The following is a 72089-nucleotide window of genomic DNA, read 5'->3' on the forward strand; positions in this document are numbered from 1 at the left end:
TGACATCAAACTCACAATTATTAACAACCACACCTAAAACAAAAACAAGCTAAGCAAACAACTAGAACAGGAACAGAACCACAGAAATGGAGATCACATGGAGGGTTATCAACAGGGGAGTGGGAGGAGGAGAGAGGGGGAAAAAGGTACAGAGAATAAGTAGCATAGATGGTAGGCAGAAAATAGACAGGGGGAGGGTAAGAATAGTATGAGAAATGTAGAAGCTAAAGAACTTATCAGTATGACACATGGACATGAACTAAAGAGGGAGAATGTGGGTGGAAGAGGGTGTGGAGAGTGGAGGGGAGTGAAGGGGGAAAATGGGGCAACTGTAATAGCATAATCGATAAAACACATATTTTAAAAAGTCTGTAAAAAATGTAAATACCAAAAATCATATTTTAAGTACATATTACATGCAGTCATATTCCATTATAAATATATCATATAAATTAGTATATTTATATATGCTGATATTAATATCCTATAATTAATTATACATAATATACTGATATTACATAGTTATTTATATTGTATATATCATAATTTATATGCATTGATATATCAAGTTTTCCCTCTTTGTGCTGTGAGACATGCCGGTGCAGTGGGCCTCCAGATACATCCATTCATGTTCTGACTGTGCCCTTACTTAGGTGGGAGTCCAAGAAGTGGACTTGCTGAAATATTATATATCAGCTGTAATTGAAAAATTAAAAAGTTATTTAAAAAGACAAAAGTAAAAAAAAAAGAAGTGCACTTGCTCAACCTGAAATTTTATGTTTTGATCTACAATATCAAAATTCCTTCTTCAGAAATTACACAGTGTACATTCCTAGAAACAATGCTGGAAGTTGCCTATTTTCTACACCCTCCCCACTGTATCATTAAGCATTTTTTTTCTGCTGTGTTGTATGTAAACACCATCTGTATTCCCTGGGCTCTCCTGCTGGATGCTGGGAAGCTCATCTAGCTGATGGCAAAGATCATCCAAGCCAGCCCAAACTGGAACTTCTCAGCTGACCCATAGAATTATGACCAATTATAAATGTTTGATATTTTAAGCCACTAAGTTTTGAGGTGGCTTGCTGTATAGCAAATGCAAACTGATATACTAACGATACATGCAACTCCTTTACCAATTGTACTAATGAGGGAAGCCCCCTATTTGTTTCTTGGCTATACCTTCCCAAAGTAGAAAACCTGCAGGAGAGAGTAACTCAGGACTGAGAAGAACCCACATGAAATTCAATGTTCTCTACAATAATTTCCTATGACATTCATTTCCTTAAAGCTTTTTATGAAGGAGTGCCACTGAGATAGGTTCTCTCCCATTGATTTGAAAGGTGTTTACTTTAGGTGATCCAAAGAACCAGATATCCTATCCTTCTTCTACTTTGGCAAAAGGCAGAATAAAAAAATATTCACTTTCATAGGTTAAAAAGCTGATGGTGTGCTCAGCTCCCTCTGACTGGACAGGGCCTCCCCTGGCTCTCCTAATCTTTTCCCAGTTATTTCCTCGCCCAAAAGGCACACTTGAATTTTACCCTCATTGGTTGAATAAATATCCCTCACTGGTTCTTCTTATCATTTAAAGTTTTCTTTACTGTGGTCTGAGGGTGCTATGCACAGGGATATAAGGCCCATCATTTCCTTAGCCCAGCATTTTGTCTATAGAAACAGGGGGAAAAGATGTGGGTATCATCCTAGCTGACGCCTGTAAAGTCAGTCCTGAATTCACTCAACATTTTTCTGATTGCAGGGCTGGGGCAAGGCCTTTTGGTGGAATGATGGAGTGGTGAACATGAAGGGATCTTTGGGTCTATGGAATCCGGTTTGTTTGCCCAAGGACACAGACTTCTTAGTGACAGGCCTGGGGCTGAACTACTTAAAGTTATTTCTCTACAGGCTTCGTATCAGCTATTGAATATGGATACATTGGCAGTTCCTGATGCTCAGTCCTGGCCCCTCTTCTTACTCTGATCTCTCACACTAGCTAAACTCATTCATTCCCAGGTATGTAAATATTGTTTTATGCCCATCACTTCCTAATTTATATTTATAAACTCCAGACTTGTCTATCTTATTGCCTACTCACTATACCTCCTTGGATGTCTTGCAGATATACCTAAATTATCATATCCAAAGAGAAACAGTTAGTCATTCAATTAGTCTACCCTCTCTATTTCCCATGTCACTACCCTCACCCAGTCCACTATTATCACTTGTGTAGACTATTCCAACAGTTCGTATAGACTATTCCAAAACGTCCTGAATTATTTTCTTTCTTCTTCTTTACACTAACTCCAACCCATTCTCCACACAGCAGCCAGAATAATCTTCTAATCATGTAAATCAGATCACATCAAAATTATCCTCATTTTACATGGACTAAAATCCAAAATCCTCACTGTGGCCAGAAAGCCCTCCTGAGCTAGCTCCCGCTTACCTCTAACTGCACTGCATCTCGCTCTCACCTTTGGTCTCTCTGGTTCAGCCACACTGGCCTTCTCTTTGCTTCTCAAATGTGCTGAATTTCCCCTGCCTCTGGGTCTCCGGTTCTGCCATTCTATTGATTGGGAACATTTTTCCCTTGCGTCCTCACACTCTCTAGGCCTCCATGTGAACACAACATCCTCCGATTGGCCTTTTCTGATGACTCACTGTTCTCTAAGTCAGCCCTTTATTTGTTCTTTTCATAGTACTTGTTGCCATTTGTAATTCTTTTATTAATATGTTCTTTTGTGCAAACTCATTTATTGTCACTACTCTGTAAGTTCTGCAAGAGCAATGCCATATCTGCCTTGCTTACTGCAGTGTATTTGTTAAAAGAAAACCTCAACTCATTATGCATCCCCACTAGGGGCTTATTGGAAAGCAGATTCTTGTACCTTCTTAGCCAGAGGTTTTTCTTCTGTGATTAGTTCTGTTTTGACAAAATTCTTCTTTTTCTTTTTGCTTAGAACTCTGCTTCTTTTTATATAGATAGAGGAATCTGAGGACTTGTTTGGCAGTAGCTATGCTGTTGACTTATTTACTTTACTTCAGAAAACGTGCAATTGCTTAAAAAACCACAAAGGCTTGTAGAGGAATATCCACATGTCTTTTTAATAATCATCTATTATTTCTATGTTCAGTGCTTCAGAGAATCCCAATCCCAAGTTAAAACCATTATTGCGAACCCTCTGAGCCACATGATCTCTAAGGAATGATCCCAACCCTTTATTTTCATAGATGCAATCTATATAGATAAATCAGAATGGAACAACATTGCAAGAAAAAGGAGGGCTTGAAGAATCCAGTGGGAAGAGTCTATCTGCTGGCCAGCAAAAGTAACCTCGGTCACAGGTTTGTCCACAGCCCAGAGGGTGATACCATAGAGTCAGGAGAGCTTGTAGAAAAGTCTGACTCTGTGCTGACCTGGTCATCTGCTTGGGTAAATCCCAACCTGGTGCTGCTTCCTTTATTATACAGGGCCTGGAACAAACAACACCTCCTTTTTATTAGAAAATCTTCTATTACAAGATCATAAGCAAGTAATTCTGTACCATAACAATATCACTCTCAAGCACACCATATGATGTTTTAGGTGAAATGTTCAAATTAAAACTATAAATCATTACACCCATATTATTCCTCTACCAAACACACTCAAGCAGGCCTTACTGACACTGGGCCCTGTATATTTCAGATTGATCCTTCTAGAGGTGATGTGAGCCAGAGAGGCCAAAATACATGAGTGGTTCAAATGAAAATCATTTTAAAAAAAACAAACAAATCCCCGAGTTTCTAAAAAGGTACAGTTCTCTAGTGCACTCCTGCATAAGAGCACAGCCAGAACATTCCTTGAAGAACTTTCTAGGCATGTGACTATCTGTAAAGCTGAAAGTGAAGAAAGAATCGGCGAGCACAGGGTCTGTGAAGGAGATCACCAGGTGCATCACCGTGAACAAACTCTTCCAAGGAGAGAGGGATTGTCTATCCAAAATTCACCCTCTTTGACTTTCCTGAACTTTCAGATTTGCTGGATACATAACACACTGGTTCCAGCTGTGCCAGATAATAAAACCCCACAAGCCTGTGTCTGTGAAGCTGCTCTGCTATGAAGACACGCACCTGCAGCCATGCACCATCACACACTTATTGAACACTTTTGATTACACATCTTAAAAAGTAAGAAAAATTGTTTTGAAAGCCCACATAAGTGTTTCCTTAGCCCAGAAAACAGCGAACCTAAATCTGGTCCTGTCAGCTGCCTTATGCAAGAACTCCAACCCCATTTTCCATAGCTTAATGCAAAATGCAGTTTCAAACACAAGTTGCCACTGGCAGAAGAAAGCAAGCAATTTCCCGCACAACCCAACTTCACCTTCTCCTTTGCTGATGTTGGCCCAGGTTCAGTATCAACAGCGATGCCATATACCTGGGCTCTTGCACCTCCCAGAGTTCCCAGACAGCCTTGGGCTGGAGGCACTGAGAACAAACACCCTGTTTCTCAGCCAGCCTCTCCACCCTGCCCCCAGGCCAGGTCTTTCTCTCCCTCTGTTTTGTCACCCAGCTGGGCACCTCTCCCTATCCACATCTGCCCACCACAGGGAGCAGTGGTCTGGGACCCGGAGGACTTGGCCCATGGTTTGCATCTGTCTCCCAGAGGAGGAGGATTTACAGAATCCTCCTCCTTGAGATTATTTGAAATTATTTGAAGCTAATGATCAGCGAGGTGTCTTTAAGCTTGCAGAGCCAACTGTGCCAACCTAGCCAGTTAGTCTGGATAAATGCCATCCTGGGTTTCCTTTTGTTCAATTTAAGAAAAATAATGCCTGTGTGCAGGATGGGCCCCCGTGGGAGAGCTGACACCGTGGAGACAATTTACTAGCAGATGCTTTGTTGAACCTCAGCTGTTCTCTTCAGTGACAGAAGTGTGATAGGAAGATATTTGTTCAGGTGACGGGCTTGCATGAGCCTCAAGCCAGACCCCACATCCCTAAGGAGCACCCTTCCAGCACTTAGTCCTGGATCCCCTCAACCCGAAGAATCTAACCAACTTCTCTCAATTACAAATTGAGGTTTTGACAGCTGGAGTGACTGGAGGCCAGGTACAAACCACATGGGCTGGGCTGAGGACCTGTATTTGAAGGTCCCTACCACAGGTGGGTCTTCTTGCCTTCCTCCAGGTGGTTGGTCATCTTACCGGCGGGGTTTGCTCATGACTCTGGGGTGGTTTCAGGTTAGGGCAGCTAGCCTCTGAAGGGCTAACACCCACATGCATTTGCAACTGATTTTATCAACTAACTCACTGGATTATCTATCCTTGGTAAGGCCTCTTAGGGGTTCGGAGATGTTTGAGGTTTTGAATTTTGAATTTTTAAAGTTCTCATATTTTAAGAAAGGAAGAAACACAAAATAGATCTTAAAAAACGTATTTTAAATGTTCAATCTGCTGAATATATTTCCAGAACTGAATGCTATCTCTATTTGGAAATGACAATCAAGATGAAATTGGAGATGTCATGAATGTGAAGATTGGGCCAAACAGTTATTCTACCCTTCGTATCTCTCTGTAGACTTCAATCAGCTTCTTCCCTGTTGGCTGTGGCTCTGGGTCTAGACTCTTCACAGCCCTTTGGTGTCAATCAACTAAGAGGTTCCTTGGTGGCCTAGAAGATCAAAGACGCCTCCGTGGGATACTTTGGGCTTTACTGTTAGAGGCCGATGACATCCTTGGTGAGTTTTTACCAGTGGTGGGTGTCATTTCCTCTTCCTTTTGTTTTTGAAACTGATGTTTGCTTAGGGACCCATGATGCCAGTGGCAGCCTTATCTCAGATATTCTGTCTCCCATATCCTGCTGCCCACTACTTCAGGTTCTCTCAAGAGTACAGGGAAACAAAATTGCCTTCTCTTGGGGGTCTATCTGACATTATAACAATGAGCTCCCCACTGTGGTGGTCCTGAAATTTTCTTACAGAGAGTGAGCCTAGAAAGGATGATGGCATTCAACACACATTCCACCTGCTCTCCCATATGTTTGAGTCCCCTTGTGGTTACACAGATCATGTGACTAGTTCTGACCGATGGGCTGTAGGCAAAGGTGGTTTGTGTCTTTTCTGGACTAAAGTGTGCTGGAGCTGAAACATGATCCTTTTTAGCTGTGTCTTCCCTTCCTATAGATCTGGAGATGTTGTCAATGGTAGAGCCTGGTTCCTGAAGAGTAAAAACCCCCACCTGCTGTATACCTGAACATGAAGCATCCTGGGAAATAAAGTTTTAGTGTGCAAAGCCAATGAGATTTCAGAGCTCATTTGTTACCACTGCATAGCTTAACCTATCCTTACATGTATTCTAAGTAAATATTACTTAAACAATTGAGCCTCAAAATATTTGAAATACTCTTATATATGTATGGTATGGTATATGTGAAAAATAAACAATTTAAAAAACTGGGCTTATAAAATACTTAATGTGCAACAAAGAAAATGAACCACAAAGTAACATCTCTTTTTGTTTTTGTTGTCTTTTTTGTTTTTGTATATATTAAGTGTAGGATGCTAAGCCTGTTATCCAATGTGGACAGCGGAATTAGGAGACTCTAAAGTAAATTTTTGCTGCAGTGAATGAAACCAGGTACAGTCTATGGTCTCAGGAAGTTTAGTAGAGTGGGAAAGGACCAGGCATAGGGATAAGGAGATTTAGAAGTCACAGGATATTGTGGATCATTCTTTGCACCAAACTTAATTTATTTTCCAGGATCCTTCCTCACTTATTTAATCCCACATGGGGCTGTGCCCTTCTGAACTGGCAGTGGGGGTTACCTGTGCTTCACCTCAGTTTAGTCTGTGTCTTGTTGCTCATCTATTCATTCTACAAAGATTTTCTGAGCCTTGGATGGGCTCCCATATTAGGTGATGGGAGCCCAGAGACCTAAGCAAGCCTTTAAAGACCTCACAGTCTAGTGAGAAGTTCTGTTATAATCTACTCCGAATTTCATAGTTGCTGGGTTTGCGCTCTCCTTGTGGGGAAGAATTATGCCTTCCATTCCCCATTTATCTTCCATGTGCCCTGGCATCATGCTGGTAGTGCGAAGGCTGTTTCATAGGTGACACATGAATCTGCTGGGCACACTCATCAGTCACTGTCTCTCTTGATCTTCATTAAAATCCATTCTCAAAGTAAAGTGATCCTCCTTGTTTCAGTTCTGATCCAGTCACCCATCCTCAGTTACTATGTTCTGCTTTGGGTTGCTTCCTGTTATGTAATTCAGGCAAAGCCGTCTTCAATTTCTACCCCTAAAGCCTACTCGAAGTTAGCCAGGTTTTGCATTTGATAGCAAACAACTGTACAGACTTGTGCATTTGGTGGGATTGAAGTCTGTGAGATGGAAAAAACACCCAGCAGAAACTGGATCTGCTCACGAATATGCTCTCTTAAAATGTCACTAACATGAAATACAGCATTTCATGGGAAGACCATCTCAAGCACCCCCCTTTTCTCCATCACTGACATTCACCTTGACATGTTCTCTTTCTATATACAAGTCAAAGCAAGACTTTCCCAAGTGTGAGCATCACAAGCTCAAGCTAGTTCTTGGCAGTGAGCTGGGTTTCCTTTAGCCCCTGGCAGAGTATTAACAACCAACGCACAGCTAGCTGAGCAGAGCCGCACCACATGGACTGGGGCCTCCCCAGGTGCGGAAGAGCACTTTGCTCCCAGCCTGCCCGGTCTTCTAAAGACACCTGCCCCTGGTCGAGGGGCTCAGGGTGTGCAGGTAAAGATGGCATAACTATATCCTTTTATTTTTAGGTTTTGTGAGGCAGGGAGCCAGCTTGTTCTCTCTGTGGCAGAGAACGGCAGCAGGGAAACAACTGGTGTTTGTCAGCAAGCTGTACCAAGATGCAAAAGAGAGAGCCCAAGCAGAAGAGGGTGGCTCACCAGCCGATCATGCCAAACCCTGTCAAATAATACTTTGCAAACTCGATGGTAATCAATGCCACCCAAGCACACCAGATGTGCCAATAAAAACCTTTTGCACCTTTGGCTGAATGTGGCTTTAGATTAACATTTGGTGAGAATATCTTGTTTCCAGGTGCTCCAGACAGCCGAATACAAAAGTGACTCTTTTGATATTGATAAATAATGTGACACATGATTCTCCCCATAGAAATTGTGCAAATCCCTAATTATGAGGGAACTTTCTCAGGGGCACATTAGAATATTGTACTAAATTGAGTTATCTTCACCTTTGCCAAGGCTTTTATAAAACTGCACGGTAAGCTGCCCTTAGAAGTTTTTGCTTTTGTTTGTAAATCATCGGTTCAACTTGCACTAAGGTTTGAAAGAATTAAAAAGAAAAAAAGATCCAGGAAAAATTACATAGAGTGAGACTCCTAAGTAAGGGTTTCCCTGCCTTTTGGTGAACAGGTCACAAGATTGCAATTCTAAACAATCTCACAATTAATTCTTGAGCTATGCAGTCCAATTAGAACAAATGCTTCCTTTCTGGTTTAATTAGAGATGAGTAGGCGCCTATGATCTTATTTGTATAAAATAAGTGCTCATTGAACAAGATTTGGATCAGGTTCAGCTTGTTATAAATGCCATGAAAAGGGGGCTTTCTCTCACTGTCTCTGGCCCCTTTAACCCCTTACATGCCCAGAACGAACTTCTTAGACGTGAAGAATATAGAGTATCTTTGTGGAAACCTGGTGAATTTAAAAGAGGGCATGTGTTGGTTGAAACTGTTGGTAAATAAAGTCATGCTCTCACCTGCACACACTTAGCATCTTCCCACCCTGTCCCCAGGCCACTGTAGGTGGAAACTCACATTGCTAGTCTGATGAAGGCCACGCTAGTGTAGAAAGAACAGGCTCCTGTCTGGTGCGTGCTTCTTAAAGCCTCACTGCTCACAGAGAGCTGGGCGCCAGCAGCCTGCCACCTGGCCTGGGAGCCTGTTAGAACACAGATTCTTGGGTCCCTACGCCAGGCTTAGGAGAATCTGCGTTTTATTAAGATCCCCAGGTGATTCCTGGGCACACTGCAATTTGAAGAGCGCTGGTCTGAAAGCAGCGAATGATGGAGGTTTCACTTTGATCTTAAAACGAAGGGCCCTTGGGAGTCCCTGAGAATGCCACTCCGCTTGAAGAGAAGCTGGCCTCTGGTCCCTTCTGTACAGGGGGGATTGCCACGTTGACTTTCCCCAAACTCTTTGTTGAAGACTCCTGCCTCATCCTCTAATAAACCCCCAGGATGAAAAGGACCCAGGTCACGGGGCAGCCTCTCCCAGGGTCTGTGCCGTGGGCCTGTTACCCGCCCCTTCAGCGCATGAGCGAGCCCCTGCTGCACGGCAGAGCCCCTGCTCCACGGCAGAGCCCCTGCTGGCTCTCTGGCCGCAGGAAGAAAAGACTCTGCCTTTGAGGGCCTCCCACTCTCCTGGACTGAATGATGCTGGAGGGAGAGGGATGAGTGGGAAAGGTCACAGGACACCCAGGCCTCAGATGTCACCGGCGACAGACTGATCATGGATTCAACATTGGAAAGGCCACATGTCTGGGGCGAGGGAGCCTCTGTCTTCGTGGGGAGGCCTTCAGTATGTGGTGTCCTGATGTGTGCTAAGAGACACCTTCCAAGACTGCCATTGTACTAAGGAGGACTTAGTAAGTGTGTTAAGTGCCACCTCGATTCATTATTTTGCTCAGCAAGAATTTGTCCACTTTTTCTCATTTATTTTGTTAGAAAGTAAAACTTGGGTATAACAAAATGTCAGCATCAAGAAAGTTCTTAACGGACTGGAGGATCTCTGCATTCTCTCATGTGGTTCGATCCTGAAACTTTTCTTGAAGAATCTGGTGGGGAGATGTTGATATACTCCTGCTTCACCACGTGGTGCCTGGAAGAGGGTTAAACAGGGAGTAGCAGATTCAAAATATCTGTCCTTCTATCCCAGACACTGAGACTAATGTCATCACTGATTAAGGGATATTGTAGGAGCCCAGACCAGCAGCTGAATCATCATGAATGAGCCTCAGAGCCAGCCCTGGTCTGACCTGGTGCCCTGCTGCTGCCATTGCCCTGGTGCTAGACCCAGCCCTGCAGCCCACACCATGCTGTCTAGACACTTAAGTAAGGCCATGGGCATCTCTGCACAGCCTCAGCTGTTCTTCCCTAACTCTCAGCTCCAGCATGTGGCCGATCTCCACAGAAGACTTGGTGCATGCTGCTGCTGAGAGCCACAGCTATGGGAGGCAAGCAAAGGCACACAGTGTTTAGGAATCAGTGCTGGGACAGAGAAACACCAACCTGATTGGTCCACCAGAGCAGGTGACTCCAGACTGGTAGAAACAGAAGAGTGCTTTAAGGGGGAAAAAAAAGGAAAGGAAACCTTCAAGAAGATACATCTACAGAGTCTCCCCAGAGAATTTTTTTTTTACCTAAAATATGTTTTTCAGATTAAAATATCTAACAAAAGAATTGATAAAGAAGATACGCACTGCTGGTAACTAAACTAAATATCTCATAAAGGAAAATGTGAAAGGAAGGAAAAAGGCAAGAAAGAAAGAAAGAAAGAAAGAAAGAAAGAAAGAAAGCAAACAATGAGCAAAATTACAAGACTTGAATTAAGAACTTATGTGCAATATTAAGAAATTTCAATAGGAAAGGAGGAATAGATGGAGAAGTTATAAACAAATTATAGAAAATATTTTGAAAGAAAGAAAACTTCAATTTTAAAATTGAAAGGGTTCAGCAAATGTTATGTAAGATTAATACCAGTATCAATGATGACAATAACACAAACCAGGCCAATGATGGGAACTCCCAGAAGATGTAAAAGCTCACCTTCAAAGTACGGAGAATCGGATTGCATTGGGCTTCTCATCTGCAATCCTAGCATTAAAAGATAATAGAAGCACACTGAACAAACTATTAAAAGAAAAATATGCAATAAAAATTCTTTATTCTGCCAGAATAACATTCTTATAAAAGAACAAAAAAAAATCTCAAATTTGAACTTTTTACATATGTAACTATTCAGAAAATGCATCTCTTTTATGTGAGGAGAGACTCATAAAGTACTCTATAAAATATAAATGAAAGTGGAACAACGATTTACATGCATGAAAATAATACATTCAACAAACTTTGATGCATAATGAATCTCATAAAAAGAATAATGCTGTGACTAGAAACTGACTCAAATATTAAAGTTTCTTCAAACAACACTAAATAGGAATATCTAGGGACTAGAAGAAATCAATAATAACCTTGAATAACAACAACAGCAGCACAGCTATGTTACCTCTGAATGTAGAGAATAGACTGTCTTCTGTTGTAATTTATGAAATAAAGACCAAGATTGATTTTGTCTCAGGTTAGAATAAAACCCTAGTAAATTTCGAACGAGGGAGCTTTTATAGATCAAACTCTTTGACCATCATCCTTTATTCCCAAGCTCTCAGACCTAGAAAAGTTCTAACGAAAAGATGCCAAAAGCTTAATTAGTTAAGTTTTAGAAACTTTTATATAAACAACTTCCCATATGAAAGAGTAAATGACAATTGGGATTACAAATTGTATAGAAAAATTAAAACAAAAACTCAGGGGATACAAGCAAAGTTATGCTGGGAGGAAAATCTGTGAGACCTAGCCTTTATTATATATATTTTAGAACACTAGACAAAGAAGAATGCAATAAACAAAAAAGTTAGGAGAAAGAATTAACAAAAATAAAACTTGAAATTGATAATATAAAAACATACAAATAAAAAACTGGGTTTTAAAAAGACAAAATAGATAAAAAATCATAAAATGGTGTGGAAAACAAAACAAAAAGTACAGTGTCAAGAATGAATAATGAAGTCCTCTCTCGGTGCTGCCTGTGGAGGTGGCAGCCAGATCCTTCTCAGGACCATGGCCTCCCTCAGAACCCTTGTCAAGGCCGAAGTGGTCAGAAAGAGGACCAGAAAGTTTATTCAGCACCAGTGAGACCAATGTGTCGAAACTAAATGTCAGTGGAGGAAACCCAGACGCATTGATAACAGGGTATGCAGAAGGATCAACACGCAGGACTTGATGCCCAACGTTGCTTATGGGGCAACAGGAAAACAAAGCACATGCTACCCAGTGGCTTCCAGAAGTTCCCACAGCGTCAAGGAGCTCGAAGTGCTGCTGACGTGCAGCAAACCTTACTGTGCTGAGACTGCTCACAGTGCCTCCTCCGGGACTGCACAGCTGCCGTGGAGAGAGCAGCCCAGCCGGGCATTAGGGTCCCCACTCCCAGTGCCAGGCTGCGCAGCGAGGACAGTGAATAGACAGATCATGTGCATGTTTATTTGCGTTAATTAGAACTGTAAAAACGGTGTCATCTGGCATTTTTAAAAAAGAATGAATAATGAGGGAATAATGAGGTATAATGATAGATCCTAAAAAAGGAAAAACACTCCATGCAGATATTTTGTGCAACTCTAGGACAATACATTTGAAAAATACTAGAAAATAATGATTTTCCTAACAACATATAAAGCAATAAAATTGTCCCAATGATGGTAGAAAAATAAACATACCAAATCTATGTATCTCTGTTGATTTTCATAGCTAACATCCATTTTATATATAAAGAATAGACAACCTGTTTTACAAACCAAAATTTTACAAACCAAATTTTGGTTTACAAACCAAAATTTTAATATGTTGTAAAACTAAAATTTTAACATGTTGTTAAAATTTTGTGGGATATAAAAAATTACAGAAAATTTCCCAGTTAGAGTTCATAGGAGATGATATTCAAACATTTAGAGTTCATAGGAGATTTTGATAGAGCATGCATACTTGTATGTACATGAATATATCAAATCAATAGTTCTTTTGCCTGACAATGCAATAATCAGAAAAGGGAATGGGAAAAAATCTCATTTAAAATAGATATAAAAACTATGAAATAACCAGGGGTTAATTTAATAAGAGTGAAGAATACTATAGAACTTTATTGAATGACTTAAAGCAAAGTAGAATCAAGTAGAGAAATATGTCATGTTCTTAGAGGAAAGACTTAATATCTCAAGCTGCAACCCTCCTTAAATCAATGACTACATGAAGGGCATTGCCCATCAGAATCCTTCTTCTTTTATTATGGAATTAGGGATCATATTATGGAATTATGTATATATTACTATAGCATTAGGAATCAGACTTCTTGATTTGAAATATACATGAAAGTACAAATGTGTAAGAATTCCCACAAAACAAAACTGGTAAAAGGACAATATTGAGGGGTAGCAGAGAGATTTGCCCAGGCAGATGTGAAAACACAGTATAAAGCTTCTGAAATCAAAAGAGCATGGCACTGAAATTAGGGCAGGGAACTGCTAAGTGAGCCCTCAGGCACCCGGGCCGAGGTAGCTCTGGAGGAAAACTTAAATGACAGGAGAGAGATATACCAACTTTTTTACATTGGTTTTTGTGGATGTTTGTTGAGATTTGACAAACCTAAAATGTGTTTTGTTTTAAACCATAATGGCAGAAAGTAAACATAATCTTATTCTGCGTCATCTGATGGCCACTGGTACCTAAGGGCTGCCACAAAAATCTCCTACCATATTTGCTTCTATAATTATGAAGCATTTATGACTGTACTGCTCTGATTTAATAGGTCTGCGCTAATAGGATTGAGGTAAATTTAAAATGATGATACGTTGAGTGCCAAATTCCAATGTGGCTTAGTGACTACGAAAGTTGACATCGGTTTGTACAACATGCAAGCACGAGGCCCTCCCATGAAAAATAATGCCCTCAGCATTCCCAGCTTAAAAGGACCTGCCTTGTAGCCCTGGGTACCGGTTCACTTCTGACCAAAATGTTATGGCAACACATGGGGAAAGTTTGAAGTTAATCACTTTTGTACTTTAATTTGTATTTAATTTATAGTTTTATTTGTATTTAATTTATAAAGCAAACTTAGTTAAATAGCTGTGGAACCATAAGAATAAAGAGTTTATACCTAGCAATGACTGGATAGTGTAATAAAAAAAACCAAGTTGAAAAATAGTATAGTATAGGCACAAGAACAGAAAAACAGTAGAAAGATGAGAGGCACTAAAGAGAGAGTTCAGAGATGAAGATATATGTGAACTACATATGGGATAATTTATTTTTTTTCTGGGATGGCTGAGGGGAAACTTCATCAGAGGTGTGACTTTTGTCTTGTACCGTAAAGGAAAGGGGGAAAGGGAGGGAAGTTTAGCCCAGGCTGGGGGCAGCATGAGCAAGACCCTCTGGGCCCTAATGGGGCAGGGCTAGGTCCTGGGTCAGTGTAGCCCTATTAAATGGTGAGGGTGAGGTGGGGAAAAAGAGGAAAGTGAAGCATCATGTTTCTCCTGATCTTTTTAGCTGCAGAAACAAATTTGCAATACTTTAGAGATATTTTCTAAGAGGGTTGAGCCAATTCATGTCAGAGACAGAACTCTGGCAAATCCTCCGTTCAATATCAGATTCACAAGGTGGGGGACTGCAGCCCATTAAAGCCCCAAGAACAAGAGAATGTGAGAAGTGACTCCTTGTATTCAAAACGCAGCAGCTTGTTGGATCTTGAGGGCTCTGCTCTCAGCCAGTTCGCTCACATTCCTAGGAGACGGCTCGCTTTGGCATCCATGTAATCCTTGCCAGAACGGGAAGCCCCCGAGCTAGGTAGAAGACAAAATATTTTCGTCATTTGACATGATAAAGCGTGTGGCTCTTGAGTAAGAAGAACTGGCACAACCGTGGGCGTGTTCTGTCTCATCCCATCCACTCCATCCCCAGTGGGAAACAAGTCTCCACCAGCCAGCACATCAGAGAGGGTCCTCCTGGTGGTCTGGGAGGGGCAGAAACCATGCCCTTGTGCACCATATGTGGCCTTGACTTTCCACAGGCATGAATTCTGCCACCTGTTTAGTGGAGGGTTTTTTTGTTTTTTTTTTTAGGTCAGTGAGCCTTTTCCTTGATCCCCTCAGAAATACACAAATAGGGACTTCTGGTGGTGTGTACTAAGACCAAAAAGGAATGAGCTTACATGGCAGAAACACTTGCAGATGCATGGTTGAGAACATTTGTTTCACAGGACCGACACTATAAATAGGATGTGGATCAGCAAGAAGGCAACAGTTCGCATGGGTGGCCTTGTCTTCATGGCAGAGATATTTCCCAGAAGCACACACCACTGGGGCTGGCTCTGGCTCCAATGAAGCCGCCAAGTCATCCCTGCAGCATGGCTCACAGCTGCCCTGACGCCAAGTCCTTTCCCTCACTATTAAAACCCATCTGTGCTCCTCTCCAAAAGCCTCCATGACAGGCTGAGGGCTCTCACACATTGGGGGTGTGCCACGCATGTAAAATCCTGTCTCCTGTGTGTACATGTGCACACGTGTGGTAAATGAGTGAGTTTGTGTGCAGAAAGTCCCAACCAGTGGGCATTCTGTTCCCCCCAGTAATTAAAGCAGGGGGCCTTGGCTGCGTCACAAGAGAGTGCTGTGGGAGTTCTCACTTGTGCCCCAAAGGAAGGAAGGAAGATTGCTTCCTGCTCATGGAAAAAGCTGAAAACTTGGAGCAGGGGCAGTAAGGATGCAAAGGAGACTGTAGATTGAGGATTTATCTGGTGGGTGACCAGGGGCGCAGTGGACACTGGTGATGGGCAGGGGAGAAAAGCTGCTGAGGAGAAAGAAAGCTGCTTGCAGCCAATGTGGGTCAGCAGCAGGCCACTGGCCGAGGTGAGCAGGGGAGTGGGGCAGAGAAGGTAGGAAGCCAAAGTGATGATTCAGCCCAGCAGTCTATCCGGTGGCCAGAGGAAACAAGTAGGGAGACACTTCTATGTGACAGAACACCCGCTTAGCATGGCAGTCTGGAAGCTGGTTGCAATACAACTTTCACATGGTTGGGGAGAAACCATGGGCCTCCTTTGCTGTGCTCCCCAAATGTTTGTTTCCCATCCCCATTTAGAAATGAATGAAGGCTCCGTGTGGGGTTGTTTGCCATCCATGATCTCCGTCAAGCCACACAGTCTTGGGTCCCTTTACAGTGGGGAAATTGGGGCCCAGAAAGCGAATAGAGTAGGATCACAAACCCAGGTCTTTGGTGACATACCTGGGGCACTGTTCTTGGGAGTCATGGAGATATTCTTAATGACAGAGGTGATTGCCCTCCTCTTGTGGCCCAAAGACCAAGTACTTATTCTGTCTGGGGACTGTAACAGGAACTAAAGCATACCATCTCATTTGCTTTTTATATCCTACAAGTTAGATATCATTATCCCATTGCCTGGAGCTATGTGAGGGAAATCTTCCACGCACCAAGGTCATGTCAATGCCAAGATTCAAACAGAAACCTGATCCCAAAGGCCATGCTCTGGTCCTGGCACTGTATTCCTTCCCTAACAGAAAGAAGGCCCCCCACCCCCAACTCGCAGCCCCTGCATCCATCTGCAAGTGGCTCTGCCCAGGGGAGGAGGTGTGTTGCATCCATGCAACAATGCCCATTACTCATTTCTCCCAGGCCTCCTGGGCCTCGCAGTGATTAAGCCCTTAGAACTTCCCCTCGGCCCTGGGTGACATCATTGCATAATTAAGGTGACTGTGATGCCCAACTGCTTGCACCAAACAAAGGTCCCTTGTTTGGATTTATCATCCAAACTCTCCTTGCGCAAGACTGAGCTCCCACTAGTAATTAAGGAAGATGGTTTAACCTGGCTGAATGAGAGGAGGGCTGGGGCAAAGTGGCAGAAGAGGAGACCCACTGTCAGCTCCTAATTTGACGTGGTAATGAGGGCACCCATAAAAGATAATGAAGGGTAGGCTTAGCCTGGAAAGAGGGGAGTTCAATGCTAATCAAAAGCCTTCCTTTTCTGTAATTTTCTTGCCAAGTCATTAAATAGATTTTTTTTGGTCTCCTTTTATCTGTCAGCTGATCCTTCAATGGGGCTATGACTAAGGGGTCACATGCGCTGAAACTGATCACCGTCTACTCAGAGCATCATGTTAGACACATCGATTCTGCAGCACGAACTACGAAGACTGAAACCCAGCTTGGCCACTTTCTAGCTCTGTGACTTTAGACAAGTTACTGAAACTCCCAGTTCCTCTGTTACTGTATCCGTAAGATGGCAATAATGATACTGAGACCTACTTCATACGGGTGTTGCAAGGATTAAAGCCAGTACATGTGCAGTGCTGCGGATAGTACCTAGTGCATACGCACTGCGTGTTGGTTGTTGTTACCTTGCCCATTTTCCTAACTATCTTTGTAGTACTGTCTAGTGTCTTGCATATAGCAGATGCACAATAAACCCCTTCTCTCTGAAAGATTTTCAATGCTCTCACCACAAAAACGAAATAGTAAATTTGACGTCAGGTAATGGTATGGCAGTAATCATTTTGTAACACAAAAATGTATGAAAGCAACACATGCTATACCTTAAACTTTTGCAATGTTATATGTGAATCATGTCTCAATAAAACTGGGAAAAAGTAAGTGTCCCTTCATTACATTTTCTCTCTTCCTCCCCTCTCTCTCTGTCCCTCTCTCTCCACAAACAGTGACTCTGTTTCTACTGCCATCCACAAGCAAAAGCGAGGTGTGGCAAAGACCCACGTCACGTGGCCACAATGAGTGAGGAAGGAAGGTGGCCGTGGTTGCGTTCCTGTGTCCACACCTTCCTGAGGTTGAGAGGTTCCCTTTCACACTCTCAGCATTTCTGTTTACCTTTTCTAAAAATTTTTGAATTCTTTTGAATTTTGGCTATTCATTTGTGAAATTTTCAGTTTATTGTGAGTTCTGAAATGTTTTTAAAGCCATCTATTAATTCACCAACATTCTAACAATTTGAGAATTCTTTGACTGACTTCCCCAGTAGCACTAACATTTATTTGTTACAATTTTTAATTATTTGTATAATCGTGGGACTTTGTGTTGGATGATAAAGCTTTAATAGCTTTTAGAGTTATCTGCCAAATTACATTTGTCTGATTTTTAGCTCTCTTCAGAGCAGCAACTTAAATAATTATTAAGAAACATTTTGGGATTTGTCTTTCTTATGGACATTCACTGCTCAGAAAAATATATTTTAATTTCCATGCAAGGTCAATACCTCTTCACCCCCACCCCAAAAACAATCTCTGAGGAAGGATCTGATGATACATGGTGATTACAGTGTTAAAATTTGGCTACTGTCTGAAAAACAAATTTAAGTAAAAGCTTTGGAAAAGAATGGGGAAGAAAAACCAAAGTGGGAACAATACAGATGAATATTCATAAAGATTTTTAAAACTACAGAGAGGGAGAAGAGTCTCCTCGCAGGCGAAGGGAAGGGCTGACTCACATGTGACTGCATCCATTAGGAGTGCATAGTCACAGGTGGAAGAATTCCCTGCTTGCCTGTCTGTTTCTCAAGGCGAGTTTAAGCAGAAACAGAGTAAACAACTAACTGTTGGGGAAATGTAGAGGCATCTCCCTAATAGATTAATAGAAGGCAGGTAGAGGGTCATTTCTGGTAAGTATCCATAGTGAAGCATAAGGTATATACAAGGAAGTGCTAGTTATGAATGTACAATGAAACGTAACTAATACCCAGGCCAGGATGTACAACATAACCAGCCTCTCCCCAAAGTTCTTGCCCCCCTCCCAGGCATCACGCTCCCTCCCCAAAGTAGCCGCTCTCCACTGTCACCTCTGTCACTGCATATCAGTTCCACATTTAGCTGTGTATTTTGAACTTTATGTAAGTAGCATCATGCATATAACTCTGTAGTGTGGGCTGCCTTTGTGCACCACATTGTTTGTGAGGTCTGTTGTGCTATGTGTAGTTTTTTTGTTCTTGTTGTATAATAATCCTCAGTAGGAATGTCTTGCAATTTATCCATTCTGGTCTATTGTTGATGGATATTTGGATTATTTTCAATTTGGGGCTATTACAAAGATGGTTTCTATATATATATGCTAATACAAGTGTTTTGGTGAAAATATATACATATTTGTTTAGAATGTTTTAAAGATTTCTGCAAAGTTGTAATTGACTTTTTAATTTGACTTCATACAAATTTGTTGGCTTTGCCTGGGAATATATTTGCTGGGTTATAATGTATGTACATAGTCAGCTTTGGTAGATGTCACCAAACATTTTGCTAGAATGTCCATCTGGGTTGTCTGTCCATATGTCACTGCCTGCGGGCTGCCCCTGGGCCAGTCATCAGTAATTCCTCCACACAGGGCAGAGCATGTTGGTGTGGCCCGAGCAGACCCTCCACGGGGTCCTGGATGGCGATGGTCAAGAAATCAAGCCACTGTCCCATGAGTGCCAATAGGCTATGGGTGGGGCACCAAAGCATCTGCCATTCCTAAATTGTAAAATAAAGGTCTAATAGCCACAGGCCTTAAAATCTAGGTACCTGAAACTATCAGCCAAGAGACAGAGGGAAACAAGTAGACAATTTTAATGGACTTTTCTCATGACATTTTGAGGTGACATTGGTGGTCGGCAGTGGATGTCCTCGTGGGCTACTGCCCTCCCCCACCCCCCACTTTTCCCCACTCTTTGCCCAGCTCCCACAGCTGGGAATAGTTGAGCTGCATCCTGGGCTAAGCTGGCTGGAAAACCATGGCATGGCCAAGGTGTGCCTTGGGTGAAGCAGGCAGGGGTACTGCCAGCTGTCACGATTTCATGAGAGGTCTCCCTACTTCAAGCCACAGGGTTATTCCGAGGGCGCCACTTGCATATTTTCACCCTCCCTCAAAGGGAAGCCACTTCTCCCCTTTGTGGAGCACGTGGGTGACCATTTCCTCCCTTGGAAATATCTGTGAATCCTGGCCCCAGACTAGGTCAGCCTTGTCTTATTTTGCTGTGAGTTCTCCCACTGTACAGAGTAGGGGCTTCTCGGAGGGTCTGCCCACACTGCCTGACCAAGTGGAGCACAGCACGAGTGCAGGTAACTCTAACCAAGGTGAACAGGACCTCCCCACCCGCGCCGCCCAAACCCAGTCTGGGAAACTCAGGTTAGGAGAGTGAAGGAGAATGGGGTGGGAATGGGATGGGAAGTGGAAACTGTGACTAGAAACTCTCTGGAGTTTGGCTTGAATGCAAGTGTCATCATTTCACTCAGCGCACTCGAGCGTCTCGGCGAAGTACTCTGTTTTAGACATTCCTGAATTTGCCAACTTATATTTTATATTTTTGAACACTCTTCTGGAATAATCCGTCAATTAACATATACCAGATTCTCTTTCTTTTTTTTTCTGTTAGTAAAACCCTACAAAAATGTTTCCCAAACCCATCAGTTCCCCCGAGCTTTCTGGTAATCACAAGCAGGCCTCCCCACGTGTTGGCCGGCCGCGGCGCTCCGAGCATTCCACCGGCACCGCGAGTCTGAGGACTCCCCGGGGACACCGCTTTCCGGCTCGTTCTGGCCGCGATCCTAGACTGCGACGTCCAGGTACAGCTGTCAGGTTGACAAGGTGTTTTTATTATTATTACTTTTTTCAAAAAGAGCAAATTGATCCTGGATTGTTTTAAATACAGTAATGTGGTTATAAGCAGGAAACAGGAGAATGAAAAAAGATGCTGCAAGGTGGAAACTGGGATGATGTGGCAAGAACCCTGGCCTGGGGACTCACCCCAAAATGCTGGTAAGTAGCAGTGTGACCTTGGACAAGTCCCTCACCAGTGCGAACTTCAGTTTCCTCCTCACCTAGAAAGGTGGACCACACTCCAGCTTTAAAATTCTTAAAAGCACATACATTTTTCCAAATACACAGATATGGGTGTCCTTGAACACTTTGGATAAGGAAAACAGTGCTTTATATGAAAACAGATACTTGTTAGTGGACTGAAAACTCAGCAGTACATATGAGGTGACGGTACTGATGATGTTATTGGTACAGCCTGATGATGTTATCTCTCAAATTTAATAATTATATGTTTTTATAAAATGTTTTATGAAATGTGTTAGCAGTACCTTGCAGCAGAGTTTGCTGTTCTTTGGACCAACATTTAAAGATTTCTCTCCCCTTTCTTTCAGGAGTCAGAATAACAACTTCAATTTATTGTGAAGCTCAACCTCTCATGTGTCACTGATGCACACACCCACCCAGGGGAGTGTTCCTCGCTGTCCTGTGTCTTCTGCAGACGAAGAACTTGAGCTGTGGAGAGGTTACAGACCTCGCCCAGGGTCACACAGCTGGTAAGTTGCAGTGCTGGGCTCTGAAACCAGAGCTTGTTTCTGTCCATTCACCATCAGTACCACGCCGGCGATGCTGAGTGAGATGCTCCGAAAACAATGCCCTCACTCTCAGAAATACTTGGCTTCTCTCCAGTGAACTTGGCACTGTAAAATGGACTCAGGGAAACACCAAGGCATGATTGGAGAAGCTGTCTTGTCTTCAGGAGAACTCTAGGGGGACAGGCTGTGTGAATAATGGGTAAGTTTATTCCCAACAAGAGGGAAAGCTCTAGCCTGTGGGGCTCTGGGACACCTGTTGGAGAGATAACATGAAGCAGCTTGTCTGAACATCTGACCTTCCACTAAGACATCATTTTCTCAGGGGTCTTTCAGTCTAAGGTTTAAGCTTCCTCAAATCTTGTAAACCAGTATAGTGATTTGGCTTCTGTCTTTTGTATTTGGCTTTCCAAGATTCCAAAGAACAGGTTTTGCAATGTCACCAGATCAGTAAAGAGTTTCTCCCTGAGATCAAGTTCTCATGGTTTCATCTAAAGCTAGAAACAGAATCAAGCAATTCCAAAATGACCATCGGACACCAAATTCTATTCTCAGCCCCTCCTGTGGCAAGGAAAGAATGACGCAGTTTGCCAAGTCTCAAAGCCACCCCACAAGGCCAGGCTGAAACTGGGTCCCGATTCAGTCTTTTTCTTGTTTTAATTTGTTTATTTGTGATGGGGACTTCTGCTTTTAGGAGGGTCCCATTTAAAAAAAAATCTCAGAAGACATCAAAAAGTTCTGACAAAACAACATCTTGATGATTTAAGTGTAAATATGTCAGAGACATATGGTTTCTATTATTCCTGAAATAACACATGGGTTTAAAAATCAAGGGGAAAAGTGTTTGGTAAAACACATTGAGAACTTGGCTAAAGGTTTCCCAAAAAGCAGTTCTGAAGCTCGAGGGGGAAAGCAGCCCGAGGGGACAAATCCAGGCAGCCCCACCCTCCCTCGCTCATTTCTTTCCTTGAGCGGAGGTGGCATTTGTGTTGCCACCCAAGCACGAGTTTGTCTGCTGCCACTGGGGTTCCTGGTCCCATCCCTGTTGTTTACCAGCAATGTTAGTGTTAGGCAAGTTGATGCATTGGAAAAATGAGAAGATAATATATCTCGTAGGATTGTTGTGAGCCTTTGGGCTAGGACATGTCAACTGTCTGGCTCATGGCAAATGCTTAATTAGAGGCAGCTTTAGAAATGGTTACTGTTCACTTGAAAAGTAGTAATGAGAGGATAGATAAGGGATTCTGGGATCAAACTTGTTTCTCTGCGAGGACTCGATGGGATCACATGAGGTCCTCGACTCATCTCTCCAGCCAGAGAAGCAACTGGTGGGGAAGATAGGCCAGCTACCAAATGCTGCTGAACAGAAAGAACAAGCCTCCATCAGTCTCTGTTGGCCGACTCACCACAGCACTTATTCCTCAAGGCACGTTTTTAAATAGCTTTTAAATGTAAGAATATTCATTTTACCTGATAAAAGTTGGATTGTGATTTTTAACCAATAATTTTTTAACTGCTTTATTGAGTTAGGATTGACCTACAGAAAACTGACTATATGTATTTTATTTTTTTTAAGATTTTATTTATTCATTTTTAGAGAGGGGGAAGAGAAGAAGAAAGAGAGGGAGAGAAATACCAGTGTGTGGTTGCTTCTTGAGCGCCCCCTACTGGGGACCTGGCCTGTAACCCAGGCATGTGCCCTGACTGGGAATCAAACTGGCCACCCTTTGGTTTGCAGCGCGCACTCAATCCACTGAGATACACCAACCAGGGCAGAAAACTGCATATATTTAAAGTGTACAAGTCAGTAAGGTTTACACAACTTCAAAACCATCACCAAAATCAGCATAATGAACACATTCATCACCTCTGAACATTTTCTCCTGCCCCATTGCCAGCCCCTTCACCTCCCCAGGAAACCACTGCAGTGCTTTCTGATACTATAGACAACTTTGCCTTTTCTAGACTTTTATATTAATGGCAGCATGAAGTATTTACTCTTTTCTGTCTAGCTTCTTTCACTCAGCATTATATTTTGAAGTTCATTCTGTTATTGCGTGTATCAATAGCTTATTTCTTTTTATTGCTGAATAGTATTCCATTATATAGATATTACACAATTTGTTTATCCATGATGACTATTGGGATTGTTCCCAATTTTTTTTGTAGTATTACAAATGAAGCGGCTATGAACATTTGTATATAAATCTTTGTATTTTCTCATATACAAAAGAATGTAATGGCTGTATATTTTGTTGGGTATATTTTTAACTTTGAACTGCCAAACTATTTTCTAAACTAGTTTTGCATTCTTAGGCACAATGTATTACAGTTACATTTGCTACCCATCCTTGCCCACATTTGGCAGGTCAGTCTTATTAATTTTGTGCATTTTAATAAGTATCTTGTGGTATCTCATTGTGATTTTCATTTGCATTTTTCTAGAGAGTAATGGGGTTGGCCACCATTTTGTGTGTTTACTTACAATTCCTATGTCTTCTTTGGTTAAGTATGTGCTCAAAACTTGCTCATTTTTTTAAAACTTAGGTTGTTTTCTTATTATTGAGTGTTTAGGATTGGTTTTATATCCTGCACATAATTCCTTGATCATATGTATGATTTGCAAATATTTCCATTCAGCCTGTAGCTTGTCTTTTTATTTTCTTGATAACATCTCTCAAGGGGCAAAAGTTCCTAGTTTTGATGAAGCTCAATATATCATTTTTTTCTTTTATGGAGCGGACTTTTGGTGTTGTATCTACATAATCTTTGCCTAAATCCAAAGCCACAAAGATTTTCTTTTATGTTTCCTCATAGAAGTGTCATAGTTTTAAGTTTTACATTTAGGTCCATACTCTTTTCTGAGATAATTTTTGTACGTGGTGTAATATTTGGTTCCAGCTGTTTTGTTTGTTTGTTTTACATGTGGCTAATCATGCCAGCATCATTTGTTTAAAAAGACTGTTCTTTCTCAACTGAATTGCCTTTGCCTTTGCATCTGTGTCAAAATCAGTTGATCATACAGGTTTGAGTCCATTTCTGAACCCTCTACTTTGTTCAATTAATATATTTGTCTATTTTGACACCAATATATTATCTTGATTATTATAGCTTTATAATAAGTCTTCACGTCAGGCAGTATGATTATTCCAACTTTGTTGTTTCTTTTTTCAAAATTGTTCTGGTTCTTTGAAGTCCTTTGCATATCTATATGAGTTTTAGACTCAACCTTCTAATGTCTATATAAAGCTTGCTAGGATATTGATGGGGATTGCACTAAATCTATAAGTCAATTTGAGGAGAATTGACATTTTAAAAGTATTGAATCTCCCTCCGACTGGCTTATTTCATTTAACATAATGCTCTTTAGGTTCATCCATGCTGTCACAAAGGGTAGAATTTTCTTCTTTTCTATGTCCAAGTAGTATCCCATTATGCCATGTGACTTCATTCATATGTGGAATCTAATGAAGCAAAATAGAGACAGACTCATAGATAGAAAGCAGGCTGACAGCTGTGGGGGGAGCTGGGTGGGGAGTGGAGGAATTGAGCAGAAAGAAAAAAGCTCATGGACGTGGGCAACAGTGTGGTGATTGCAGTGGGAAAGGAGGTGCAGGGCTGCAGGTGAGAACATGGGGAGATAAATGATGGTGGATGGGGGGTGGTGAGCACACGATACAATATATAGATGACGTGTTATAGAGTTGTACATTTGAAACCTGTAAACTTTTATTAACCAACGTCACCCTAATAAATTCAATAAAAAGGAAAAAATAAGAAAATAAACGTATTGAATCTTCTGGCCCATGGACAAGATATATCTCCCCAATTGTTTAGGTCTTCTCCCATTTCTCTCAGCAATATTTTGTAATTTTCAGTCTACAGGTCTTTCATGTCTTTGGTCGCATTTATCTCTAAATATTTCATATTTTTACTATTATAGGTGGAGTTTTAAAAAATTCATTTCTATTTGTTTATTGTTAGTGTTTTAAAAACAATTTATTTGTATGCATTGCTCTTATATCCTATAATCTTGGTAAACTCACTTATTCGTTTTAGTGGTTTTTAGCAGATTCCATAAAATTGTCTATACAGACATTTTTGTCATTTGTGCATAAAGACAATTTTACTTCTTTTCTTCCAATCTGGGTGTTTTTTTCCATTTTCTGGCCTTGTGGCACTAGCTAGAACTTACAGGGCAGTGTTAAATGGACGTGGTCAGAGTACGAGGTTTTGCCTTTCTCATGGGGATGAATGCCATCTTTCACCATTGATTATCATGTTAATTATAGGTTTCTGTAGCTGCTTCTTGCCAGATTAAGGACTTTCCTTTATATTTCTAGTGCACTGAGAGTTTTCATCTGAATTTGAAGTTGAATTTTATCAAATACTTTATTGATTGAGATAATTGTGTGGTGGATTATTTTTCTAATGTTAAACTAATCTTGCATTTCTGTCATGATATGTTATCCTTTTTAATACATTGTTGGATCAGTTTGTTACAATTTGTTATGAGTATTTGCATTTGTATTCATGAGGGACATTGATCTATAGTTTTCTCATAATGTCTTTGCTGGGTTTTGATATCATTATAATGCTGACTTCATTGAATTAGTTGTGAAGTTGTTCTTTTTTAAAATTTTCTGGAATAATTTGTCTTTACTGGTATTATTTCTATCTTAAATGTTTGGTAGAATTTTCTAGTGAAACCACCTGAGCATGGAATTTTATCTGTTGGAAGACTGTTAACTACAGATTAGATATATAGCCTTCAGGTTATCTATTTCATCTTCAATGACTTGGGTGATTGTATCCTTCAAGGATGTTGTCCATTTCATAAGTTCTTAAATTTATGCATAAAATTATTTCAGCATCTGTAACATTTACAATGATAATACCTCCCTTATTCTTTTTTTAATATATTTTATTCATTATGCTATTACAGTTATCCCATTTTCCCCCTTCACTTCCTTCCCCCCTACTCACCCCCTCCCACCCACATTCCCCCCTTTAGTTCATGTCCATGTGTCATAAGTGTTTTAGCTTCTACATTTCCCACACCATTCCTGCCCTCCCCCTGTCTATTTTCTACCTATTGTCCATGCTACTGATTCTCTATATCTTTTCCCTCTCTCTCCTCTTCCCACTCCCCTATTGCTATCCCTCCATGTGATCTCCATTTCTGTGGTTCTGTTCCTGTTCTATTTGTTTGCTTAGTTTGCTTTTGTTTTAGGTATGATTGTTACTAACTGTGAGTTTGATGTCTTTTTTACTGTGCATATTTTTTATCTTCTTTTTCTTAGGTAAGTCCTTTTAACATTTCATGTAATAAGGGCTTGGTGATGACGAACTCCTTTAACTTGACCTTATCTGAGAAGTGACCTTACCTGAGGAGTGAACTCCTTTAAGTGACCTTATCACTTTATCTGCCCTTCCATTCTAAATGAAAGGTTTGCTGGATAGAGCAGTCTTGGATGTAGGTCCTTGCCCTTCATGACTTGGAATATTTCTTTCCAGCCCCTTCTTGCCTGCAAGGTCTCTTTTGAGAAATCAGTTGACGTTCTGATGGGAACTCCTTTGTAGGTAACTGCCCCCTTATCTCTTGCTGCTTCTAGAATTCTCTCCTTCATTTTAATCTTGGCTAATGTAATTATGATGTGCCTTGGTGTGTTCCTCCTTGGGTCCAAGTTCTTTGGGACTCTCTGAGCTTCCTGGACTTCCTGGAAGTCTAATTCCCTTGCCAGATTGGGGAAGTTCTCCTTTATTATTTGTTCAAATAAGTTTTCCACTTGTTACTCTTCCTCTTCCCCTTCTGGTACCCCTATAATTTGGGTGTTGGAATATTTGAAGATGTCCTGGGGGTCCCTAAGCCTCTCCTCATTTTTTTTGAATTCTTGTTTCTTCATTCTTTTCTGTTTGGTTGTTCCTTTCCTCCTTCTGATCCCTTCCATTGATTTGAAACCCAATTTTCTTTCCATCACTATTGGTTCCCTGTGCATTTTCCTTCATTTCCCTTATTGTAGTCTGCATTTGTTCATCTAATTTATGACCAAAGTCCACCAATTCTGTGAGCATCCTGATCACCAGTGCTTTGAACTGTGCATCTGATAGGTTGGCTATTTCTCGGTTGCTTAAAAAAAAACTGGCTGTGGGGCTTTTAACTCTGTTCAAGCCATCTTTTTTATTTTATTTTATTTTCTTCCTTTGGTCTGGTCGTGCCTGTTATGTATGAGGGGCGGAGCCTTAGGTGTTCACCAGGTCAGGGCACCTCAGTGGCTGGGTTCTGATGTTGTATGTGGGGGTGGGGTCTGAGAAGGTACCATGGTGCCCGCTCCACCCCCTCTAGGACTTAAAGTTGCTTCCCACAAGCAAATTGGGCCCTCTGGTGCTGGCTCCTGGGCGGGTGGGTTTGTGTACTTTCTTGGACTCCGTGGGTTTCTCCAAGGAGCCTCCTGTGAGGCTGAGAAAATCTCCCGGCCTCAGCTCCCACAGGTATTTTCAGTCCGTTCCTTTAGGCTTTGTTTCCCGGTGCTGGGTCCCTGGGTTGTGCGGTCTGTGTTGCTGCCCATTTTTGCTTAGTTTATCTGCATGCTATTGTGTGGCTGCAGACAGTCAGCTGCCTTGTGCGCCTCACTGGGTCTGCTTCTTGCCTTCACTGCCCGGGGTCTGCCACCGGTCCGCCCCTGCGCTTCTGGGGTCTGCCAACTGCCGTCTGCGCCCTGCGTGCCCATGTCTGCCAGCCACCAATTTTTCCTGCCAGGACCCCTCGACCCCTCTCCGTAGGCCTCCGACTCCACCCCTCCTTACCGGTCTGGATGTATGGTATTCAGACTTCCATTCAGTTCATTTCTCTCTGTTCTGGTTGTTTTTTGTTTGTAAATTCTTGTTGTCCTTAGTTTTGGTTGTGCAAGGAGGTACAGTGTCTCTACCTATGCCTCCATCTTGGCCAAAAGTCCCCCTTATTCTTTAAATTGGTAATTTCTATCTTTTCTCCATTTTTCCTGATTAGGTTGGCTAGAAGTTTATCAGTTTTATTGATCCCAAAGAACCAGGATGTGGTTTCATTGCTTTTCTCAAGTGTTTTTCTGTTTTCTATTTTATTCATTTATATTTTGTCTTTATTAGTCCTTTTCTACTGCTTATTTTTGGTTTCATTTGCTCTTCTTTCTCTAGAGACTTAAGGTGGAAACTCAGATTACTTGAGATTTTTTTCTCTTCCCAAAAACACATTTTAGTGCTGTACATTTTCCTTTATGTATATCCTGACTGAGTTGTATCCTACAAAATTGCCCTGTTGTATTTTCATCTTCATTCAGTTCAACCCATTTTCTTATTTCCTTTTTAGTTTTGGTTTTGACCTCTGAGTTATTAACAGATTTGAATTAAAATGTAAAGGCAAATGGAAAAAGAAGGAATGGAATTGTAGAAAAGGAAATATTATTCTTCACTGGGTCCTTTTTGGACTTAAAACACAGTACCAAGTGCCTTAGAACATTGGCTCAACTACCACATAAACTCCATTGCTATATATGAAAAACAGATGCCAAGAAGATTTATTAAATGAGCTTAGGTTACACCAGTGTCAGATTTGGAGTTGGACCCCATATCTGCCAGTCTCCAAAACACACAGTATCTTATCTCCTTCCCACATCTGGGGTAAGAGATACTAAATCAGAAGATTGAGAGAGCAAGTAAATCAAGCATGCTTACCTTATAGTCTTTCCTAGCGTGTGAGCTTCGACATGAATGCTAAGTCACGCATGGTGACATTTGCACTCTGCCCTTTTATGGATGTGCAGAGCTTGAAGCCAAAGCAGATAGAAGTTGTCATTTTTTTAGAGTTCTTGTAAGTAACCATGCCTGAATACAGCAAACTCCAGCTCTGATCCACTGACTCATAGAGAACGAGTAGAGAACAGTGCCCCACATCTGGGGATGCATTTTGTGCGATGGGCTGATAGTGCGGCTGAGGGACAGAGGTTGGAAGACAGACCATGCTTCTTTTCACTAGGCTCTGATCTTTCTGTTGTCTTTTTATCAAGAAGAATATCAAATCTGTCCAGTCCTCTTTTTCAGCATTCTGATCTAGATATTCCTGGGTGGGTATAAGTGTTATTTCAATCTGGGGTAAAATTAAGATGCTATATTGAATGAACTTAGACAGAATAGAAGTGTGGAGGAATTTACCAGGATAAAAGAACACACTGGACACTCGGGTACCCCTTGTGGATAAAAGAGAACATCTGCATGAAAAGCAAAAGGGGAAAGAGACTGTCATTGAATAGCATGTACCCAAGAGTCGGTCAAAGAACCTCAAATAACTGGGAACGTCCCACAGTGCGGTTGCTTTGCCGGATGTGGAGAAGGTCTGGGTTGACAACGTGTCGGTACTCCTCACAGAATCAGCATTCTGTGACTGCCTCGTTTGCGGTTTCCTTGCTGCGTTCGCCCTTGTTCTTCCAGATCTGATGAGGAAGGGAGAAAGGGGGCCGCATGCTGCCAGCTTAGCCCTATAAATATTTGTTCTGTGTTTATGACAGATGTTTTCCTGTTATGGAGGAATCTGACCTTCATTAAAAATCTGGAACTTTTTTAATGTGATGCCAAAACATCAGAAACAACAGCCGGGATTGCCAGTGACTTGCATATATTTAAAGACACAAATTCTTACTGGAACAAACCAGTAGTTATCACAACTATTATTATTCATTTGGAACACAGTCAGAGGGTAGACAATAACCACAGTTCCTCTTTCTTTACTCTAATCACCACTCTACTCCACCATTCTGCAAAATGGGCCATTTAATCGTCTGACTTCACAAACCAACAATGAGGCTTTTCCTGACATCCAGTGAAGCATTTTTCTTCCTGATGTTTGGAACACCAATTAAACCAAAGACAAATCACCTGAAATATCAAGCTTATGTTATTTCTCACAATCACTGTTTATCTTTAAAACAGCATAAATGTGTGACACATTAAAAACTGCATAAAAGTATCATGAATAAATTTAATATAAATTTTAGAGTTTTCTAATTGGCCACACTCTCTCCCTCAATGAAAAGGTGAAGCCACTTTGAGTTTTCTCAGGTGCATCAACTTCTTTTAGTCTGAGGCACATGGGCTTAGATTTACTCATTTAGCTGACATGGGCTCTTTAGAATTTTTGAGATTGTATTCACCATGACTTCTATGTAAAACAAAACAAAACAGAACAAAACATGATATTTATGTTCTTCAGGGTTCCCAGAATCCAGAATGTGAAAATTGTAGAACTATGTGCATATAGTCACAATAGAAGCCACTTCTCTTGTAGACCCAGGAGAAGAGGGTCAGAGTGTTGTGACCAAGGACCTGCCCAGGTGGCATTCTTTATCTCTGTTTACTATGGGTCAGGTCTGGAGCTCAGGGTCTCAGTTTCGTTCCTGATGTTGTCTGCATTCTGAGAAGGGCATAGTGGTGGACTCATGAGGGCAATGTACACGAGAATGAGTTATAATATCAGAATGCTAGCTTATCGCTTTATGTTTAAAAAAGGATGACATATAACTCAAAGCCCTAACAGCCAGAGTAATCTTTGACAATCAGCGGAAGAAAAAGAAATATCAAGATTGAATAGGAATAACTTAATGTGCCTACTAATCTCTGCAGCACTGGTTTAGAAATATCTGTAGGTCAGACTTCTTTTCCTTGGTGCAAACACCAGGCTGGCTTTGTTGAGTTTTCCCCTGGGGCTCCTTATTGTCTGCTTCCCCAGAAGGCAGTGCCTTTTTCGATTGTCATATTCTTTCTTCAGACCATTAATGTTTCATTCAGGTTACAGTGCAATTTCACCTAGCTTGAGAGTCATTTTCTTAAGGGACTGTGATCACCTCTGCTGTGATCCAGTGTGTGTCCATGTGACAGTTTTAATCTCAAGGGATGATATCATATCCTCACTTCCAATTTCTTGAAAACTGGGAGTTTATTAAAACCCCTAACACTTGCAAAGATGTCAACACAGTTTCAGACAGAGATATTTTATGCTCTTTAACTGCACACATCTATACATTATTCTAAAATGAAATCAGTAATAAACTAATATTAAATGTTGGTACAAGTTCTGATGACTCTTACAAGTGACATGCATGTGTCCAGAGGAAACGTATAGAGAAACTTGCACATCTGCTCGAGGGAACATGTACTATGTTGATTGTAATGGATTTTGTTACAACAAAAATTTGTAAACAATTTACACAAGATCTGTCCAGAAAAAGTCCAGCCATTGTTGATATAACAAGAATGGTTTGAGCGACATGGATGTAACCTGGCAGCCAAGGAGAGTGGAAGGGAATGAGCATGCATGAAACAATGACGGCTTCACTGTACTAGTCAGTGGGGGAAGTAGACACCATTGAATGGGCACATGTACTGGGTGGCCATCACCTTCAAAATGTATGAGTGAGTAGAGCAATGAATCTGCATCAAATTTTGCCTTAAGCTGAACATTCCTCTATAGAAACTATCTGGATGATTCAAAAGGCCTCAGCTATGGGCAACTGGTGATTGGCAGCTTCATCAAGACAATGTGCCTGCTCATGCATCACATCTCATGCAGAGTTTTTTTGGTGAAACATCAAATTACCCAGGTGATTCAGACCCCTAGAGCCCAGATTTGGTGCCCTGTGACTTCTGGCTTATCCCAAAACTAAAATCATTTTTGAAAGGGAAGATATTTCAGACCATTGATAAGATTCAGGAAAATATGTTGGGGCAGCTGATGGCGACTGGAAGAAATGTGTGAAGTCCCAAGGTTTACTTTGAAGAGGACTGAGGAGTCATTGTCCTATGTACAGTTTCTTGTATCTTGTATCTTCTTCAATAAATGTCTTTTTATAATATTACATGGATGGATACCTTCTGGACAGACCTCCTATATCCACCAAAAGAAGTATGCATAAAGTAAAGCAGTTGTCATATATTTAGACAAGGAAAACCAACAATGAAAATAAGTTAACTCTGATGTAGCAATATGGATACATCTAGGAATATTTAGAAAACTAATGCTGGGCAAGAAAAGTAAGTCACAGAAAGTCATATATAGTATGAGACATTTCTGCATTTTAAATCTCTCAAAAGATACCATAATTAGCTTATGGAAATACATACATATGACTAAAACAAAAACCCTGTATAAAAAGTATACCCAAAAGTTTCTCAGGATTGTGGCTTTTTCTGGGAAACTAAGAAAGGGTATATATAAAATTGGGGTGGGCTAAAAATGGGAATTGAACTCTATCTACAAAGTTTTATTTCTTTAAAAAGATCTGGTGAAATGTAGAGAATATTAATAGTATATAAATCCAGGTGGCAAGCATAGTTTTTTAAAAATATATTTGATCCTCTGTTTTAAAATGTTTTCCATAATATAAACTTTTTTAAAAAGAACTTTTTATTTTCTAGTATAGAAAAAATGACCACAGAAAAATACATATTGTCTGATATATTATAAAATATACAAGTATGAGTATAGAAATGTAAACTCATATATATGTATATGCACAGAATAAGGTCCAAATGATGAATCACCAAGTTGTTATTGGTACTTACCTTCTGAAAAGAGAGTGGAATTGGTGAGGGGTGTGAGTTAAAGGCTACTTTTAATTTTTTTAACTCTAATTTTATCAAATGAACCATGTGTTTATGTATTACTTCATAATTTAAAAATGAAAATGCAAATTCCTGTTCCTTCTATAAAAATAAAGAAAAACAAGAGTGATGCATAATGTCCCACAGTCTCCAGGCCTGAATCTCTCTGGAGAATTCCAGGAATTTAAATCATACCCAATCTTCCCCAGGTCATGGAAACTTGTATTTCTCACTCCCAAGACCCTCAAATAAAGGCCAAGGTAACACTGTGTTACTGGCCGCTCCAGGGAACAAGGAAAAGCCGAAAAGACTGTGATCCCAAAGAGGGACAAATCGACCAGAGTACAGGGGAATACTGGAAGAGACACTGGTGTAGGGTCAGTTAGTGCCCCGGAGGCCACCTGGAGGCACTGGGTCCAATGACTGAGCCAATGTTCTAGCAGAACTTCAGAAGTTTGCAAAAACCCAAGAGGTTGTAAGATTATATCCTTGTAACAGGGTTTGCTCTCTGACTTTACTTCCTTCCCTAGTTTTTTAATTCCTAGGGTTGATTACCTCACCCATCCATCTGGTAAGACTCCATCCTCTGTTTTCTGTGCTCCTGGCCCCCACGGGAGTGGGCTGGCACAGGACATCAAGCTGCAAAGTTGTGGGCCATGCTGTCTGCACCACACTTAGTTGGGGGTCAACACTGCTCTGTATGTCCCCGTGTTACTCATGTCAAAGTATCCCCCAACTCTCCGTTGTGGTTATTCAAACTTTTGATACACCTTTCAAATCTTACCCCTTAATGGGTAGCCTCAACTCCTTCACAGAGAACAGACAAGGCACCAGCCAAGCTCCCCTCCAATTTCCAGCAGCACATTATAACCCATCTGCACTGTGTCTGCTGTACACAGTGTCTCCCTCTCCCCTTCTGCATAGTCATCCCTCCACCTGTGCTCCTGGTCCATTCTGCCCACCTCCAGCAGACCCCTACGCTACCAGCGATCTCTCCTCTCACCTGCATCTCCAACATTTCCCTCACCACTCCCAGCAGCATTTAAACCACTGAAATCTCTCATCTTTGACCAAGGGATCTTCCTTTAACCTCATTCATCTCCATCTGGAAGGACCTTCACTTTCAGAGCCAGAACACCCTGGATTCTCTCTCCAGTTTGCCTTGTCTGATTTTGTGGTAATGTGTGCACCTCCATTCTGCTGCTTGTACTGGTCAGAAACCATGGGATTTCAGCCCAGAAACCCTTCTGTCACCAATTCTTCTCACCTGCCCCCTTTCAGTCCCCTTAGCCCCTTCCAAAAGAAACTGTATTCTTGACCATGCTGTGTCATCTTTGAAGATGAAAAGTGGGTCCTGAATTGATTATTGAGGTGGGTGATGATATCCAGAGGCACTTCAGTCACCAACACTGGGAGCTTGGGATGGTTTCCTCATTAGCTACCTCAGAAACAAGCTCACCTGGAAAAAGATAATGATTTTCTACTGAAGGCTAATAACCTTGAATCATTAAAAGAAAACCTAAGCCCTGGCTGGTGTAGCTCAGTGGATTGAGTGCGGGCTGAAAACCAGTGTTGCAGGTTCAATTCCCTGTCAGGGCACATGCCTGGGTTGCAGGCCATGGCCCCCAGCAACCGCACATTGATGTTTCTCTCTCTCTCTTTCTCCCACTCTCTCTCTCTTTCTCCCTCCTTTCCCTCTCTAAAAAAATAAATAAATAAAACCTTAAAAAAACAAAGAAAGCCTGAATTCTGCCTATGAACATGACTTTAACTATCTTCTTTGTGAAATTTTGATATTATTGTCTAAGGAACCCTGAGTCTCTCCTGAGGTTACACCAAGTGACCCTCAAATATAAACCCTGGTAGAAGAACTTCTCTGAGTGACAATTGCAACTTGCATGGCAGCATATATCCTCTTCTGAAGGTGTCCTGTGGTCCAATTAATTGTTTATAAGTCCAGCTCCTCTGTCACATTATGAGTAGGCCCATCTCTTCACACTATTTTCTCTTCACTCATTGGCAATGGTTCAAGACCTGGGGATCATTATCAAGATGAAGGGGGAGGGGGGACTTACTCCAAATTACCCAATTATTTAAGTTGGTGATTGGACAAATCTGGAGTCAAATCCCACCTCCATTACTGGCAAATTGTATAATCTGGGTGAGGAACTGATTTCCCCAAGTCTCAGCTTTCTCATCTGTGAGTTGAAAGAGGGATAATTTCTACTTTAGAGGTTAGTGTAAGAGTATTTGGTCAATAGTAAATGCCTGAAAATAATACCTATTATTAACCATTATGTCTATTATGACTAGTGGGTACATAATCAAGTTGGGGCCCATATATAATCTTGTGGTATTGCTTTTAGTTTCTCTGATGGGGCAAATGGCTGTTTCTTCACAGGTTTTAGTTGAGGAATCCCATAATTGCCCCATAGGCTGATATCTTGTCATACATCAACTTAATCTGTGTTATCTGATTAGGTACCGAAGCTTTGACATAACCAATCTCTATACTTTCCAACTGCAAACTATTCTTTGGAAGATAAAAATGTGTCCTGGTTGACAGTTCCTTGGCCATGTAATAGGAGACCTCAGTCACCTCCACTGGGAGGCTGCAGGAGGGGGCCTGTGCACGTCAGCATTAAAGGGTCCCACCATGAACAGAAATATCATCTGGAGAACAAATTTGTGTCCTCCCACTGATTTTCTTGCCTTTCTTTTTCTTTTTTCTTCTTTTTGGTATGTGGGAGAGAGTAAAGGAGAAGAAAAAGAAAACGACATGTGAATTCCCTTCAAAGGTTCGCCAGAAGCAAATCCCCTAATTTTGGGGTTGGGATGTGATCACATTTCCCTCATCAAGGGGCCAGAGTTGCTCAGGAGACAACACCTGCTCACACAGGTAGAGTGAACATGAGGAACAGGGTCAGGATCATAAAAAGAAGACAATACCCCATAGGTGGGAGAAATGCTAGGAAACTGGCTCCAAGGTTGTTCAATTTTGCAGTTTTTTCAAATTTTTGCATTTTTCAAATTTTAAAAATGAAAAACAAATGTGAACCAAAGAAGTCTGGAAAGTTTAAAGGTTTTTATGAAAATTTAAAACAACTACTATCTATTCTCACAACTATTTAACAAAAGAGAGAACATTTTAACCCCAAAAATGAAGTAAGGATTTATTCTTGGATTGAAGGAAAGTCCTTTTCAGGAAATGAAGTTTCAGCCTTACAGGTCTTTCTTTTTCTTTCTTTCTTTCTTTCTTTCTTTCTTTCTTTCTTTCTTTCTTTCTTTCTTTCTTTCTTTCTTTCTTTCTTTTCTTCCTTCCTTCCTTCCTTCCTTCCTTCCTTCCTTCCTTCCCCTCCCTCCCTCTTTCCCTCCATCCCTCCCTCTCTCCCTTCCTTCCTTCCATTCATCCTTCCTCCTTATCTATTTATTGTATGCCTATTTAAATATTTATCTATACAATACTAATTTTTCTCATGTTGCTGTGGACCTTTCATTGTAAACTAGCACCACCTCAGAGCAGGATTTTAGAACCTTGCCTTGGAGATTACTTAGTACAACACTTTAGTTCAAAGATGAATATTCTGAAACACAGACATTCAGTGATGAGCCTCTTGAGGTTGTACAGCTGATGGGAGGTCAAAGCTCAGGCAAGTGCTAAATTGTCACAAAGTCATCATCAAAGGACACAGTCAGCATTCAGGTATCTGTCCCAATAAGGTTCTAGTCCCTGGGTCACCACCCAGAAACTCAGGGTAGCTGGTTCAGGCACACTCTCTTGTTACCACCCCAATCCTATCGTCACTGATCTTATTCTTCCTCCTGCCCTCACCTCCCAGGATTGACTCTGTTGATTAAGGGTGCCACCACATTTCCAGTGCCTGTTCCAGATATAGGAGGCATGCATTGCCTGATGCCTCCTTTTCCAATTCTTCAGAGACACCAAGTCCTCCCAGTTCTATCTCTGAAATGTCTCTTATATCTTATTATTCCTCCCAGGCTCCACAAAGCCTTCATTATTTCCTTGTCAGCACTGTTGTAGTGGTTCACTCATTGGTCTTCCCATTTCCAGATGCTTTTTTCCCCTACCTAATTTTTTAAAGACAATGCATCAAAAACAATAACAACAAGAAAATAATATCAGCCCTGGCTGGTGTAGCTCAGTGGGTTGAGTGCAGGCCAGCAAACCAAAGGGTCACTAGTTGGATTCCCAGTCAGGGCACATGCCTGGGTTGTGGGTGTGGTCCCCAGTAGGGGGCGTGTGAGAGTCAACCACACATTGATATTTCTCTTCCCCTCTTTCTCCCTCCCTTCCCCTCTCTCCAAAATAAATAAATAAAATCTTCAAAGAAAAAAGAAAGAAAGAAAATAATACCAGCTGTAGCAAACTGCATGACTTCCTACTGCTTCCACTAATAACGTCTCTCCCCGCCCTCCACCCTAAGCCTCACCCAGTCACTGGCCTTTCCAAGCAAGGTGTTTCTGAGCCTTTGCTCATGCCATTCTTTCTGTCTGCAATACCCTTCTCATTCTCTGCTTCACAATCTCCCACTGTTTCTTAATGCTCACTTCAAATGACACTCGTAATGCCACTTCATTTCTTTCCTCTCCAGAAGAATTAGTTTCTCCCTCCCCTGTGTCCTTATCATTCTTAGATTTCTCTCCTTAAGTGAATATTATGTGATATCATGGTGGGTTGTGCATTCTCCCTACAATAAATTGTGAGCTCATTGAAGGTGATTTCAGGACCTTGTTCATCTCTTCAGCCTTCCCAGCATCTACATCTGTGCCAAGCTTGAGGAGGACACTTGACTAAAATTGGTTGAATAAATAAATAACAGTATAACAGCATCTGTTTTATGAAGTACAAGACCTGGGAAGGTCTGGTCAACATACCAGATTCAAAGTCTGGATATTTAAGATTTGAGTAGGAAATAGTTTAAAATGAGAAACTTGGTTGGGCATGTGGGGAAACATTTCCAGGCTGGAGCATTCCTTCCAGAAGATGAAATACAGAAACTCTCCATTCCAGAAATGAGGCAACTATTCTTGATGGGGCCAAAATATTTACCTATATTTATCAGAGGATAAAAGACTCTGAGACAATCCACCTTAATCCTACACCAGTCTGTGTTTGGTAAAATGAAAATTAGTAACTAACAATGAACAAACTAGATTTTGATATCAAACGTCTTTTGTTTTTCTTTTTAATCAAATGTTAAGGGGTAAGACCTTTTGATGCTGTCCAACAGAGGTGACCATGCTGGTGGAGAGATGCAGGGGAGTGCAGTTGCATCAGGCAAGGAGGACTCTGCATCTATAATTACTGGGTAGGTCACAGCAGGTTATATCATGAGCAGATTTTTTATATAATACACTTAAAGGTCATAACCAAACAGAGCAATGGAAAGTGCTAGAAGATCTAGGTCCGCTCTGAGCTCTGGTATCTGGTATCTAAGTTTGATCGGGTCCCTCAAATTCCATTAGCTTTACAGTCCTGTATAACATGGAAATAATGACAGCTCATCCCTCACAAAATGATCTTGAAAACGTAAGATATCATATGTAACCTAATTAGCCAGGAGCTGCAACATAGTGGGAAGTCAGTAAATGTTATCTTAATTCCCATTTAGAACAGGTAGAACAACTTGGGTATAAGTTACAGGGAAATATCTGAAGGTCATAATGACCTTGAGTTGAATTAAACAGCAATGCAGGCAGAAAGGAAGTTCAACTCATCAGGCCAGGCTTGCAAATTTCTCCCTCGTAAGGTGGGATTCTCTGCTATGTTTCTTTTCATCATCTGCCAGCCAGAGGGAAAGGATCTGGGACAGGGGTCAGAGGCTATAGAGAATGGTGAAGCCACAAGATGTAGACAGCCTGAGTCCCTGAGTCACCGCGTGGAAGGCTGCCTGCTCAACCATTATGAGAGTAAGACACAAACTTCTACCAGGTTAAACCAACAAGACTTGGGGTGGTTGGCTATAGTGGTTAACCTGCCCTGACCAGGGTTGTCCTGAAAATATCACTGCTGTGATGTTTTGCACTTATCGGAGCTTTAACAGAGTATTTATTTCCTGTTTTGATATTGTGTTTCAAAAAGAGATGAAGCTGGAGAGAGATGAGAGAAAATTAGTAAACATGTTGGGAAAAAAAAGATAAAAAACTTGTCCCTTCAGAGATTAAACTTAAAAGAAAAGGACTGAGAGCAACATTATTACACAATCCCTTCCCACTCTGGTACATGTGGACCTGCATCTGGGCACCTGTTCCGAGTCTGTGCCAGTGGTTCTGAACCCTGGCCCCAGGCTCCACTTCAATTCAGCTGCAACCGCTGATAGGTCTAAAATTGTATGCACTTCTGAGAACCATTGATTTGTGCAAATCATAGGCACTTCTTTTTATGACTTGGATCACTAAGTCATAATACTGAATAAACATTTGCTTGGAGAATCAGATACATTAGAAAACTCCTTGGCAGAAGTGAATAGTGGAAAGGGTTTCAGTTCGGGAGTCAGATGAATTACTTCATTGTTTTGGAACCAGGTTTGCTGTGTTGCTCACCAGCTGACGGCCCTAGGAAGCTACTGTATTGCATTTGACCCTCTGTTTCTTCAATTATAAAAGGGGGGTCCTACAGCATCACCTACAGGGTTATGAAAAGAAAAATGAACTGAAGTGTGTACAGCTGGAAGCAGAGTAGATACTTAACAAATGGTAGTTATTATCATCCTCAGTATTTATAAACAAAGAATGCCAGATTTACAAGTGCCTCATTAAAGCTGCTGAAGAAGATATCCTAAAGAGATTCTGGACAATAAGCAATGGCAAACTGTAGTTACCTAAACAATGTTCATTATGATGATTTTAAGATACATAAAATACTGTTGATGTTATCTTTACTGACTGTGTTACTTTTATTGCTGTAGATTAATGAATTCAAAACTATTTATAAGGATCACAAAGGACATTGGTCTGCAAACCATGCTCCTGACTTCTTCAACTCTGAATTCTCCCTTCAAGCACATTGCCTTACAGTTAAGAAGCAAACACTGCACTTTCTTTTCATAAAGGAATAGTTTTTAAGATGAGGGTAAACTGAATCAGTCAGCCCTTTGTAAGTAAGTCTTTGAAAAACATGGTGCCGGATTCTGACGAGGACCCTGAAGAGGACTGAGACCCTGAGCCTGCATTCCGGGAGCTTGCACACTCTGGGGTCTGGTCTTGTGGGTGATGCTCTGGTTGTTGTTTAACGTCTTTACAGAACGGCAGCCAATGATGCGAGTCACTATGCGATCAATGTCCAAGGAGAGGGGCAGAACGTAGGTATGGCCGATTTGGGGAATAGGTGTTCATTTGGGTTTTGATGGCTGGGGAGCTTTCCCAGAGGACATAGCGCAGGGTTCACATGGATGCAGCTTGGCTCAGGGGCTTAGGGGATCCCACACTGGGAAAAGAAGTCTGTGAAGGAATGGCCCATGTGTGTCTGCAGAAGAACACTAGGGCCAGTTTGTCAACAGACTAGGAAGGATTAACACAGAAGATTCAATAGGAGGTGAAGCTAGTCAGGCGCTGGGGCCAGCTTGCCAGCTCACCGGGATAGACTTCTCCTTTGCCACATGCCACATTTTCCTAGTCCATGCGAGATCCTATCTTGTTTCATTTCTTCCTTTGTATCCCCATTCCATACTCCCATTCTGCTGCCTCACACTCACCATATGCAATCAATCTACAGTGTTTCAGGTGCTTTTAAAAAATTTACATGTGTTTTTACAAAATAGGACTTGTTATTTTATAGAAGGTGTTTTAATTACTGAACATTTATTGTATTATACATCATACTTTGATTTATATATTTTTTACTCCGTGGTATCCTGAAGATCTGCAATGCTACATGCACATCCATGATATTGCTTTCAAATGCTACATAGCATCCCACACTCCGTACCCACCACATTTTGCATCCACTGTCTCATTGGTAGGTGCCTGACTTGGCTGTGCTTCCTCATCACATCCTTCACACCTGACCTGTGTGTGTGAACTTCTTTGGGATATATACCCAGGAAATTAATGGCTCGGTCATGGATATGTAGCTACTTAATTTAAATTAGAAGTGCCATTCTTTCCAGAATGGCTGCACCAGCCTTCCCATCAACCTTCAGCAGGACCTGATCCCCACTACCACTTGGTGGCATGCAGTCTTCTAAGAGTTTCTTGTCATATAGTTGTCAAGCAATGTAACATTGTTGCTTAATTTGGCTTTTACTGATCAGTAATACATTTGAACATCTTCATGTGCTTCATAGCTTTTTGGGGTTCCTTTTTGGTAATATATAGAATATAGAAGGGCCATCCAGATAGCCCTTCTCTCAAGGCTGTCTGGATGGAAAACAGTTTGTGTATGTTGTCATCATGTGGCATTGTCATTCTGGAAGTCCTTGGTGTGCCCATCAGAACACTCAGCATGGTGATATGACTCTCCCTTTGTCTCAAAGCACAGTGGCTTTGAAACAGATGCGAGTGAATTATCCCACCAGATAATTAGGACCATAGGGAGCATTTTGCATCTTGATTTTTATTCATATTCATTCATATTCATTCATTCATTTATTCATATTCATTCTCTATACTTTTTTAGGTTGCTGCCTTTTTTTTTCTAAAACAAAAAAACAATAGAACCAACTTTGTGCTATCTAAGATAAAGTCTTGTTACTCAAAGAATAACCTCTTGTCCAGCAACGTCATGTGCTAGAAATGCAGAATCTCAGGTCCCACCCCAGAATTACTAAATCAGAACCTGCATTTTGACAAGATCTTCCTGAGTCCTGTATATATTAAAGCTTAAGAAACAATGGTCTATATCTGTGCTGCTCAAAATGGTAGCCACTAGCTTATTTAAATTACTTAAAATTAAATTTACAAAGCAGTTCTTCAGTCACCTGAGTCACATGTGGCTAGTGGTTACTGCATGGGACAGAGCAGAGAAAATTACCATCATTGTAGAAAGTTCTAGTGGTAGATATTTAAAAAATTCCCTGCCACTTTAATACATTGGAGATATTTTCTTTAGTTTTTTTTTTCCCTTCTGAGCTACAGTGAGAAGCCTGAGAAATGGGGGAGAGAATTTAAGAAAGTGGGATTTGGCGTTTGTGTGGTGGGCTCATGGGTTGGCGGGAAATAAGAGTAGGTGTGAAGAAGGGCAAGTGAGGAGTGTTTGCTGGATCCAGATAGGAGGCCACGAGGAACTGAACTAAGATAGGAATGCGAGGGAATAATACGCTGGCCTGGACACTTCCAAAATTCCAGAGTGTTTGCGTATACTTTACAGAATTCAATCTCACCACAAAGCTATGGGGCAGAATAAATACAATTTTCTGTATTTTTCACAGACCAACCAGGGATGCTGAGGTGGTCTTTTTTTTTTTTAGGAACAGATGAAAAGGAAAAGACGAGCTGCTCTGCTTGCCTATGTGAACTTTGATACATAAAGCAGGGAGATTTGGGTTGGACTAAAGGGAAACTTCTCTTAACAGGAGAGTGAAATTGCTGGGTAGACACCTGAATGAAGCTGGGATTCCTATATGGCCAGTAGAAGAGGAACAGTCGCACCATTAGGGAAGAATGTCCTTTGAGACCTTACTATAAGCTTGGTGGGTGCTAGGTACTTTACTTACCTGGTCATTCTTATCACAGCTGTATGGACTTCTAATCCATCTCCACCCCACATATGAGTCCACGGAAGCTCATAGAGCCTAAAGCTGGGACTGGCTATAAGCACTATGCCTTTTCCACTGAGCTATGAATTTTAGATGTTTTGGAGATCATCTGATGACATGGGTCTGGTCCAGATGACCTCAATAACTTCCTTCCATGTCTATACTTGGGAAGAAAGGAGTTTGCTTGGAATGAGGTAAAATACAGGGATCTAAGCCTTTGAAAGGGTCATCAGCTGGCAAGCTCCTTTTATAGCCCTTCTCTCAAGGCTGTCTGGATGGAAAACAGTTTGTGTATGTTGTCATCATGTGGCATTGTCATTCTGGAAGTCCTTGGTGTGCCCATCAGAACACTCAGCATGGTGATATGACTCTCCCTTTGTCTCAAAGCACAGTGGCTTTGAAACAGATGCGAGTGAATTATCCCACCAGATAATTAGGACCATAGGGAGCATTTTGCATCTTGATTTTTAAAGTTACTGTAGGATGTGATATCATGTGAACTTGTCCTAAAGAGTGGATGCAAACCCAGAGGAAGGCTCCCTTTCTATCAGCAGGACTTTAGCCATAAGACAGAAAAGGTGCAGAAATCAAGAACCATGTGAGAGTGAAATGGAGAACTCCTCAAGTTAGAAGGAACCACGTGCTAGCTGAGAGCTTTTTGGGTAAGAATTTACCAAGGAGAAGGAGGATGATTCGGGGGGCTAATAGGGACACCAAAATGTAGTTATTAAAAAATGTATTCCTCATGCAAGCTTTTAGTTTTGAATCCACTTTGGTCACAAAGTCACAGGCAGCAGAACAACCATACACCTCAACAAGTTCATGTCTCCTAAGAAAGTGCACACGAAATTTGATCAATGGAACCCTTCATCATCTCATTTCTGTCTTCCCACCCCTGTCATCATATACTCATGCTTTAATGCATTTCATGAAAGGGTTGGAAACACATTTACAATAAAGTGTAAATGGCTAATAAAATGTCAATACCGTGGCATAGTTCATATTAGGAGCAGAGATCAAAGCCTAAGCTGAATCTTATTCAGGACTGGACTGGAGTTATTATGAGTATTTATTATGTGTAAGCTTTGAGCTAGAATTTATGATGAGAACGCTAAAATGAATAAATTGAGGTCCTGTTTTCTAAGATTTCAGAGAGTGGAAAGGATGGTGATGGTAGATAAGCATAAATTACACCAGGAAGATAGATGTTAGGTTAGAACTAAATGTTGTGTGTAATAAATTAGCAAGATAAATTAATTTTAATTGGGAGGCTGAAGAGGGTAATCTGAGTATACCTTTTAAGATACTTAGGGGTTAATTTAAATGCATAATTTAAATGCACATACTGGGTTAAAGCTATTCCAGGCAAAGGGAAAAAGTTAAATATCATTTAGTAAAAGAAGGGGCCAAATATGTGTGGACTAAGGAAGACAAGTAATTGCCATTACCACCGTGTAGAGGATATGAGACAATACAAAGAAAGACAGTGGCAGAAAGGTTAGGTAGGGATTATATTATTAAGGGTCTGACTATCAAGCTAAAGCTTGTTTTGGGTGTTACAGGGAGTCACAATGAGTATTTGAGCTGGGAGGGAGGGATTCTCTTCCAGGGGAATTTCAGGCCTGTGAGTCAGCAAATCAGGGAGGATTTTTGGGGGGTGGGTGAAGACTGGGTACATATGTCAGAGCCCTAAAACACATTATATTAGGTATCTGTTCTGCTAAATAAGTTCTAGGACCTACAAATAGTTGATCACACATCAAGATATGATGAAGAGAGATATGTCAATTATAGGGCACAGACACAGGCACTCTGTGAATTTAGACAGAAGGATATGTTTAGTTACATGTAGGTTCAACACGTCTGTGTGGGTCACGGGAGACACAGGTTGACTCCCATCTTTCCAACAAGGAGAAGCTAAGAGCCGCCTTGCAGGAGACGATCCTGGTCTTCATTCTTCTTCAGTTGTTCTAGTCTAGGAGCATGCTGTGGACTGAATTGTGTCCCTATCAAAAGAGATGTTAAAATCCTAACCCCTAGCACCTGTGAAAGTCACCTTATTTAGAAAGAGAATCAGGTATCAAGAGAATCAATCAGATGTACTCAAGTTCAGAGGAGGTCATTAGACTGAGCCATAATCCACAATGACTGGTGTCCTTATAAGAAGGGGAAACCTGGACATAGAGACACACACTGCAAAATACGGTGCAGAGATATGCAGCAGGAAGGCAGCTGTGCGATGACTGAGGCAGGGACTGGAGTTACACTACCACGAGCCACGGAAAGCCCAGGGCTGGAAGAGGCGAGGAAGTTTCCTCCCCTAGAAGCTTTGGAGGGAACACGGCCCTGCTCCTACAATGAATTCAGACTTCTGCCAACCAGAACTGTGACATAGTTAAGTTCTGTTGTTTGAAGCCACCCAGTTTTAAGTACTTTGTTATGGCAGTCTTAGGAAACCAATAAAGAGCAACTACTAGCTAAGTCATTTTGGAAAATGACTCATCTTAGAACTGAGTTGGGAATATAACATATGGGTGGAAAACATATTGAATTACATTTTCCTTTTAAAAGCATCCAAATAACTTACTGACCTACTGACCTGCAGAAATGACTCTAGCTTAAATGCCATCCATCGAGTATAGGAAAGTGCTGTCGTGATGTAACTTGAGGGGTGTCAGAGTCTCCTTACCCTTCCAGTTCTTTTCATGTCTTACTGCAAGAGGGTCATTTCTTTGGGTTAAACATAGTCCATGTCTCAGCCCCTCTTAAAGTGAAAAAGATTCTTGAGAGGGGCAACTCATTAAAGAATTCATATCTTGTTCTTTGGTTACTGGGGGTAAGGAGGTGGAGAAATACTCCTGAAAATGAAAAGAGGGCCAGAAACTTAAGAGGAACCTGAAAGTGAAACTTTCTGTACCTTACTCTACCATCTTGTCCTAGGCTAGTCTTGAAATTTTAGTAGGAACTTCAGCTGTGTTTTAATAATCTAATTACTGTAGAAATCTAAGAAAGTTCAAATGCATATTTGCCATACTAAAGAAGAAAAGCAGTCGTTGTAGGTTATCGGGAGACCATTAATTTGGAGTGTGCTTCTTTATGTGTATGTGTGAAAAATAACTGTTTCCTCCCCAGTCCCAACAGAGATCCAAAGCAATACTTTTTCATTGCTAATGAGGTTGTGTTCAGAATTTAGAATGGAACCCTATGAGCTCTTGAAGATGGAGGAGTATAGACATTTGCTATGGAGTTGGCTTAAGATTCTATTTGTTGAGGTTCTTCAAAGGGTCAGGATACATTTGTATGGAGATAAAAGCAACCCAGTTGGCAGAGATGAGAAGATGCTTGTTTCTCAAAGGGATTTCAAGGCTGTTGATGAAAGAGCTGCTCTTTCATCCCTTCCTAAGGGGAGTTTCTGACAGCAGTCTTCAAATCAAATGTTTCCAAATATTTATTGAGTCCAGGTTTTACTCGTAAAATATTTCTAATCAAGAAATACAACTAGATATCATCCAAATTCAATTTCAGAAATAAATTCCATGCAGTTGAGTTTAGATCTTAACTGTTGACTTGCTCCATTAGAAAGAGAAATGGAAAAAAGACTATGAAATTATATATATATTTACATATTTAATTGAGATCCTTTGTGCAAAACATGATCAGGTCACCAGTGTCTACAAAGTGAAGTGATTCATACAAATGAGAGAGCTCTCAGGACCACAGTACAGATAAGGAAGGGATGTTGCAATCCAAAAGGAAAAATTGAGACTTAGTACAGCATCCAGGAGAAGAAAAATAAAATCTAAGAAAAAAATTTAGCATGAAATTAAAGGAGAACCTGACTATGATCCCATTTCCCCATGTGAGCCCAGAAGATAAAAACGGTAATAAATTCATTCATCTACACCCACTTTAAATATCGGAGCCGATCAGCAGTTTCACTGATGTACAGCCAGACTTTGAAGTCTGTCTTTGCTCTGGAATTCGACCAGCCACTTTCCAGACCATGTAATGTATTGCAGATCTTTCCACATTATGCATTCCAGATGGCCACAGTAATTCTTTGTGCATTTTCTCTTTTCTTATTTGGGTTACTGGGGTAATTTGGGAATAAAGTGTGCATGCTGCAAAGTGAAAATTGACATACACTTACTGCCCTGTGCTGCTCAGTCAATGATGGATAGTAAAGAAAGTGAAAGAGTTAAACATGTATACAGTGAATGGGGGAGGGTGGGAAGAACAGATGGGGGAAGTCTCCTAAGCAGTTACAATATTTTTGCTGCTTACTAAGTGAGGGCACTGGCTGTGTTGAAGCACAAGGAACTGCTTCATGACTATTTAGGGGGGTTACTCACCATTCTCCCTCCCACCTCTTTGTGCCACCCTAGCTATTGCGGCCACCTTGGCCTGGATATTAGGTGATCATATGATTTACCCACAAACCAGAAGTCTGAGAGTAAAAGGGGGGCTATTAACCATAACACCTAGGTAGTGAACTTAAGCCCCATTTGCAAATCAGGACATGTGTTCACCCAAGGTGGAAGAAGACCTTCTAGAAGGATGCCCAGCTGTTTAAATGCTGATTTTATTTAATTCAGCACTTGCTCAGTGTGAAGGGGCTGCCAAGTGGTTGTTGACCCTTGGGTTTGTGGTGACTGGACTCTCCAGCTCCCCACACAAAGTCAACACGTGCAGTTAATAGGTAAAAAACGTTTGGTCACCAGGCAGGCTGCCTTGCCTTGGCAGCGCTCACCTTGCTGGGTACCGCCTGCCGGAAGCTGATTTATGCGGCATCCTATGGCTGTGCTGAGTGTGCCAGTTGGGTCGCCCCACTGTTTCCATTCAAGCTGTGAGAGGAGGCTGTGAGTCAAGTGCAATAATAGCGTGGAACACTTTCTAGCGAAGAAGACAGTCCTTTTAAAAAGTATTTCTCAAGGTTTCACATAAAGATCTCTACTGCGGATGCCACGTGTGTTTTAACGGCTGTTTTCCTCTGAGAGTCCCCCTTTGGCATGTCGCCACAGCCATCACTTTCAAACTATTTGTCAGAATCATCTGGAATCCTTATTAAAATAGAGATACCAGGACCCCGTCCCTGGGGATTCTGATTAAACAGGTCTCATGAACATCTGGAAGAAGCTACAGGAGGTAAAAAAAATCCTGTAGAAATCAAATCCCCTGCAATCGTATTTCTTTTTTTCTCATCAAATTCTCCATCGCGTCCATGAAAAATAGTTCTAGAAATATAGCCAGCTTTCCAGTTTCAGCATAAGGAACGATTCCCTCTCCAAGTCATCCGAAAGCACAGGCTCTCATCTGGTGAAGAAAGATGGATTTTATTTTCTGAGACACCAAGCGAACTATTGCAAGCATCCTGCTGTTTTTCCAAGCGGTTCTCATTTTCGGCCCAGTGGTGAGGCCTGTGCACACAAGGGCAGTTTGCTCTGCTACGAGGCAGGAAGCTGCGGAGTGTCTTCTCCCGCGGGAGCGGCAGCTTGCGTTTCACAGACGCAAGAGGCTCCCAGTTTGGGAGGAAGCAACTGGTATTCTGGACCCGGAGCCAAAATCCCCAACGTTCTAGGGCAGCACAACCGGAACAACATGTGCATTTGCGTCTGTGTTTCCTTGCTCAGCAAAGACGTGGATAGAAAAATCTCACAGAAACATTTCATTTTTCTAGAACACTCAGTAAAATCAAACCTTGTTTATTTGCACAAAGACCACCATGTGACTCAATCTGCTCACCCAGTCCCGCATAAGCTTTGCCATGCAAAACACTCTGGCTCTACTGAATATTTTCTGTCTTTTTTTCTTCTGACTGTAACAGTAATATATATTTTGTAAAACACTTGGAAAAACAGAGAAAGAATGACAAGAAAAGCAAACCACCCAAAGCCATAACTTTCAGAGAAAATGCATGTTAATATTTTAAAGTATTGTCTCCCCACTTTTATATCTTCACAACACAGGTGTCATAAAATGAAAATTGTCATTAGTATATTGTTTGATATACTATACAATCAAGTTTTTGCTTGACACAGTACTTTGAGAATTGCTCCATATTGTTAACTATTATTTAAAAACAAAATTTTTAGGTTTTCTTTTTTTTCTGCACTAGAGAGATTTTAAAAAACCCCTGCCTGCTGACATTTAGATTATTCCCTTTAAAAAATGTTTATATATTGCTGTGATTAATATCCTTAAATTAAAATCTATTTAATATAATTGATGAATGTACCAAAGGTCTTGGTGCATATTGCCCGCTTGGAACCTGGGTATTCTGACTCTATCCGACTCTATCCATGGCTGTATTCGGTAAGCTTCTGTGAAGACAAGCACTTGGAGTGAAAAGTTTGTGTTCTCCAGGGGGAAGCTCCCAAACCCCACCAAATTCCTCTGTAAGTGCTCAGAAGTCATTAATATATGCCAACCTTCTGACCACGGTTGCTTTTCCAGGTTTGCTATAATGGCAGGAGCTGCAAATCCTAGTATGTGAAGAATAGGCTTTGTGGTGAATGGGATTTTTCTTGATCTCTCAGTAGCTGTCACCATTATTACCTGTGTTCCGTCTGGGGAGATTAAGAGACAAAGAGGGCTCATCTGAATTAGAACCTGGACAGAAAAGAGCACTTTCTCCACTGACTTCTTCCTGTGCATCAACAACTTTCAGTACAGGAAACAAGTCTAATGAAGGCAAGTGACAATTTTGTGTTTTTCTTAAACTTTGTGGTCTGGACCTACTATTTATATTTTTAATCTAGTCTCTTGTCACTTTCAATCAACAGCCAACCTCCTGCCTTTCTATCCCAGGCTCCATGCCTCAGGTATACTGACCTGCTAGTGAGCTCTCTCTCTCTCTGCACCTGCTCTATCCCACCAGCTGTGTTCTCTGACAGGACCGCTTTCCATCCCCTCCTACCCTCCTCCTATGTGAACTTCTGCTTTCCCTCAGGTCTCAGCTTAAACAAACTTCAAGTCAAATAAGTGCAGACAACTAGGGCCTTGCACTTCAAGGAAGCTCCTCTAGCAGTATTAGGGCATGCAGGTACTTTGGAAGTTTGTGAACCCGGTGGGTATAAATGGAAACATTAACCTTTCCATCAAAAACTGTAAACCTTGTTACTTGGTAAAAGGCAGAGACTTAGCTATTTCTTGAGGGCAGATGTCCTTTTTCCCAACTCCAACTGGAGGGTAGATGCGTGTAGAACCAGAGTCTGCACATGCAACAAAGACATTCTAAGGCCCTAGCACTGCCTTCTGAGTGAGAAAGAAAAAGGTGTTTCTATGAAGGAGGCAGGGAAGCATCTCCGTAGGCTACTTTTATTTTTAGTTTGCTTTTGGAGAAGTATCACAATGAGCACTTTGTCTTTGTTCCACCTTGACCTTGGAGCTGGGTCAGGAGCCTTTGCGGTTAGAGAAACTATTGGGACTGTCTTCAAGGGAGGCTTTGCGAGGCTGTGGGCACAATCGAAACTCTTGGGTGCCCCAAGCAACAACAGTCAGCATCTCTATACCCGACCCCCACCAAAATGGATGACCTTTGCTTCCATGCTATGTTTTTTTACAGGTTGATAGGGAAACAACAGTCCTTTTGGTATTTATTGATTACTCAGTAATGTTACCAAATTTTCTTATTAGAACCAGTGATGTTTTAACTAATTGTCTTGGGTATCTAGGTCAACAATCATACCACTAGGAATAAATGGTAATTTTCCTTTCTTATACTGTAGTTATCCTTTTATTTTTATTTTATGCCTTTTCACAATGAAAGAAACCACATGACAGCCAAACCAGATGGAATGATTAAAATGCTTTTGTGTTTCTGAGTAGCTGTGGAAATGATGGATTTCTGAGCAGAGAGTTGAGAAGTTTGAGCCAGAGAGAGCAGCTAAGGCACTATTGCCTCACTTTAAAAGATAATGAAGACAGATGTGAATATTTTTTAAAATATGCACACATATACATGTATGTACACATGTATTTTTGATGGCATGCCAAATGTTTTTGGTGATGCAGTAAATCTTAGGCTCAAAGCCTGAAGCCTGGTGGTCTAAGTGATTGTTAGTGGGGAAATTATTTTTAATAGACAATGAAATCATTCATTTATCTGTGAAGAGGTGATAGGAAGCATTTTAATTAAAACACCAAGTTTATAAAGATATTTAATACTGTGGATTTGAGAGAAAGTCACTGTTAGTTCAGTTTTTACTATTCCTTTGTGGTCTGAAACATAACCCGGCCATACCCAAACTCTGTTAATTAGCATGTACGCGATGCTTTTCTAGGCTCTGGAGCCACTTGATGGGTGGGTGATCTCATTTGGGTCTCACAACAACCCTGGGATAAATGTCATAACAGAAAATAGCATCTGTGGGTCACTTTACAACAGCAAACACTTACCCCGACACATCCTTTCAAAGTCGGGTACCCAAGTGTTGCTGGTGACTCACAGTTCAGCTCAGTGGCTGTACAACTTGGCATTTTCTGGGCACAAGGCGCTGTTTTGTGGGCCCATGTCTTTGCACCTCTGGTTGCTTCTGGTGAAATGCCTTCCTGCATTGTCTAGCTGCTGGGCAACAGTACCATTCAGGAAAAGCCTCCTTGTCTTTCCCAGGAGGATGATAGAGCCAGGTGGTAGAGGAAGTGGCAAGAAGTACAGGCAGCATGGTCCTTGGGAGGGAAGGGTTCACTTGGGCTGGAGACCACAGCAGGACTGGTGGGGTCGCCTCCCAATCTGCTCAAGGCAGTACAAGCTCCGCTGCCCATGGAGGTGCCCATGACATCCTGTGTATACAAAACGTATATCACTTGGAGCTGAGTCTTTCTCCTCTTAAACTCCTGCTCTCTAGTCAGTTCACTCCCAGCACCAAAGAGAGCAATGTTGGATGCTCATTCCATGATCCTGGCCATCCAGCCCCGGAGGGTTCCATCAACTATTTTTTTCTGAAACCCACTTTTGTTCAGAGAAGAAAGGAAAAGAAAGGGAGTTGCTGTTTTATAAAGGGGAACAAAATAATGGAGCAGAGTAGCTCAGGGCTTCAGCTGTCATTAGTTGTGTTTCCTAGTAGGGTAGCAGTTCCACCAGGAAGCCTATCTCAGGGCTTGGTGCAGCCAGCCACCCACCCATGTGCTCTCACGGCCCCTGTACTCACCCCTATTTTGGTACATGGAGTAAACAGCATTCTCTTGGTGACAAGGGACGGAGTCCCAATGCAAATTAGCTCAAGTAAAATGAAATAACAGGAGGAGGAGTTTATTGAATCAAATATTCAGACCACTAAAAGGAGTGGAGCTGGCCTCAGGTAGGCTGCCCCCCGCCGAGACTCTGTTGAGAGGCTGGTGGCTGCCTCATCTGGCTCTTCTCAAGGAGTGGGCAGTATTCTTTCCTACCATAACAGCTTCAGTGGCCTGAGTGGTGAGCAGAGAGAAAGGACAGTCTTCTTACCAGCTTCAGTTTTCCCCACTGGGATAACAGGTCTCTCCCCTGATCAATCGCTCTGGTCACAGGGATGACACAGGTTGATGCCTGAGGCTGTGGGGCTGCAGCTGTTCCTGGAGGTACAGTAGGGGTCAGAGAATGGCTAATGGAGAAATCTGTGTCCTGAACCATTCCTTCCAGTTACGTGTTCCAGGAGCACTCATTCCCTGTGCTGTAACTGTTATACCTCATCTGTTCTTAACTTACACTTAGTCTGAAGATTAAGGCTGGTATCTGTTTCCCATCATGCATTTTTGTTTTAGCACAGGCCCTGGCATTTGGTCAGTGTTCACTAAATATTTGAAAAATAAAAGAGCAAATGAAAGAACTTGTACGTGACAGTAGGGGCCAGATTATATCAGGTGTCTGAATGGGGAAGCCCCGCTCAGGCACAGATACAATGAACATAGTCTCAAGTATGCTCCTATGTGGAGTGGAATTTAGAATCCATGGGCTCTGAGCTTCTAAGTGATTATTTGTCATTTTCTAAACCATGGGCCACATAAGAGAATGGAACTGAAGCTCAGGAGGCAGATGATGTGGGTACCTTCAAAACATTTCTGTGCCCCGGAGGTTGCAACCCATTCATTTGTTAGATATCCAAGTCTCTTGTATGCCTCATCCCTCCTCACACTGCGTCTGCAAAGGCACATGCACTAAACCCATGGAGAAGTTTCCTCTCCCAGCTGATGCCAAAGAGCTCAGATCATGGTTGGCTTAAGTAACTGAGTGTTTTTCCTCACAACCTTCCTAAAGGCCTACATGGCAACATTGCTGTCAGGACAATAGTTAAGTACTTTGTTTTTAACCACCCTGTTTGCAAAAAAAAAATTAGGTTGACACGACATTTCTCCTGGAACTTTGTTTACATTGCACTTTGCCCATAAAGAATGTTTTGAATTCGAGCAAATGAAACACTCTCTAAACGTGGTGCTTAAAATAATAAAGAACTCTCTGGAACATTTAAGCAGGGCTGAAGGCTTTCCTGACAACACCTGTGACTGACCAGCTGTTGCCATGGAACTTGGCCATGGAGCTGCAGCGTGCTTTTCTCAGTGTTCGTTTAGCAGATATCATTACGTTCAATAATACACTTGAAAGTCCCAAAGAGGACTGTTTCTCTCCCTATGACTTGCTAGACAGGGAATGAAGTTGTCTTAACATCTAATAGAGAGGCATTAGCATTAAACTGTAATAAGATCCTTTAAAATGTAGGGTGACTCTATCCCCAGCCTGCTAATATTTCCCAGTTCATAACGGACACTATGTATTTTGGCAATTTATGGAGGAGTTGCTCTTGAAAAGGAAAAGAAAAAAAACTGTCACCTAAAAGTTTAGTATGGTGTCTTTGTTTTGTTGGAGAGTTATTTACTTCAAAAGTGAATGATGTTCTCAAGATTCATCCATGTCTCAAATGACAGTATTTTATCTTTTCTTATGGACAAGTAGTAAAGAACTCATATGTGGGACACAGAAAGCAATACACAAACAAACAAAGTCAACCAACTGACCAACCAACAAATCACAGACACAGACAAGAGTATGGTAGTTACCAGAGGGGAAGGTGAGGGGCGGGAAAAGTTTAAGAGGTTAAAGGGGGTCAAATGATGGTGACAGAAGGAGACTTGACTTTGGGTGGTGAGCACACAATGTAATATACAGATGGTTTATGGCAGAACTGTATGTTTGAAACATATAATCTTATTAACTAATATCACCCCGGTAAATTTAATAAAAGTTTTTAAAAAATGAATGCAAATATTTCAGATGTCTCGCTGATTCCTGAAAGGCTTTATGAGGAAATGTGCCCTCATGGTGGTTATGGAATTATCACGGCTCTGTGCTCTTTACCCTGCACAGTGCTGGGACTTTTCACACTGAATCTGCATGAGAAAGGGCCACTTTGAACACTGGTGGGTGGAGGAACCAAATACTTAGGTTACTTCTGTCCCCTTTTCTAAACATGCTTTTAGAAATTATCTCCTTTTAAAAAGTGAAGGATAGCATCCACTGTCCCAGATTTAATGGAATGAAAAATTTTTAATAATAAAAGTGCTAAATTCTGCCCAGATTAGCTTATCTATTTTATTAAAAAAATTTCCAGAGATTTCTTGCTTTTAACCTTGGCAAATTGATTGTAAAGTTAATCTGAGAGGATACATTTATGAAAGTAGTTAAGAAAATTTTGGAAAGAAATAATAAAGAGATCATTTCAGTTATTAGGTATCAACAAATATTATAAAGCTGTAATGTGTTGAAAAGCATGGCACAAAATAGGCCTCTTGGAAAGAGGCCTATCTTTCCAAGTGTTCAGGAACCATCTCTGATGGCTATAGGAATTTCTATACGACAAAGATGACATTTTAGACAAGTGAAAGAATAAACTATTTAATTCATGGTATTGTGACAGTTGGTTAAACAATTTGGAAGCAAAGCCAAGCTACTTAACACCGTAAACAAACAAATTGTAGGTAGACTGCAGATGTATATATTAAAAAGAAAGTAAAGAAAGAAAAAATAGGAAGGGATAAAATTTTCATAACATTCCTGATATGAGTTTTATATGTGTGTGTATCTGCATATGCCACCTGTGTGTTTTCCATTTTAGTCTTTTTATTACTCTGTGAATGATCTAGGACCCACATATAAGCTGGTAAGCCCCTATTTGAAGCCCTGCAGGGGACCCATACTACAAGCCTCAGTGTTATCAAATATTGAGCCCCGCCCAATCTTGACAGCCTTGACTCTTGTCATTCTCCACATTCCCTCCATGCTTGGGCTATGTCAAATTTAATTTTTTAAAAATTAATTTATTTTTCAGTTACAGTTGACATACAATATTATATTTCAGGTGTGCAACATAGTGATTAGACATTTATATACCTCATGAAGTGATCTTCCAGTAAGTCTAGTACCCATCTGAAACTACACATAGTTATTACAATATTATTAATCAAGTTCTTAGTTTTTGAACAAGCAATGCATCTGCCTTGCCTCTGCACCTTGTGCATGCAATTCCCTCTGCCTGAAATGCTTTTCGATTCTTCCTTCACTTGAATGCTCCTATTCATTTGTTAAGACTCAATCAAAACATCACCTTCTTTGGTTGTCACCCCAGGTGTATTTGTCAGGGTTCTCCAGAGAAACCAAACTGATTTCTTTCATTCATTCATTCATAATGGGTACCAAGATTATGCAGCTAGAGAACCAGGAAAGTTGGTGATATAATTTAGTCTGAGACTAAAGGTCTGAGGAAAAGATGGATATCTCATCTCAGGCAGAGAGCAATTTCTCCCTTCCTCTGCCTTTGGTTCCATTCAGGCTCTGAAGAGATTGGATGATGTCCACCTGCGCTGGTGAAGGGAATCTTGTTTACTATTACAAATTCAAATGCTGATCTCTTCCAGAAGCTCCCTCCCAGACACACCTAGAAATAATGTTTTATCAGCTACCTTGGCGCTCCTGGGCCCAGTTAAGTGGACGCGTGAAGTGAACCATCACACCAGCCTCGCTTTGTGTTGCAGCACCAGGGATATGTTTATTGAACACATTCAAGTAGATTATAACTGCTGACTTTTGAAAGCTGTATCTTGACACATGGTAAGTTTTTCTCAGGGGAAACAAATTAAATAGGAAGGATGTAAAGTACACAGCAGAAGTTTCCCTCTCCTCTCCCACTCTCCTCCAGTCCCACAGTCCAGAGTCAACTTCAGTTGGATAGTTTTATTGTCCCTACAGAAATTATCTCGAAGTATAGATACAGAGCTACATGTCTTGCCATCCTTTTCTTACACAGATGGAGTCATAGAGTACATACTGTCCAACATCTTGCTCTTCATGTAATAATTATTTTTTGCTTGTCTGTCTCCCTGAGCTGTTACATAGACCCTGCATGAACAGCAGCCTCCAGAGTTGTTCACTGTACAACCTGTGTAACTGTACACAGCTGTCTGGCTGTCCTTGCTAAATTGGGAGCCCCTTAAAGACAAAGACTGGGTCTGTCTTTTATGTCTATGTTTTGCTGCCTGCTGCAATTCCTGTATATAGAAATCACTAAAGAATGACTTAAAAATCTCTAAATGTAAAACATATTCCCTGGGCCTCTAACATTCAGGGTCACATAAAATCCTCAGTCCTGTCACAGTAACAGCTGTGAACGCATTGGGGGGTGGGGGGACGGAACCACTTTTCCAAGCCATCAGTCAAACTGGGGTGACTATTAGAACTAGTCCTCCTCTTTGAAATGTATGAGATCTGTGTTAGGTAGAAAAGGCTTTGGAAATCAATTACTCTAAACATTTACATCTGTGGCCTAATTTTACTGATTAAGATGAAAGCTCAGAGAGGTAACATCCTGCGCTTCTTAGGATAAGTTAGTGATTGAGCTAAGAATTCACTCTGGGAGTTTCAACTCTTGAGACACACATGCTGTATGTACTTCTAGGGATACCTTAGAGAATGTGGTGCTTTGTTTCTGTATAGTTAGGAAATCTGCTTTATCATTTAGGATATTTTGGGCTACAAGTAACAGAAAGCCTAATTCACACTGGTTTAAACAAAAGAACTCATTGACTCTCCTGATGGGAAATCCAGTGGTAGGTCGAGATTCTGGGTTTGCTTCATGCAGGGTCTCTGGCTCATTTCTCTAGGATTCCCCAACTATGCCCCGCTCTGTGTGTTACCTTTACCCTAGGCTGGCCTTCCTTTTGGTAGAAAAAATGACCAGATCTAGTTCAGCCTTCCTATCTCCACCCTGCCAATTCTTGGGTAAAGAGAGTCCTTCCGTCCCAGCCTTCTGCACAAGTGCATCAGCTTAGGTGGTGTGCCCACCCCTGAACCAGTGACTGCGCCAGGAGAAGAGAACATGAGGTTCAGCTTCAGCTGGTCATGCCCTCCTCCCGAAGCTTCCCCCCAAACTGAGATCACATGGGTTGGGGGAGGAGGGGTGGATAAAAGATGAGGCTCTGGGTACTGTGAAAAAAGGGAAGGTAGAGATGGATGCCAAGTAGGCAACTAGGAAGCCCTGCTCACAGTGCTCCCTGCTCACTATTCCTGTTAGTACAGGACTCCACCAGCGAAGCCTTCCTCGTCCCATGGATTTCCGAGCCTCCTTGGAAGAACACTCAGATGGGTTCACCACCAGTCTAATAAGTCCAACAAAGATACCTCAGAGTATCTATGCATTGGTTTTACTGTCTTCAGGGAGGTCTCAAAACATAGTTCCTTGTGTCCCAGGGTCTTAAGAAACTCTTAGGGAAATGGTTCTTTCATTTTTTTCTTTATGAAAAGATTTGAGGAACAAGTCTGAGGTCGTACACCTCACTAGTAAGAAATGACTCTTTTCCAATGCCTGAGTCTGTCTGTCACCCAGCCCCACTTGGCTGCCACATCTTCCTTAAGACAGGGGCTCTTAACAGGGGCATCCATGAACTTGAGTGGGAAAAAAGGATCTATTTTCAACATTTAGCTAAAACTCAGCAGTTTCTTTAAATATGAATGTACACAACCAACCATAATTGTAGGGACTTTGTCACCCATGGAAGTCTCAGATGCCTATGTATTGCCTACAATTGCTGTGGATATGACCACCAAGTACTTCAAAATCACAGCAGTTACTGAACTCACCATTGGATCTTGTTATTTAAAGAGTCAATAAAGGAACACACATACTAACCCATAAATGAACATTTTAGAAATATTTTGTAAATGCATTTGATAAAATTGGTTGCCTTGGTAATCCTCTGTATTTTGCTTAATTCATTTCAAAACATTGTGAGAATGGATCCATATACTTCACCAAACTGCTGAAGGATTTGTGGTTCCGAAAAGATTAAGACCTCCAGCCTTAAGATGACTTGTTTCTCTGAAGATGTCACAGAACTGCTGTTTTAGTTTACACGTTAATTTTCCTTCCCGTCTAGCAGTATCATTATGTCTTCAGTGCTATAAATACAGGATCTGTTGGCCTCCCTCTCTGTCCCTTATACTTTGCCTTCTTGCTACCTCAAAGAGCTGACAGGGCCCCTTCCCTGCCTGTCGCCTGCCACATAACCAGGGCTCCGAGGATCAGGGCCCCTTGTCATAGAAGCAGATTGGTTCAGCGGACATAGGTCTTCGTGCCCCATCACTCTCTCTGGCCCCAGATGAGCTTTTTCTCCTTCCCATCTCAAGATTGGTCAAACATATTCAAAGGCCCCAAATGCCTCGGCTTCCTGCAAATTGTTCCAAGAAATCTGTTTCTTTACTTCTCAGCCATGTGGACATTTCCTCCCTCCCTACAAGTTCCTTCTAATAACTAAGAGTCAAGGAGAAAAAAAGTCATCTGCAGGTCACTCTAACATCGTTGATGATCTAATTACTTCTTGCCCCAGTATATTCAGGGTTCCCATATTTTTACATATTTTCCTTCTTACCGACTATGCTGTTACAGATTTCTGGCCTGTTTCTGAAAACTCCCTTGTCCTACTCCGTCTCTCAGCCCTTCCACCACAGTTAAAGAGAATTTCAGCATTCAAATAGGGGAAAAATCAGCACATCGACACGTCCAAATGCTGATCACTGTCACAGGCAGCACTTTTGTGTAACAATTCAAGCTACGTCCTCCGTTTAGACCTCGCATCATTTGTAAAGGCGGGTCCCTCCTGACAACGCAGGGAGAGAATAGGCTGCCTGTGTGGGTGGTCTGGGGTCTGAGGGAACAGATGACATCATGGATTCACATGGCAGAGTTTATGAAGCCTTAGTGCAGCTTTCCCGAGCACTGGGCCCAAGTTGTCTGCATTATCAGGGATGGAGCATTCAATGTCCAAGAGTCACGGGACAGACACGCTAGGAAATGATATTTTAAAAGTTGACATTCAAAAAGATTTGAAGATTTACAAGCATTAGTGGGATACTTCTGAAACTCTATACATTCTGGAGGTGGGGGCAGGGAAATCACTGCACCAGAATGATTTTGCAACGGCACACCAGTCCCTTGGCCTGCCTGAATTGCTAATTCTGTCCCCCAGCCCCCCTCCCAAAAGGACTGCTATTGGTCTTTTCTCAGACTGCTGTTAGGCACTCCAGGCTGGCATAGAGGGGAATCAGACCTCACTTTCTGTGTGGACCCTGCAGGAATTTCAGTCTGGGATGAGGTTTAATGGGAACACCAGTTAAACCAGGCATACCCAAAGTTTTCACCAGATTTTGAGGTTATAGAACACCTGCCCCTCTTGAGTGTTCCTAGGTGCCAGCCCAGAGACTCACTGAACTTTCTGCTCTCTGGGGGCTCTGCCCAAGCTGACACTCCCTTAGGCATTATCTCTACCTTTCGTCATGATGCTAGTCAGTTATGACACACAGGTGCCATTTCTTCTCTGCTAAGAAGCAGCAAAAGGGACTTTGTTGTCCTAACAAGGATGCACTTAGAAGAAAAATGTGCTCCCTATTCAAATACAACACATCTTCAGACCACTAGGATTTCTTTACTACTTATTGAAAGAGTTTTTCCTGACTCATTTAAATAGAAATAATCATATCATTCTTCTGCTCATATAAGAAGAATAGAAGCAAATTAGTTGACTTCTTAAATTTAACATACAGAATGTGTTCATCTGAATGATTTTTTTACTTCAGGCAGTTAATGTCTTTGCTTCTTTACACAGGACCATCCTCTGGGCCAGGAAGAGGAGAGCACTGGTGATGCAGCCCTTCATAAAGGGAGCTCCACTGTTGTTTCAGGACTTTCTTCCAAGTCTTTGACAACCTTCAGCAAGATCTGATGCTTGATTTCCTCATCTGCCCTACAATGTGTCAATGGAAGGCAGTCAGACTAAAACCAGAGCTCAGATTCCTTTCTCAAACATGCTTAAATGCTTGGTTTACCTAAACATTGAGCTCATGGTATAGTTACACCACCAAGAATGAACATCAAGTTTCCCAAACAACAACGCATGGGCAAGCAACAGCAGCCATGCCCACCAGTCTCCTGGCCTGCAGTGATTGGGAGATGTCATCAGCTGATGCACACATCTTGATTTCAAAGATATTAAAATGAAAAGGAGACATGCATTTTACAGATTGACAAAATATGGAATTAATACCCACCATTAATTGAATGCCTAGCTGTGGGCTACACCTGATGTTAAAATTATAGAGGTGATATAATTTATTTATAACACCTCAAAGGAACACTAAAATGAAATTTAATACATCATTTTGGTATATCATTAATAATGGTCTTCAATATGACTAAAGCTCACAAAGAAATTTTGTGAGCTCCTGGGCAAGGGGGACAGTTGAACCAGCAACCATTGCTAACAAGTGTCCTCAGATGCATCCTCAGCTGTGAGAGGAAAGTCACTGTATTCATTGTCATTGGTCTAAACATTGTGCTTGGCTAAGTGGCATAAAAAGTTGATGCATCTTAACAAATAACTATAGCAGCTGAGGAAGAATTCATTTTTTTCTTTCATGTTTAATTTTGAAAAGGAATGACTAACACAAAACATTCTGTTAAGGGTAAAGAGTTAGGATTGATCCCATTGCCTGAAAAAAAATCTTTATATTATATTATTAGTTATATTATAATGGGATATTCTATTATATTCCTTCTTGTTATATGCAATTAAAACAAACAAGAAACTCATCTATTTACAAGTGAATGATTCAGTCTCTGTATAAGCATCTCTTCAATATCATAGCTGTTAACTTCAAAATTAACTCAATAATTCTATTCAGTTCTGGGTTTAAGTAACCAAATCCTTGGGAACATCATGAAAGCAAAATACAGAGGAATCAATTTTATTTTTTTAAGGAGAACATGATAATTTAGTATCTATGGTTTATGACACTGTATAAATTTGGGAGTACACTATGTTATGTAATTTAAAAAATTATTCCAAATGATTTGATTCATGATAAAAGCTGTTGGAGAAAAATTTAAGAAAGATGAAATTCCTAAATTGAAGGAGAAATTTCCAATTCAAAGTTCTTTTCACAGAGTTTTTTTTTTTCTCTGTTTAAAACATGCCAGGTTGTAATTGCCTCATTAGCATATCCCATGATTTGAAAGGGTAACATCTTGAGGGATCCAAGATGGTGGAGGAATAAGTGGAAACTACACTAACTTCCTCCCAGGACCAATTTGGAATTACAACTAAATTGTAGAGAAATCATCCAGAACAACCAACTGGACACTAACTGGAGAGAAGCCTTATAACATGGACAGACAGAAGAAAAATACTTCACCACAACCTGACTGGTAGGAAGTGCAGAGGAGGTATGAGAGAGCTGACTAGGTTCCCATCGGTGGCAGCCAAAGTTCTGGAGTGTATTTCAGCAGCCAGAGCTTCCCCCTGAGAAGTGTGGGGTCTAAACCCCAAGCTGGGCTCCCCAGCCTAGAGCACCAGAGGCAGAAAGGAACTCAGATAACATACAGCTGTGAAAAGTGGTGGGGTTTCTGTTTGCCTGGGAGAGATGCTGGAAATGGAGAGAGCCTCTTAAAGGGCCAAAGCACAAAATTTCGTTTTTAGGCACTTACCTTGGGTGCTGGGAAAGGGAGGGCAGAGTGAACTAGAGACACTTGAGGAGAGTCTGGGGTTGGTGGCTTTGGGGATGGAACTGAAGGAAGTTCCACCAGAATCCCTGTACTGAGTCATCCCCCATACTGCAGAAGCCATCTTTCTCCGGCAGAGCACTCTTCTCTAAGTGGCATCAGCCTGAGGTGAAACAATAGCTCTACTCACAGAAATTACTCTGCTCTATCCTGTGAAGCTTAATCTCAGCTTCTGATCACAGCTCAATTAGATAAACAATCCATAATGGCTGATTTGTTTCACAACTAAGGCAGAAAATACAAAGAAGCAGCCAAAATGAGAAGACAAAGAAATAGACCCCAAATGAAAGAACAAGAGAATTTTCCGGAAAAACTAGATGAAATGGAGGCAAACAATTTATCTGATGGAGAATTTAGAGTAATGATTATAAGGATACTCAACAGCATGAAAAAAGACATTGAAACCATAAAGAAGGACCAGTCAGTTATAAAGAATGCAATATCTGAAATAAATAATACACCAGAAAAAATAAAAGAAGTTAGGTGAAGCAGAGGATTTGAATTAGTGTTTTGGAAGACAAGGTAGAAAAAAAAACACCCAGGCAGAGCAGCAAAAGGAAAAAAGAGTTTTAAAAAAATGAATAGAGCTTAAGAAACATTTTGAACAACTGAAGTATAACAACATCCACATCATGGAAATACCAGGAGAAGAGAGTAAGCAAGGGATCGAGAACCTATTTGAAGAAATAATGACTGAAAACTTCCCTAAGCTGGTGATGGAAAAAGTCACACAAGTCCAGGAAGCTCAGAGAGTCCCAAACAAGTCAGACCCAAAGAGGCCTACACCTAGACATGTCATAATTAAAATGACAAGGCTTAAAGACAAGGAGAGAATTCTAAAAGCCAGTAAGAGAAAAGCAAGTAGTTACCTACAATGGAATACCAATTAGACTGGCATCTGATTACTCAACAGAAACATTTCAGGCAAGAAAGAAGTGGCATAAAATATTCAAAGTGAAAAAGCAAGGACCCACAAAGATGTCTACTTTACACAGCAAGGCTATTATTTAATATCAAAGGAGAAATAGAGGCTTCCCAGACAAGAAAAATATAAAGGAGTTTGTTAACACCAAATCAGTATTGCAACACATGTTAAAGGGCTTGCTTGAAGAAGAAGGGGGAGGAGAAGAAGGAGAAGGAGAAACAGAAGAAGAAAAAAGAGAAAGAAAAAAAACCGGAGGAAAACAGTCTAATAATAAAATAGCACTACATATATATCAATGTTTACCTTAAATGTAAATGGCTTAAATGCTCCAACCAAAAGAAATAGGGTAGCTGAATGAATAAGAAAACAAGACTCATATATATGTTACCTACAAGAGACCCATCCAGATCAAAAGATACACACAGATAAAAGTAAAGGGTGGAGTAAAGATATGTCATAAAAATGGAAAAGAAAAAAAAGTTGGGGTAGTGTAGCAGTACTTATATCTGACAAAATAAACTTTAAAACCAAAGATATAGTAAGAGTATAGTAAGGGAACAATCCAACAAGAGGATATAATCCTAGTAAACATTTACATACCCAACAGAAGAGCACCTAAATATGTAAATCAAGTCTTGATGGACATAAATGGAGAGATCAACAGAAATGCAGTCACAACTGGGGATTTTAACAGCCTATTGACTTCAATAGATAGATCTTCCAGACAGAAAATCAACAAGGAGAAAGCAGCCTTACATGACACACAAGTTCAAATGGATTTAATTGATATCTTCAGAACATTTCATGCCACACCAGCAGAATATACATACTTTTCAAGTGTACATGAACATTTTCTAGGATAGACCATATGTTAGGGCACAAAACAAGTCCCAATACATTTAAGAAGATTGAAATCATACCAAGCATCTTCTCTGACTACAATGCTATGAAACTAGAAATCAGTCACAAGCAGAACACTGAAAGTCATACAAAGACAGGGAAGCTAAATAATGTATTATTAAACACTGAAAAGGTCAACACCAAGATCAAGGAAGAAATCCAAAGATACCTTGAAACAAATGAAAATGAGGACACAGCAATCCAAACTCGGTGGGACACAGGGAATGCAATCCTAAGAGGGAAATTCATAGCATTACAGGCCTATCTCAAAAAACAAGAAAAGGCTCAAATAAACAATCTAACTTCACACTTAAAGGAACTTGAAAAAGAGCAACAAACAAAGCCCAAAGCAAGTAGAAGGAAGGAAATAACAAAGATCATAGCAGAAATAAATGAAACAAAGTCTTAAAAATGATACAAAAGATCAATGAATCCAAGAGCCGTTTCTTGAAAAGAAAGAACAAGAAACCTATAACCAGACTCATCAAGAAAAAAAAGAGAAAGACTCAAATAAATAAAGTCAGAAATGAAAGAGGAGAAATAACAACTGACACCAAAGAAATTCTAACAATTGTAAGAAAATATAATGAACAACTCTATGACCACAAACTGGACAACCTGGATGAAATAGATAAACTTCTAGAAACATACAATCCTCCAAAAATAAATCAGGAAGAATCAGAAAATATGAACAGACAGATTATACCCTGTGAAATTAAAGCAGTAATAAAAGCACTCCCAACAAACAAAAACCATGGACCAGATGGCTTTACAGATGAATTTTATCAAATATTCCGAGGAGATTTAACACTTCTCAAACTATTGCATAAAATTCAAGAGGAAGGAAAGCTCTCAAACTCATTTAATGAGGCCAGCATTATCTGAATTCCAAAACTAGATAAGGACACTGCAAAGAAAGAAAATTATAGGCCAATATGCCTGATGAACAGTAATTGCTAAAATCCTCAACAAAATATTGGCAAACTGAATATGGCAATGCATCAAAAAGACCCCCAAAATGGGATTTGCATTAAAAAATCTCAAAAATGAGATTTGTTCTGGGAATGCAAGGTTTGTACAACATTTGCAAATCAATAAATGTGATATACCACATAAACATCATGATCCTATCAATAGATACAGAAAAAAACATTTAATAAAATCTAACCCCCATTTATGATAAAAACTTAGCAAAGTGGGATTAGAGGGAACATATCTAAACATAATAAAGGGAATATATGACAAACCCACTGCCAGTACCATACTCTTGGGCAAAAACTACAAGTGTTCCCTTTAAGATTGAGGACAAGACAAGACAAGGATGACTGTTTTCACCTCTCTTGTTCATCATAGTACTGGAAGTCCTAGCCATAGCAATTAGACAAGAGGAAGAAATGAAAGGCATCTAAATTGCAAAGGAAGAAGTAAAAACAGTCTTTATTTGCAGATGGCATGATACTGTACATAGAAAACCCCAAAGATTCCACCAAGAAACTACTAGAGCTGATAAATGAATTCAGCAAAGTAGCAGGATACAAAGTTAATACCCAGAAATCAGTTGCATTTCTATATGCCAATAAGGAACTAACAGAAAAGGAAATTAAGAAAACAATCCCATTCACAATTGCTTCAAAAAGAGTAAAATGCCTAGGAATAAACCTAACCATGGATGCAAAGGACCTGCACACAGGAAATGATAAGGCACTGAAAAAAGACACTGAAGAAGATACAAATAAGTAGAAGCACATAACATGTTCATACATAAGAAGAATTAACATCATTAAAACATCCTTACTACCTAAAGCAATTTATAGATTCAACACAATTCCAATTAAGATTCCAATGACATATTTCACATAACTAGAACAAATATTTCAAAAATTTATATGGTACCACAAATGGCCCTGGCAATGCAACAGTGACCCTGAGAAAGAAGAACAAAGTTGGAGGAATCACACTACTGAATATCAAACTGTACTACAAAGCCATAGTAATAAAGAAACCCTGCTAGTGGCATAGAAACAGACACATAGATCAATGGAACAGAATAGATCACCCTGAAATAAACTCATACCTTTATAGTCCATTAATATTCAACAGAGGAAGCAAGCACATGCAATGGGCTAAAGATAGTTTATTCAATAAATGATGTTGGGGAAATTGGACAGATACGTGCAGAAAAATGAAACTAAATCACCTTCTCACACCACACCCAAGAATACATTCAAAATGGATCAAAGACTTAAATACTAGGTCCAAAACCATAAAAATCCTAGAAGAAAACATAGGCAGCAAAACCCTGGACATTGTTCGTGGAAATTTTTTATTGGCTATATCTCTCCAGACAAGGGAAACAAAAGGAAAAATAAACAAATGGGACTTCAAACTAAAAAGCTTTTTCAAAGCAAAGAAAATCATTATCAAAATAAATGGCAACCCACAGAATGGGAGAAAATATTCACTGATACGTCTGATAAGGGGTTAATATCCAAAATTTGTAAGTACTTACCATACTCAACACCAAAAACAAACAACTCAATTAAAAATGGACAAAGGACCTGAATAGACACTTCACCAAAGAGGACATGCAGATGACCAATAAATATATGAAAAGATGCTCAATATCACTAATCATCAGAAAAATGTAAGTGAGAACCATAATGAGATACCATATCACAACTGTCAGAATGGCAGTCATCAATAAATCAACAAACAACAAGTGCTGGTGTGGATGTGAAGATAAGGTAACAATTTTGCACTGTTGGCGGGAATGCAGGTTGGAGCAGCCACTGTGGAAAGCAGTATGAAGATACCTCAAAAATTAAAAATGTATCTTCCTTTTGACTCAGTGATCCCACTTCTTGGAATACAGGAACCCAAAGGAACCTAAAACATTAATTCGAAAGAGCATGAGCACTCCTATGTTCATTGCAGCATTATTTACACTGCTCCACTGGGGTGGAGCAACACTTGGCTTACTGAGCTCTCTGCACTTTGGAGGGAAATTGGAGAAGGAGTTTGGGAGGACTTAGTGCCAGGCACAGAATGAAATCGCATAAGAAATAATTTGATTTCTATTAATTTGAATTCTTCTTATGTATGAACAAGATATGGAAGCAGCCCAAGTCTCCATCAGTAGATGAGTGGATAAAACAAGTACTCAGCAGTAAAAAAGAATAAAATTTTACCGTTTGCAACAGTATAAATGGACCTGGAGAACATTATGTTAAGTGAAATAAGCCAGTCATAGAAACACAAATACCATATGATTTCACTCATATGTGGAATCTAATGAACAAACTGAACTAACAAGCAAAACAGAGACAGACTCATAGATGGAGAACAGATGACAGCTAGTGTGTGAGGGGAGGTTAGGGAGTGGAGGGACTGAGCAAAAAGGAAAAAGTACTCATGGACATGGACAACAATGTGGTGATTGCTGAGGGGAGGAGGGTATAAGGGGGCTAAATGATAATGGAAAAAATATACAATAAAGATTAAATTTAAAAAATAAAATATAAATAAAAGGGTAACATCTTGGTGAGGAGGATGCCATAGAGACAGTGACAGAGAAGGTTCTGCGTGGACTGTGAGCACATCAGAAATGGAAGGCTACAGCTCGTTCTAACCTTCCATTTGACAGATGAAGAAACTGAGGCCTGGACTGGTAAGGTGATGACAAGCTAGGTGGTCCCATGCTGAGGGAGCAGAGGCGAATTTCAGGAAGGGCCAGTGAAGGAATAAATAGGGGGAGGCAAAAATATCAAGTTTAGTGAGTAGAAAAAATAGGAGTTACATTTGCAAATTAGGGAAAAGTGTACCTCAGTGTGCCTTGCTGGGAGTCAAACAAATGAAGAAAAGGAGACTATAGAATATTTTGTATTTTTGCAACTAAAGAAGTGAGGCAATGCAAGTACCCAGTGGGCATTTAATCAAGTAGGGTTAGGTCTTTAGCAAGAGTCATGCTGGGCATTATAACAATGTGGGTGGAAAAGCAACATAAAGTAGAATAAAGGCCACTGGGGTGGAGCAACATTTGGCTTACTGAGCTCTCTGCACTTTGGAGGGAAATTGGAGAAGGAGTTTGGGAGGACTTAGTGCCAGGCACAGAATGAAATCACATAAGGAATAATTTGATTTCTATATAAAAGGGTGAATTTAAATCTATGATTCAGAAATACTTGTTACTTAGCCCGTTTGCAGATATGTGGGGCCACATGGACTGGGAGTGTGAGTACCAAGGTGAGGCCAGGGAGAGCCCATGTGACTTCCCAGCTATCTCCTCCCCTTCTGAGGGGATCACAGAGCCAGGAGATGCATCAGGAGACATGGAATTGAAGAAGCCTGGGTCACTCTGTCTCAAGGTGAGTTATCCTGGAGAGTCGGCATATCTACAGTGGGTGATGCCTGTGTGAGAAATGCTATTAAATCACTGTGATTTGGGTTGTTATAACAGCATGTGCCTACCTACCTGACTGCCACATCTATGTTATCAATTTATACATTTCTCATTTTTATAAAGTAAAATAAAAATGAAACACACCACATTGCTTTAGCCCCCCCTTACTTCCTCCCTGGCTTTGTCCTTTCTCTCTGCCTATTGCATGCCTTCCCTCCATTTCAACAGGGTTGTTGCTCTCCTGGTAAAGCCATGGCCTGTGCGTGCTCCCTGGAAACCTGCATTTGGGATCCAGGCTCCAATGTCAGGGCCAGAGGCCTCTCCTCAGTAGTCACTTGGAAAGGCCCCATTCTTTGAAGCAGCCCACAGGCTCGCTCTACCCTCTGGAAGAACGCTAGGGGGATGCAAGACTTAGGAAATAGGGACCCCCTTTTCTACTTACTTTCTCCCACCTGCAGGCCCCAGAACATCTGTCAGCATGAGGCTGGGAAATATTTCATGTCCCGAAAGCTCTGCATTTGCTTCTGTTATCACTAACATGAAGGGCTATTGCTCTATTTCAGGTGCTGCTAGCAAAGGGGAAAACCACAGAAAAGGGAGAAACTGGAAGAAAACTTCAACCAACTGTGCAATTAATTAAATGGTAATAAATAAAAATTTGAGAAATCAGATATTTTGCGGTTGATTTTTATGACTTTTAAAATAATATAACTGGTGGCAAAAAACTCTCCAAAATCCAAAACCACAAGTCACATTTTGGTTTTGGGTTTTTTTGTTCAAAATACAAAACACTTGGGAAAGATCATTTGAGCTGTATTTTCCCTGTAGAGGTTGAAATTCTCTTCCTTTAAATGATCCCTGAACAATTTACATGTCTTTTTACATTGGAATCAACATTTCTGCTTGAAGAGTTGGTAATATTAATGTTAATTTATATAAAGCACCTCACAGTTATTAGAGCAATTTCACAGATATTATCTCATTTCATCCCATTGCTCATTGGTACACGCTCTTACTTATGTTCCCAGATGTTAAGAAGCCTGTCCAAAGTCCCTCATTCTGAATCTCCCAGGATCTTCTAGATCAGGGATCAGCCAATGGCAGCCATGAACCAAATTCCACCCACCATGAGTTTTTGTATGGTGCATGAGCTTAGAGTGGGTTTTATAGTTTTAAATGATTGGGGGTAGAGTGAGGGAAAGAAGAAGAAAATTTTGTAACACAGGAAAATTATATAACATTTAGATTTCAGCATCCATAAGTGAAGTTTTCTTGGCACTCAACCATGTTTACATATTATCTATGGCTGCTTTCTCGCTGTAAGGGCAGAGTTGAGTAGTTGCAACAGAGACAATTTGGACTGCAAAGCCTGAACTATTTACTCTCTGGCCCTTCACAGAAAAAGTTTGCCGACCTCTGTCCTAGATCATGGGCTTATTCCATTGCACAAGAGCTGTCTTTCCAGAACCCTAGCAGACTCAGGGACAAAGGCAAAACCCACAGGGATCTGGTTTGCAAGCCCAATAGAAGAGGCTTGGAAATTGGCCTGCAATGAAAAGCTAGTGTTTTAAATCCCGAGTGTCTCAGTCCTTCTGATTGGTGAATTGGAGAGTGGGCTCTCAGCCTCCGGGCTGGCAGGCAGCTTCCTCTTCCAGGGGGCATTGGAAATGCATCCTCACAAATCCTTTTCCAAAATGAAAGGGCAGTGTTCTCCTCTGCCCCTCCTTCACCTACTCAACCCCAGGAAGAAGTAGTTCATCAACTGATGGGCTGTCCTTAGAGTTAGGAGAGTGAAACATCCCAGCTTACAGGCAGTGGGGACAAGAAGGAAGGGAACAATGAAAGGCTCTAGTGTTTGTTTGGTTTTTAATGCAGAGTTATCTGATGCACTGTTCTGCTCCTTGTGCACCTGCCCCCACTATGGAGATTGTCTGCAGTAGGTGGAACAAGTTAGTTCGAGTGGGGCGGGGAAGACAGGATGGAAGAATCAGGCACAGAAGGCAATCTCTGCTTTTGAGCAGAACTTCTAATTTATTTTTACTTCCTACTTTTTCTACCTGCAAGAAGAGATAGTATTAAAATATAGCATTATCTCCCTTTTTCTGAGTGCCTATAATACATCGTTCAATTTGGATTGAAACAGATGGTCTCGTGTAACTGTCTCCATAACTCTCTAATACCATAACAGACTGAAATCTGGTGTCTAAAACCCTTTCATGGTGGTGAGCCGATGCATGGTCTCTGTAATGCCAACATTCAGGTTTTTCCCACCAAACTTCAAGAGCTCCACAAAGTCAAGTGTGTTTTGAATCACAGGCATGTTTTGCTCTGTGAAAACTCATGACATCCCTGCTATAGAGAAGCATTTCCACAGAGAACCAACTCCTGGGACCTTAAGGAATTTAAAAGAAAAAAGGCTTAATTAGATTTCTTTACTTGAGGACTTCTCAGAGCCTTTAATACATGGGATTCACTGCCTTTTCCATTTCTACAATTTTAAGGCATTTTATTTGGCCTGTCAGAGCCTTAGTTTCCTCCTCTGAAGAACAGAAACAAAATATCTGCCTCTTGAAATATTAAATGTTACTATTTTTATGTTTTTGTTTTTGACTGGGTTCACTTAATTTCTATCAAGTGAAGTAAATGCTAGCAACCAGAAGGGAATCTGAATAACTGTTGCAGAAACAAAAATCATTTTGATAATGAAATAAGGTAAACTACCTCTGTTAAGAGCATAGCACAGCACACACATTTTTCTTTTATTGGGTTACTTTTTGTAAAGGAAGCAATGCATCTAGGGTGGGGAAACTCATGAGCAACCATTTCAGGTGCAAAACCACATATTAAGTATGCTATCACTAGAGCAGATGTCACATGTGTGAGTACTGATGATGGAAATGCAGTCATTGTGATGGCAAGATAGGGGAGGTTTTGAAGCTGCCCCACATTTAAAACATTCCTTTGGAAACACCGTGACTATTGTTTTTCCATGCATCTAGGTCAGGAGTCAGCAAAATTTTTCTTTAAAGGGGTAGAGAATAAATATTTTAGACTTCACAAGTCATACAGACACTGTTGTAAATATTCAACTGTACGGTTGAAAATTGCTGCTCTAGGGGCCTGGGCACAAAAACAGCCATATGTAAATAAGTGGACATGGCCATGTACCAATAAAACTTTATTTACAAAAACAGGTGGCAGGCTACATTTGGGCCAAGGACTGTAGTTTGCCAACCCCTTGTCTAGACACTGGACGTAGGTGGACAAGCCTCTTGGCATGACATTTTGCTCAGTTTTTTAAAAGTGTTTTTGTTTGTTCTGCAGAACACAATGTCATTCAGAAGTAGTATTTTAAAGAATGTGAGTTTGGGAAAACTTTAGAGCTTTTTGTTTCTGAGTCATTTCTTCAAAAGAGTGGACACTGATGCAATAAAGATGGGGGTGAACTGGGACTAGGCAAGGCGGTCGGGTCTCCAAGGCAGTGAATTTCAATCGCTGATGTGCTGCAGGAATTTTTAAAACATGCAGTACCTGACTATTTAGTCAGGGACACTGACTTCTTTTCCCTTGGATTCTCAAATTCAAAAATGACAACAGCCAACACAGCAATAGCCGTCCAATGTGAATGAATCAAAATTATACCCATTTTGGAGGTCAGAGCAGCAAAAAATATATTTTTTGATGTGCTACAGAATTGTAGTAATTGATTTATGTGTGCCACGACAGGAAAATGGTTGAAAATTGCTGCTCTAGGGGACTGGGCTATTGGTCATGTAAGTTCAAGTCCTCAGACAATCGGGAGGGTTTCAGAATCCAAGGTCCAGCCAGATGGCCTCTCCAGCTGCTCACAATGGATAGAGCTCACACAGTGTGGCTTCAAAATGGCTTTCTTGAAAGGATTTGTTTCATTCCTTACTCAGGGAATGTCTGTCTGCAAGGAGCCAAACTTACCCTGAAGACCCGTTGATAAGATACAAGAATACGAAGGTGAAGAACATGGCCTCTGGAGCCTTGCCGCCTGGATTCAGGTCATTGCACCATCCCGGCCTTGAGCCAATAACCTAGAACATCTATGACTCTGTTTTCTCAGCTGTAAAGTGGGAGTGTGTAATCTGTAGGCAAGAATGCAGTGAACTACGTTCAGAGTGCCAGCCCAGAGTGAGCACTGTGTGCGCATTGCTGCTAGAGTTAATTTCTTATTCTTATCATCATTTGTTTATGCTGTTGTT

The sequence above is a fragment of the Phyllostomus hastatus genome, unplaced genomic scaffold (assembly GCF_019186645.2).
Source record: "Phyllostomus hastatus isolate PE091 unplaced genomic scaffold, TTU_PhHast_1.1 phas_contig_34, whole genome shotgun sequence".
NCBI classification, from domain to species: domain Eukaryota; kingdom Metazoa; phylum Chordata; class Mammalia; order Chiroptera; family Phyllostomidae; genus Phyllostomus; species Phyllostomus hastatus.